Here is a 72,089-nt window from a genome sequence, read left to right as displayed (position 1 = left end):
TTCTTCCTAGCCCTGAACCCCCTCTACTCAGTACGGATAAACACAGCTCTATTTTTAACATATATAATCAACTAACATATTTGTTTTCTAGCAAATAGGGAATAATAAAGAGCAATAAATGTAAAAGTTTTCCATATTTTCAATGTTTACTGTCTTGTCAAGATTTCATTTGATCCTTCATACACATGAAGCCTTACAAGATCTTCCTATGCTTCATTTTTGCACTAAAGTTGGATTAAATAGATGACACGTTGTTATGACACGTTGTTTTTTCTCATTTTTATGGCATTAACTCTCAATTCTCACATGTTTCACAATGTTCAGGTCTAATTACTGAAGCTATGGACTTATACATAAAGCTGGAGGTATCTTTATGGCCATCTGCACTCGCTTGTGAGTAAATGCGTGTAGCGCTAACTGGATTTATTTAATGTTCATGAACTTGAAAGAGCAAGAAGGATGCATTATACACATAACACAAGTATTCCCTAACTAGACTACAAAGATAAGGGGTGATATTAAACGAACCAAGAAAGGACACAACTTAAATGAATAGACAAAATAAATGTACTGGCAGGAAGAGTGGGGTGGGTGGGGTTCATTATTGATGACTTTGGAACTGATGCTGTCTTTGAATTGCGTATTCTCTCTTATTCATGGCTTGGCAGCAGCTACCTTGTTTCCTCATGAAATAAAATTTTAGTACTTGTAAAGTCTGTTTTAAACATGAGTATTTGCAAATGTTGAATTTCAGTATCTATAGGTGTTATATTGAAAACATGTTTGGAGAGTATTTCAAGTAAAATAATGGTTTCTACTCACGTATCTTGGATTTTTTTCATGAGTTTACAGATACAACTTCAACTTCCAAAAGGTTTATAGGAGTTAGGACCCTAGTTTCATGTATAATCTGATCATTTTGTCGTAGCTAGAATAGTAAGTTTTGTGTTATAGTACAACAACTATGCTCCGTCTCAAACAAGTTGAGGTCGGCTATATGAATCCCCACTCTCCATTTAAGCTCATTTCGGACCCGTTTGGCCATAAGAATTATTCACTTTTTTCCGGAATTTTTTTTTTCACTTTTTTCAAAAATTAGTGTCTGGCCATGAAAATGAAAAACAAGAAAAACTTGTTTTTCACAACCAAAACAAGTACATTTCAACAAAAAAATACTATTTCAAAAACTATGGCTAAACACGACTCCAACTCCAACTTCAAAATTTCAAAAAAAGTGAAAAAGTTTTTGGTTTCTATGGCCAAACGCCTACTTCATATCATCGTCATACTAAATAAAATAAAAGTGAAAAATAGGTTAAATATATAAATAATACTCCGTAATAATTAACATTAGACGTTCTCTAACTGTCTAACAGGTCTAAAACCTATTCTTAACTAGTAGTTCCATTGTTCCCAATCTTTAGCTAAGTCTGCATTGCTATGCTACCATAAACTCAGACTCGCTTTACATGTTGAGGAAAGTTCGAAGAAAATCTATAATAATGGTACTCACTGGATAGAGCTTTGCGTTTTCAGCTATGGGACTGACCTTTGGGAGGATCGCCCTCCCAGTTCGAGGTTTTTTCCTGGATTTTAGTTGTGTAGGTTTGATATGCAAAGTACAGATGGTCATTAACAAATTTGACAGGTTCTGAAGTTTTTGGTACACCAAAACCTAGTTGACCATTTTATGTTTCTACCTGCTTTGCAAAATCATTAGGGTATCATTAGTTATACCAACTACTTTTATATCTGAGGCACATATAGCATACGAACTACAATGTGAGACCAAGATGTCTCACAGAACACTACCTTGTTAGCATGAATTCTGTTGCGTAGAAGAGAACGAAGCAGCATTCCAGTAATCAACATTGTTGCATTTGACAATTACACTGCAGGGTTCCAAAGTGAAGGGAAAACAAGTCGAATGAAATTAATACATCAACATAATAATCATAATAGTAAATGAATCGGTGAATATGTTACAAGGCTAGAACTGTTTGTGGAAGCAGTATATAGATCTCTCCCATGAAAAATTCATTGCAAGGATCAAACTTCAAGTAATAATGTCTAAATAGAACAGCTACATACAAAATGTACTCTTAAGATACGAAAGGAATCCGCAATCACAGTGTTTGCACATGTATTTTTCTAAATTAAATCAACAGGAAAGATCTCGATAAGGGATCATGTCCTGCATTTCAATGAGAATTTACAGTACCGCCAACGAAAATACAATTGAGGAATTCTTCCTCTTATTCAGTTGAGGCTCTGAGAGAATTTTCAAGGAAAAAAGTTTCAGACATGCACCTCATTTTTGAGTTTGCTCCACTTTAGCTCGGATTTTCTGTTCCAATACAGATATATCTGTCTCAAGGCTGAACATCCTATTTAAAGCATGCATATTCTCAAGGGTCTCACTCAATGTGCGGCTGTCACTCCCATCACATCTTAGGTGCTGCATGGGACCATGAAGGAGCTTGTTAACTATACCACGACTAAGATCATCAACAGCCTTCTTTGTCTTCTTTGAGATATCATCGCCCATTTTTGACATGCAGTTCTCCAGGCCAGCAAGCCTTATTCTTTCCGCATAAGCCCTCAGTTTCTTGATGGTTGGAACAGTCTCCAGCGAATCCCTCCAAGCTTCAAATTGTTTGGATTCTTCAGAAATAATAGCTTGAGCTTCCATTGCTTTTCGAAGACGGTCCTCCTTATTAGCTGCCACAACCTCTTTTAGATCATCTACATTGTACACTCTCGCATTCTCTAGCTCATCTACACAAGCACCAACATTCCTAGGAACTGAGATGTCAACGAAAAGCCTTGAACCCCCAACACCTGGACCAACAGGTGGAAGATCCACCACATGCTCTTTCATAAACAATGGGGTTTCTGAGGCGGTGCTTGTGAAAATAACATCAGCTTCAGCAGCACAGTTAAGCATTTCACTGAGGGGCTTGTAGATTATCTCGACATCTTTCATCTCTTCACGAATGGCAGAAACTCTATCCTCGCTTCTGTTTACAACAACCATCTTTGTGCATCCCTTGGCTACCAAGTGCTTAATCACAAGCTTCCCCATCTTGCCTGCTCCAATAACTAGCATCCTAGCAGTAGCTTGGGAGGGTTCCGGAAGCTTCATCAGAGCCAACTCCACAGCAGCTGAACTAACAGAAACTGCCCCTGCTGCAATGTTTGTTTCAGTTCTAACCCTCTTTCCGACTGTGATTGCATGCTTGAATAGTCCACTAATGTTTCTTCCAAAGCCTGTAACTCCTTGGCCGACCTTGACTACTTGCTTGACTTGAGCAAGGATTTGACCTTCTCCTAAGACCAAGGAATCTAGCCCAGCTGATACTTCAAAGAGGTGCTGCGTGGCATCATTATTATACAGTAGAAAGCGGTGCTTGCAAATCTCTGTAACAGGGACTCCACTTTTCTGCAAAAGAAAAGGACCACTGCTTATCAGTTTGATGGTTATACCCCTTGCGAAGAACGCAAATTTCATGATTGTGAGCAGAGAACCACAATGTTGATATACAGGGTGTGTTCGGTATGAAGGAAAATAAGTGGATCTCTCACTTATTTTCTTGTGTTCGGTACATAAGCAAAAAATATTATCCTAAAAGCATTTATATATAATATAGACAAATACTATGGGAAGTGAGGTGTCCGGCCCTTCCCCGGACCCCGCGCATAGCGGAAGCTTAGTGCACCGGGCTGCCTTTTTTTTTTTTTTTTTTTTTTTTTTTTTACTATGGGAAGTGAGGTGGGGGTAGGGGTGTGGAGAGGTGTGGGATGGGTGAAGATGAGGTGTGTTGGAGGGTGAGGAGGACACAGTCAATGTGGATTGCCACTTGTAGAACTTATTTTCCCTAATTCCATTAAGGAAGTCATTTTCCTCATTTTTAAGGAACTTGTTCTCCACAAAAAATGTTTTCCAAAAATTTTGACCAACCGAACATGGGAAAATGTTTTCCTCCATACCGAACACACCCAATAATGTAAAAACACATGCTGCGATATTTTTCAACGGGGAAATTCAGGAAGTATTCTATTATGTTTATTAGAACCACGAATAGGATGTACGGCTTATAATATTATCCCCTTCTCACCAAGAAATGACTATGGATAGTGGCACTTTACTTTTTCTAATCATCATCCAAAGAAAAAGATAGCAGATGATAAAGCTACACCATCATATAGCAAAGTTCAAGGGAAAAGAAATACCTTTGACATCCATTCGGTAACTTCTTTAACACCACGATGTTGAGAAAGAGCTACGACATAAATCTCCATCCTATTACAGGTACTAAGAATTGCAGCTTCTTCAATATGATTCAAATTGCAAAGCTCCCCAATGCGTCTCGGCCAATCTGCTTCAGGAATTGCCAATTTTTCACGTACTTCAACAGGTGTGGTGTGGATACTGAGCCCAATGACAACAATACTGCTCCTTTCCTTAGTATATCCTGAAGCATATTAAGATAAAAACATTGGATATAAGGAAAAAAATTGAGGTTCACTTCTTATTGAGTGTACATTGATTTATATTCAACAAGGGAATCCACGCATTACAATTGACATTTGCAATAGTGAGTACCTTTTTTTCTTCTTTTTTCCCCTTATGTTTGCAACTAAGACCAGCACAATGATATTATACATTAATATAAGAAGATATCACATTGTCTATATTGTCCAATCAACAAGAATTTAAAGGACTGATATGCCACCACATGCAAAGTAGAAACCAGGATAGGCCAAAATGCTATCAACTATTTGGTCAGGATGCAAAAACATAAGGTCCAACTCGCACACTAGCAGCCAATGAAAAAAGAAGCCAACTGATTTCTTCCATTTGCCTAACTCTTGATAGGCAGAGTTATCGATAACCATTATATAAAAGAAACATGAGGTTCAACATCTTGTTGCAGTATTTAATTGATGATAATGTTCCAATCTATCATGCGACAGGTGAGCAGCATAAGCAAGAACAACTCCTGGCCTAAACCTCTACGGAAAACTAGTAAGATAACAATATCCTCAATAAACATAAAAATTGACTAAAGACCACAATTCCACCAGACACTTATCAACTATAAGACAAAGTAAAGTCCACAATGCATAAAGAATAAGCCTTGATCAAACAGAAGAAATTACTCCAAGAACAAAAGAGCAGAATAACAGAAAATAAGATTGATTAATATGGAGCTCGTGAAGGAATGCATCAACTTTGTCAAAGGCGCAAAACATGCTGAGTGCTCCACGTTGCTTAACGTGCACTTCAGTGTTGTCATCAAGGCTCTAAAACATACTTTTCCTTGCCAATAAGTGTCTCCTGAAGAGGCGATACTAACCAATTGATATTTAAATGTATCGTGATTTTTTTTTTTTTTTCAATTCTTCGCCCATATATTTGTTATTCATGCTTATTTATTATTAAGTCTTGGACTAACCATATATATATTTGTTTAGAGATTTTTTGCGCTTTTCGCTTTTCATAACATTGGGATGTAACAGCTAACACCTTCAGCTCATTGATCAAATAGAATCATTGAGCTGCTACATAATCACATCACCATAGCTAATATGAAACACAAAAATCAACCAACAATTAACCAATAAAAAAAAAAACAAAAAACCCCAAGATTCTCAAAACAATCATATCAAAGAGAACAAAAAGACACAATCTTGAAAATACATACTGTCAGCAGCTGATGTCTTGAGTTGTTCAAGAGCAGAAAGACTGGAACTTGGAGTCACATTGTTCCCAGAACTTTGATCATCAGATGATGCTGCAACTTCACATCTGATCCCTGAAGAATTCAACAAACCCTTTTGAATTCCCAATCTCCTGACCCGACCCGGATTGCAAAACAACCCAACACACGCTGCAGAACTCGCTGTTACGGATGATGATAAAGATTCAAGCTTGGCACCTGAAAATGCGGTTGGAATTGCCATAATTTGAGCTCCCAAAAACCCTAACCCTAAATTTGGAATGTATATGAATTGGGGGTTTTAGGAGCTCTTGTGGTTAGAATTGGTGGAAAGGCGTGTGGTGTTTTCAAAGGAGGAAAGTTTCTACTTTTAGAGTTTTTTCTTCTGTTTGTAAATTTTGTAACTGTATTTCTTGGAAAAAGTAGTAATTTTTGTGTTTGGTTAGGCAAATATTGACCAACGATGATTTTAAGGCTTGTTTGGGATTTCTCTCTATTCTTATTGGCTGTGGTTTCCACGTTTTATCCACACTCACTAACTCCTATCCACCATTTTTTTTTTTTTTTATTGTGGGGTTTTATTTCTTTTCTTTGTTCTCTTTTATATTATATATTTTTTTTGTATTTTAAAATATATTTTTTTTGGTGGCATGAATTTGTATGGTGAGAAAGAAGGAGAGTACTTAAATAATGTAGAATGACTTTTGTAGACTTTTAGTCATAATTTACTAATATTTGCTTGAATTCCAAGTTCATTGCTTAGTTTAATCTTGCAAATTAGGACTTTTGAAGACTAATAATGTCAATGTTTATTGTATTTCAATACTTATTCGAAATTTTCTTTCCGTTTAGCAGTGAAATGAACTGAGCATAAGCGACGAAAAATTCAATTGTAGAATAGATGATTAAATTGTACGTAATCAATTTTATCCGCGCTCTAATTAGAATGGAAAGTTTGATTAGAGCCATATTATGCAATCATAAAATTTTCTCATGATAGAGCATGCAATTTTTACTTCAAGGAATCTAAAATTAAACCGTGTTAAATCTTAGAGTAATGTTTAAATAACAAATTGAAATTTACAAAATTTCATAGAATACATCAAGCAAATTGTACTCGACATTTCTAACTTTAGTAGATACAAAGAAGCAACCACCAAGTAAAGTTAAATGTGTATTAATCTTTGACCCAATCTTCAAGGATTTAGAGATACTATAAGATGAATATGACTATATGAGAATCATTATCTTGGTTTTGGCCAATGAAAGGCTAAAGTGGAGATGCTTCTCATTGTAAATCATCTATTACCTATTTTATCGGGAAATTTGGTTTGATAGGTTATTATAGATTATTGGTGACTAAGGTGATTCTTAGTAGCTAAGTTGATTAGCTATCATGTGAAGGTCTTCCCCCATCTTGTAATTCCCTCAACTGTTTCCCCTAATCCTTAGCCCCAATTTTTTTAAAAAAAAAGTAGAATAAGGCGTTATTTTTTCTATTCAAACTATAAATGGATATAAGAGATCATTTCGTCAGTTTTTTTCTTCTCCTAGTTTTGAATTATTTGACGATTAAACAATTTTTTTTAGAAGATGATGACAAAAGAAGAAATAGTCCCAATAATATCTTAGCTCATATAGAAAAGGATAGTAAAATAAAAACGATTGGTGGAAAATGATAGAAGGAGATCTTGAAAGAAAAGGATAAGATGAGAGAGGGGACTGGTGATTGAGATTTGTTCATAGGATCTTCAGGGGTCTTTTTCTACCACAATTTTCATTACAATATAGTCGTGGAGAGTCTCTGTACTCTCATCATTAGATATGCACCCATTTTGCATCTTGTGGCCTCCACAATTTTATACTCACCTCAATAAAAATCCAATTTACTAGTATTTGTTAGCATTCATTCGATAAAAGGTAAATTTGCAAAATGAAAGTTAGCAAACTTGATGTAGCGAAAGAGATCACTTATTTCTCTCATAAGCTTTATTTCGTTTAGTTGAATAAAAAAATGCTGACAAGAGTGTCACTTTTTTTACAACATTATAATTACATTTTAGTATCCCTTAATGTTATTTGTAAAGTTGTAAATAATCAATGTGCACTAGCTGGTGAAACTAATATAGTGCGCTGAGAGATCCGTCGTCTATAATTTCGGAAAAGAAAGTTTTTTATAGAAAAGGAAACTAAGGGAGAGAGCGAGTGCAAGATTAGAAGCGTTATAATAATAGTATAAATTGTTCTCTAATCGGTTACTCTCTTAATACATCTTGTAAATTATTCTAAAGACAATTATACTTTAAAATTTCAAGTCGTTAGAGATGAACATCTGTATTTTTCAACATCGTGATACACAATTACAGTGTGCTAATGTTATAAGACGTACAGTGTAAAGTACCAAAACGTTTTTTCAACTAAATAACTTGACATGATCATATAAATTTATTATTCCCACCATAGAATAGTGGGAGAAAAAAACTAATATAATCACACAAATCCAATGAGTCTTGTAAGCGAGGATGCCTTGATAATCCAACAAACTCTATAAACTTTTATTGCAATTTGCGTATCTTTTAAAGGAGATCCAACCACTAACAAGTTGTAATACTTCAAATTTTCCAGCAATCTCTTTCTTGTTTGGGTAAGGCTTTAACTTGAAAAGAGCTTCATTCCTTTTTTGGGCTGCGTCCAACTAAACCTATCTAGAGGGCTTACCGGCACGTTAAAGGCTAACAATTAAATTTTAGCAACTGTTTCAATTGTTATTAGAAAGTAACCACTTTTTAATGCAAAAAATAATATCTGGAAAAATATCCCAAGCTAAAATGGAACATTCTAGTTAAAGTTCAAAACTTTGAAAGTTCCTGGAGTTTGAAACGATTCATGGAATTTGAACATATAAAGGTTCAAATCTAATGATTTTTCATGGGGTTTGAAATAGGTATCATGAGTGAATAATGGTAAAGTTTTAAAATAGATATCACGAATGAAATAATGATAAGATATACTTCCTTCATTTCAGTTTAAGTGTCTTACTTTTTCTGCCTCTTTCTATATTTGATAGCTTTTTAATTCAAGATTCTATATGGCATATTTAAGATCACAAGATTGAAAGAACATTTTTGTATGTTACGGTTACACACATCTTTAGTTTAAGGCCACAAGATTCAAAAGCTTCTTTTACTTTTTTAAACTTTATGGCTAGTCAAACTAAGACATTAAATTGAAACAGAAGGAGCATAAGTTTTAAAATATGTAGCATGAGTAAAATATGTAAGTGAAATAATGTGAAAATGATTAATTTTGTCATGGTACTTCTTTGGACTTAAGGATAATGTTTTGGAGTTAAATTGAAACTTCATGATTGTGTCTTCACGTTCAAACAAACCTTGCTATAAAAATTGCAACATACAAATTTGTTTCAATAAATGGGTTGATGAGAACTCAAGCTTGGTACGGTGAAGATTCATACAGTCAATCTCAACAACCTCCTTGTTGTAACTTCCCTTACTCCAAGCTAAGCATAAGATTTGACTGGACCGACCCAGTTCCAAGACACTTCTGGCCCATTGCAGGGCCCAAATCGAAGAGAGTCAAGTATCCAACAGCTTCTTAACATGAGAATGAGATGGGCTACCGCAATATAGGTTTGCTTTACTACATGGCCCTGCTGCTCATCAGCCCTGTATCTGAGTTGATTACTCGGCTGTTCCATCTTGGACAATTTGCACAATTGTCCTTATCCGGGGACGGTCTTTGAATTTTGTCCCTCAAATTGCTGATCTTTAATTTTTTTTTTCGCTTCGCATAAAACTTCTGGATTTCGGATTCGAACCCCAACTCAGTCAAACATTAAAAATAAAAGAAATCGCTAGGCAGAGTTTGCCTGCAGAGACTCTAACTTATCAGACAGAGTTTGACTGCAAACTCTGCTTTATCAAATGAGAGTTTGTCAATCTCTACTTAAGGCAGAGTTTTGCCTAAGGTAGAGGTTACTTAGCTAGAATTTTGCAAAACTCTGTCTTAAGGCCTAACTTTTGCCCGAATAGGCCTAATTTGCTACGAAACTCTACCTTGCGAATACTTTTTTTTTTTTCGAAATCGTGGTTCGAACCCTGAACATCGGGGTATTAGGCGAAGGACAAAAATTAAAGACCACCAGTTTGAGGGCCAAAAATTAAAGACCAATGCCTTTGAAGGACAATCCGCGCAAAAAAAATGTTTCATCTTAGCCTATTATTATGAGGGTCATTCGCACAAATGCCCCTATTTCGGGGTGGTCTTTAATTTTTGCCCTTTTAGCGCGGCATAATTTATAGTTAGCAAGACATAGTTTACGTTTAATTTCGGCATACGTATCATAACATAAACATAAATTATGCTCGACAAGGCAAAACTTTCAACACTTAATATAATCTAAGATTTCGCTCGGCATAAACGTTTAACTTCGGCATATGTATCATAATATCCATACAAATTATGTCGGACGAGGCAAAACTTTTAACACTCAATATAATCTGAAAAATACTGCAAAACTTATGCCTCATAACTTAGTCCTACATAATTTATGCTAAGCGAGGCAAAAGTAAAATTTCTGAAGATAAAAATGTAATAAAAATTACGTCTAGCGAAGCAAGTGTGGATATTTTCATTAAATAAGTAGCATGGAACCGTAATTAAAAACCACAAATATAAAGGGCAAAAATTAAAGACCAGTGCGTTTGAAGGACAATCCACGCAAAAAAAATGTTATTATGATTAAAACCTGTTTTGTCTTGAATTTTCATTGAGTCGAACCCTCACACCAGATCTAGCTAAAATAAATTTTCTTTGTTGTTTCCTGTTTCTTACTTCTTTTTCCTTTTTCTTATGGTGAAGCGGGTTGTTATGGAGTCATTTAGGCACCTTGTCTTGTCACATTTGAATTTTCTTGTCATGCTAGATAAGTTTGTTCGATGAATCAAGGTAACGGTTTGCATAAGGTTGAAATCATAGCCAACTTCACTCTTCTATTATGTGTCGTGCATGTCCGACACTTACCCAATCTAATTTGATTTTTGTCTTACAAGGTGTCAATATGACGTTTCAAACAAGGACAGGAGATACTAGGAACCCCGTAAATTTAAGACCGTAACGGAAAAAAACACGACAAGTTTGAGGGATCCTTATGTATTATCACATACATGTCGTACTATATATCAATGAGCTCTATCGACTTTAGATTTGTTTCTACAATGCTCTTGCAAATTCAACTCAAATTAGTCAATAATACACAAGATCGAACAAGAAACGGCTACTCTATAAAATATTTCTGTCACTATAGCCAAGTACATTTTTTCAACTAATTGGGCTAGAGTTTGCAAATTGATAAAATTGACTAGTTATCCATCTCTAAGGATGAACACTTAATTTCCTATTTGAAAAGGAAAAGTCTCATCTTTTTTGTGCATTGAAGAGTGTGGCCTAGACCCGTAGTTATTAATGAAGTATTTACAAACCTTTGAATTTAGAGTTCGAACAGAAAAAGAAAAAGCTTTGTTTGAAACTTTTGGTTGTGAAACTATTAAATCTTAGACAAAACTCAATATTGATTTTTTTGTACAACTCACAAAATCTAAGAAACTCGTGATGTAATATAACCGTTCAAAATTGTTAAGGTTACATCACGAAATATTTTACTGCCCATATTATATTTATATGACGTTATCGTTATATGTGTATTATAAGAGAACCTAGTTGACCTTACCTATCGTTTTCTCAAATTATTTTGAAATTTGTTCAAGCCCTACATTGTGTTTTATTTTTAACACCCAATGTATGCGATATACTTCATTTTTTGTCTATTATAAAATGAATGATAAATTTTTATATTTAAGAATAATTTAACTTTAAAATTTTAAGATATTTATTTTAAATCATAAGTTTCAACTATATTTTTTTAAATTGATCAATCAAACATAACTAGTTAGGATCTCTAAGGATGAACAACGAACTTTCCTATTTGAAAAAGAAAAGTTTCAATCTTTATAATTCTGCATTCCCCCTTCCCATACCTCCTATGTAATAAAAATAATTAAAAAAAAAAATCAAACATAACAACAACAACAACCCAGTGAAATCCCACAACGTAGAGTTTAGGGAGGTTGTGAAACTATTAAATCTTATACAAAACTCAATATTGATTTTTTTGTACAACTCACAAAATCTAAGAAAAAGATGTAATATAACCGTTCAAAATTGTTAAGGTTAAATCACGAAATATTTTACTGCCCATATTATATTTATATGACGTTATCGTTATATGTGTATTATAAGAGAACCTAGTTGACCTTACCTATCGTTTTCTAAAATTATTTTGATAATCAAAAGCCCTACATTGTGTTTATTTTTAACACCCAATGTATGCGATATACTTCATTTTTTGTCTATTATAAAATGAATGATAAATTTTTATATTTAAGAATAATTTAACTTTCAATTTGTAAGATATATATTTTAAATCACCTCCATTTTTTACCCTTCTACCCTTCAATCAAACATCATAAAAAATAAATATAACGAAAGAAGTAGTAGATATTGACTAACAAATAACCATGTACTTCTTTTTTGTATCTTTTATGGTGAATGGGGAAGACTCGATCTCCTATCTTTTTGGGGTTGTTTGGTTATTGGGATTAAGATACTAATCCTAGTACAAAATTTTGAAATGACATTTATTTCGTTTTTAATTATTCATATTAAATAGTTGATATGAACTTTTTTACCAAAATCTTCGTATAATATATCTCAGAATATCTCTGTTCCCAACCAAACGACCCAATAGTGCAGCAGGTTAAGGACTGAATTAAATGACTGGAAAACCCTCTATTGTCTACAAAATCATTTTAAAGCTAAGACACATGGACGGCAATTGGCACCTGGTTAGTCCATTTATGCATTGTCATTCTCGAGTTCATCCTAGCCTTCGTTGCATCAGTTAAATTTTACTTATTAGCCATCTGATTTGGGATTTTCCTACGAAATGCTTCAAATTATTCCCTCGGTCACAAAATAGTTGTCATGTTTTACTTATTGAGGGTCCATTTAATCAATTTTTGAGTTAAATTAGAACACCAACAATAACATACATAGTGAAATCCCACAAAGTGGAGTCTGGAGAGGATCAGTGTACACAAACCTTACCCCTACTTTGGGAGGTAGAGAGGTTGTTTCCGGTAGACACTCGGCACAAAGACAAGCAATTCAAAGTAGTGTAAAAAGCAATGTCAAAATACGAGGAAGAAAAAGCATGATAAAACTGTCTGAACTACCACAAATTAATACGATAATTGAAGTACAACCTTTTTATTTTAGTTAAATTGAATTAAATTAATTCAATATTTAAAAATTAAAATTTATATATTCAAAGATCTCACAAGAAGTACTATAAGTTGTAATATTTCTCATATCAATATGGTGAAAAAATGCATAATCAAAGTTCATAGAGCTTAATTCTCAAGAAATAAAACATAATAAGTATTTTGAGATGGAGGGAATAAGATTTTAAATGCGGAGACCAAAAGAAAAGAGGAGAAAAGAACTACAAGTACTACTTTTTCTCAATTTGGAAAATGATTGCTAATATAGGGTTTTTTTGGTATGACGAAAATTGTTTTCCAAGAAAATATTTTGTCGGAAAATAATTGGTTTTCCTATTCATTTTTTTTGTGTTTAGTAGATTGTTTTAAAACGTCATTTTAAGAACATTTCAGATATACTCAAAGAAAAATCACTATGCGGCTTTTGATTTCTCAGAAAGGCAACTTTGGTGGCGGGGAGCACGGGTGGGAGGTGGGGATAGGATGGGAGGGGGTGTGGGGGTGGGTGGCTTTGGGTGGGGTTGTGGGGGGTGGGTAATTTGGCATGGGGTGGTGGCTTTGCTTTGTGGTTGTAGGGGAGGGAGTTGGGGGTGGTGGTGGGCGCAGGGGGATGGGTTGGGGAACAAGTTTGTGTGATTTTATTAATCCGGAAAAAAAAATTCATCAAATTATTATGAATTTTTTTATTTTTATTTTGAGAAAAACATTTTTCAAGATCCTAAGTGCAACCAAACAAGAGAAAATAGAAAAATATTTTCCGTCATACCAAACACACCCACAACTTGAAAAAGAGAAATCAGAAGATTCAAATTGTGAGCTTTCTCAATTCTCACTTAGATTACACATATTTTTGTTCTTTCTAGGCTCTAGCTAGTATTCAACGAGTGCATATATTGGCTTCAACTATATCTCGTGGAATATTATTTTTTTCAACTAGCCTTGCGTACCTTAGACTAATTCGGAGTAATATTCTCTCATGGTGTTACCAACTCGAGCATCACAGATTCACAGTTGACATCGAAAAAATGTTTATTTGAAAATTTAAATGATAACTCTGACCTGATTATTTTCTTTTTTGGGACCAAATATGATCATAGACTAACAAAAGCGTTACTAAAAAAACGTAAAAAGAGGGACCAGGCCACTAGGGAAGGCAATGATAAAGATTGATCTCCAAACCCTTTGGGAGAAACTATTCCTAGTAGTAGGGCCCCACATTAGCATTTAATTGGGTCTGTGATTGTGATGTCTACTTCAAAGCCAGTCACTCTCTCTTAATGGAGGAAAAAAACAATCTCCATTCTTGGCCATAACTCTGCTCCATATTTCTGCTATCTTTTTTCTCATGATCAACTGAAATCATAAAGAAGAGGAAGCACTCCACAATATCTTTATCTCCATATTTAAAACTCGCCACAATTTTTTTGCATGTCTTGTTCAATCATGTCCATGTATTGCCAGACTGATAAAAAACCTATTTTGGATCTAATTCAATCCGAAAAACTAGCTTATGAAGTGGGGATTGTCAAGATTTTATAAAGAGATCAAATCTCCCATTAAGAACATACCGATATGGGAAATTCTGACACCCTTGTACGCCTTGGCTTGCAAGTACGGACAACATAATTTGAGAGTCTAACATCGAGTAAATCAAGAATTGTAATGAATCTAACTCCGATACCATTTTAAAAATAGACCTAATACCATGAATGAAGAATTGTAATGAATTTTTTTGGTGGATAGAGAAAAAGATTATGTTGCTTGTCCTTTTTATTCGAGAAACATATACACCCTCCGTCCTAAAAAGATTGTCATGTTTCGAATTACGAGGGTAAAACTAACTAATGTTCATGGTGAGAATCTTTAATTTCTTAAAAATAAAAATTATATATTTAGGAATTAAATAAAAAGTACTATAAAGCACAATAGTTAACAATTCAAAAATACTTTTAAAAAAATATGATCAAAGAAAATATCATTTGACTATCCAAATTGTAACTATGACAATCTTTTTGAGACAGGGGAGCAGTAAAAACTTGTTTATGGTTATTGAACAAAAAACTCAACTGTTTGCAATAAATTTTCTCAAGTACGGGAAATAAACTGCAATCACAAAATAAACAAAATTTATCAAGATTGTGAGTACCAATTTGTTTATTCCCTTGATTCTTCTGTTTATTCCCTTGATTTTTCTCCCCTGATATTTCTCCGTGATTCGAGAGCCGTTAGTAGCGTATTTCTCGAACGTAAGAAGACCTCCTTGTCATGTATTTGATCTCCAAGAACAGCCGGACAATTTGATAAAGGCGGTATTTGATGCCTTGATCTCATTGTGAATATCCCATGGTTTATGGGATTTTTGAGTTGCCTTTTCAAGGGAATATATGGCTCTTTATATAGGCGCGAGCTAGGGTGTCACACCCTAATTTCTGCTAGGGTGTGATGGGCACCCGACCCTTATTTGGGGCCGAGCGAACCCGCTAACTCACATACTAACCATAATCACGCTGGCTCTCAAATCATGACACAAATATATAACAAAAGTTTCTTGAAGAATAATATACTTTTTACCTTTCTCGAATCAAAAATGATCTGTATCATATGGAAACATATGGAACTTATAATACAATGCATAACAACACATCGGCTTACATAGCCGCTTACATAACCGACATCCTATACCCACGACACTGTCTGCAAAGTCTCTAACACAGAACATGATACTATAACATAATACTTTGACTCCTAAGAAGACCGGAGAAAGCAACCGGAGCTCGCCAATCCCGCCGGAACATCTTCTACTAATGTCTTCAACTCATCCGGCGTACACGCGGCACATTTAAACGCGACCCTCGAAGAAAGGGGTCGGTAGGAATATGTGCCGAGTATGTAAAGCATGAAATGTAGTAGCGGGATCACACCGAAGTAAAGAGTACGTAAAATCATAAGACTTGCCTTTTGAAAACATTTGTCATGCGTACGTACATATATCGGTAAGTAAAATCTTATCATAATCATATCGTCATATCATCGTACACATATACGTACCCGGCCCTCTACAGCGAGGGACTCGGTGAGTAAAATCATATCATAATCATCACGCAGACATACATATATACATACCGCACCCCCCCTCGCGAGGGACTCGGTGAATACCGTGTCCCGCCCGCCAGCTAGTGGACTCGGTACGCCATCCTCGCCGTCATCTCCTATCTCATCACATCATCATATCATCATACATATATATATATACGTACCCGCCCTCGCAGCGAGGGACTGCGGAACAATGCAGAAGCCGCACGAATGCGTACCGACCCGGACTCGGTGAAAGACACGTTGAGCTTGCGTACGAGCAGTAGTGAGAAACCATATACACATAAATCATCATAGACTCAATGAAGTAGGTAGTCGACGTTCGAAAGTCAAAGCGGACATCATGTTAAGTTCTTTCCAAAAATAAGTCGTTAGGACTATTCAAGCGTAAACCTCAGGGCCCACGGATATGCATTAAACCAATCCGGCCCGTGCATGAAAGTTAAAGTCATTACATGTCGTAGGATCATTTGTGAGCGTATTAAAGTAATCCGGTTTTAGTTACGAAAGTTACGGACGTTTTTAGACATAAGATCTTTAGAAACAAAATCCTTTATACCATGTTTGAATCCCAAGCATACATAAGACTTAAGGACCATACGAAGTATGTTACATCATGAAGCAAATAACAATCATATACATACTCGGACGTAAGAGCGGAGTTACCCCAAGCACAAATCATGTCATACCTTAATTGCGTTTAAGACATGCCAAAGAAGGAAAAAGTAAGCCTTACATACCTTAGCCGCTTCCTAGCTAATCCGAACTTACGTCTCGACTTCTCACGATCTACAATCATGCCATTAGATACCAATCATTAGCCATAACACTTAAGAATTCAATTTCCAAATTAATACTTTATCTACAAAAAATTCGGCAGCACCTCCCCGATATATTGGACACCCCCGAGAATTCAACTCGGCCAAATCAACAACAACCAAGCCAACAACCATACTAACCATGTCCATGTTGATTCAACATGCATTCTAACGTTAATAATTCCTTTCTACACAATTCGACAATATTTCAATTATATTCAAATAAACTTCATACGATCAATTTAATATCAACGCTCACATACTCGATTACCAATTCGTAACTCTTCAATAAGATTTAAGAACATTCCAAGTAATCCATACAATATTCAAACGACCCAACTAATGGCCACTCCACCCGAAACCATTCCAACTCAACAAGAACATTGCCAACACCTTTCTTCCTTCTACATTCATAAATTATGCCAACATTACATGCGTTTATAACTTCATTCTCATAAATTCAAGAAAACATACTAGAACCACTTTTGTCACGACCCAACCCCGTAGGCCGCGACTAGTGTCCGAATTGAACACTCATACGCCCCTGACACTCAGAATTAGCATACTAACTTGCATAAATACAAATAATCACATATGATCTCAGATTAGCGCAGAATAGCAAGATTATCACAAAATAGTCAACATATATCAGAAAAGCCGGCTAGGCAGTCGTAAGGTACATATCACATCAGGATAGCCGACAAGGCTACCACGGCGGATAAGATCGCCCAAATATATATCACACACATACATAATTGTACAGATATAGCTATACCCACAGACATGTCCACAGACCTCTAAACAGAGTAACAAAATCATATGACGGGACAGGGCCCCGTCGTACCCCTGAATAAATATATACATATGCATCAGAAAAATATATATACCAAAATATCGGCTCCGAACGAAGGAGCACTCCCAGTAAAGCCGAATAGGTGTCCTAGGCGGCGGATCACCAAGCCGAGCGTCGTACGGCCACGCGGGCACGAACGCGACCCAAGAAGAAAAGGAGGTCGGCATTTTAATATGTACCGAGTATGTAAAAAGCGTAAATACGTAACCGTCATAACAAAATACAGAAAACAGATATGATATGCAAGATGTCAAAATATTTAATTAAAATATAAGTCATGCATGGGCTCTTAGAAAGATGGTCGCCACGCCGTCGACGGCGCCATACCACGCATCACACCGTAAAAGTTTCATCTCTCCGTCACCCGACATATCCCCGTAACACATCATAGCCAACCATAACACCATACACAAGATAACACCAAATATAAACGGAACCCGGCTCTAGCGAGAGCTCGGGAACCGTAACACAAAGATCACACCGAATATATCATAACGCGCACGAAATATAACCGGCCGGATCCGGTGAAAGAGGCAATAACCATAAGCACGAGCGGAGTCGTGAGTAACCATATGCATAAAATCATAATCATAACTCATTATGTAAGTAAGGAATCCATATGCGGAAGTCAAAGTGAAAATAGTATTAAGTTTTTCCAAAATCATTTGGTAAGCATAGAAGGGTCGCGGGCCCCACGGACGGGTACCGACCCCATCCGAGCCCGACTACGAGAGTTAGGGGAACGTTATGTCCTATGAACTTACCTATTATGTTTTGGGGCGTTCCGAGCTCGTATGCAAAAGTTACGGACGTTTGAAGTTCGGGACCCTTTTGTAGTCAAAATTCTTTATAAGTCTTTTGAAATCCAATCCTTTGAAAACCTAAGAATCTTAGCTTGAATACATTAAGGAGTATGCCTTTAGGATCGAATAAAGTACGTATCTGAGCTCGGATTTTTGGAGTGGAATAACCCCGAGGCTCGGGTCATAGACTAATGGTACTAAGACATGCCAAAGAAAAGAAAGCGACGCTTTACATACCTCTTCCGCTCGCAAGATAAGTCAAGCCTCAACTCTCGGATACGCCAAGATCTACATCACGCCAAATACATTAACATTAGCCATACGCACTTAGGCATTCAAATTCAAACGAACATTAATTTCTACGTGAAATTTCGCAAAGATTTCCCCGTAAATGCACCGACACCCCGAGATTTCAACTCGGCTAATTTCAACAACAACCAAACCAACAACCAAACTACAACATCAATAATCAATTCAAAGTACATTCTAACATTAATGGCTCTTTGTCTACATAATTCAACAACATTCATAATATTCCAATAACTCACCTCAACTACTTACCTTCAACTAATTTCCACGTTTATACCCTCGATTACTAATCCAACACCATCCAAGCAATATTCAAGAACGTTTTAAACAATTCACACAATTTTCCAACCAACCCAAATAATGTCCCAACTTACCCGAAATTGACTCCAAACCCGAGAACAACACCAAACATATTCTTTCCTTCCAAATTCATAGTTTACATCATTAATCCACACACTAACAACGCAATATTCATAAATGCAAAAATTACATAAAATGTGCATAAATTTCCAAATCATCCCATAACTAACATAACATTGTTTTGAGTCATCAAACTTGCATTTTTCATCATAGAATTCATGACGACGGTAATGAAAATACTAACGACGATTTGTTCATTCACAATTACACTATGGGGGCTATTCGGCCAACACCCTTTCAACACATAGGGATGATTTCATTCTTTTCTTCACACCACAACAATCAAAACATGCTAACTAACATTAATACATTGTTTATACTTCAACACACATACACACGGCCAAAACCTCATATGCACGGCCCAACTTCAACTTTCTTCCTAACATGAATTTCTTCCATTTTAGCATACTACGACACATATAACCCATGTATAACACATAAAACAAGATTAAAACTCACCTTTCTTCTTCAACTTCTTAACTTGACCAAAGTTGGTAGATAGAGAAAACGAGCGAACTATTGTCCGAAACAACAACTCTACGTTACTTAGCACCCTTGAATTAGCAAGTTTGCTTGAAGAATTTATTTTTTTGGTGGCTTAAAGTTGGTCTTGAATTTCATGGACATGGCCGAATGGCCTTCTTCTTTCTCTTCTCCTTGTTTTCTTGTTTTCTCTAGAATTCTCTAAGTGTGGAAGTGGTGTGAAAGATGACTAAGTCATCTTTTAAGTCCCTTATAAAATAAATCCATGTGGCCATGGTCCACCATTAAGTGGCCGGCCACCTTGCCTTTTTTTTTTTTTATATTTTTTTTTTGAATTTTCAAACTTTCCATAAATAGCACACTTACTAAAAATGGAAAATTCCTCCAAGTGTTTCCTTAACATTTTCATGACATTAAAACCATACATAACTTAAGCCTTTAAAACAAACGAAGGTCTCTTTAATAGCCTTGTCCCTAACTTCTCACAATTCACCCAAGTTGGCCCGTTACTCAAAATACGGGATATAACATCACATTACCTTCCAATTCAGTCCACACAATTAAAATCTTAACTTGAATCATTAAAACTTCATTTCACATCATAGAATTCACATCGACGACAACCAAACTACCACATAAAATTAGTTCATTCCCTAACATCCAAAACAACCCATTTTCGGCCAACACCACAACACACACATTCCATGATTTTCATCCGTTTCTACACATTACAACAACACTCAAAAAACATGCTAAATACAATTAAATCATTATTCCTACACTATATGGCACTTACACGGCCACACACACAACACCATATTTCCATGAATTCCATGCATTTCTACACTTCACAACACACATAAACCATGCACAACCACCTACAAGACATGTAGAGAGAATTAAATCTTACCTTCCACTTATTTCTCCTTCGACTAGAGTTGAAAAATTGCAACAACGAACGATTCAATTGCTCCAACAACTACTCCATGTCGCAGGGCCTTCCAATGAGTAGAAAGGCTCGAGCAAACAATTTTTCATGACCACTTCCATGGGTCGGTTCGGCCACCCCTCTTGGCCGATTCCTCCTTCTTTTTCTTTTTTTTTTCTTCATTTTTCTTAAGTTTCTAGGTAACAAATGATGAATTGGTCTTCCAATTCATGACTTAATCATATATATATATATGTAAACGAGTGCACGTGGCCGGTCATGTGCACTCTCTTTCTTCTTTTTTTTTCTTTTTCTTTTTCTCCAATTTTTAGAAAATTCCCAAGAGATGAAAATAATGAAGATGACTTAATAAGTCATCCAATACTACACATATTCTTCACACATGTGGCCTATGGCCCACAAGTCATGTGCATGGCGCACAAGTGTTACTATTTTTTTTTTGAAATTAAATTCCAACACTTCACTTTTACCAAATCTTCATAAACTGTCTAACTACCCATCCAACCAAATTCATAAGCACTCATGCATTAAAACAAAGTCGGAAAATAGTCTTATTCTTAACACTTGGCTCGAAATATCCAACTGTACAAAATGCGAGTTATAACATAGGGTTTGGGGTAGAGTGGCCTCCAAAAAACCCAATAGACCTTAGAGTTTGAAGATGGGTTGGATTCTTCTTATAGAGTCCTACAAAATTTCTATTTCTACAAATGCCCCCTACTTCAAGGTTTGTCGGAGTGTAGACTGACCGAAACTGAAAGACGAGACTTGAAGTACCCATAAAAATGGAGCTTCCATCTTTGTATTTTTGTGGCTCCATATCTGGCATATCTGATTTGTGAGAGAAGAGATGAAGGCCAAATTTGATCTCACTGGGCGTGCCAATTTGTTTGCAATAAATTTTCTCAAGTACGGAAAATAAACTGCAATCACAAACTAATAATAAGAGTGATTTCATTTATCAAGATTGTGAGTACAAATTGTTTATTCTCTTAATTTTTCTCTCCTAAGATTTCTCTGTGATTCGAGAGCTGTTAGTAATGTATTTCGAGACCTCCTTGTGATGTATTTGATCTCCAAGAAAGGCCGGACAGTTTGATAAAGCCGTATTTGATGCCTTGATCTCATTGTGAATATCTCAGGGTTTATGAGATATTTTAGATGCCTTTTCAAGGGAATATGTGTTCTTTTATATAGGCGTGAGTTAGGAATTAGGGTAGAGTAGTCTCCAAGAAACCGACAGACCTTGGCATTTCAAGGTGGGTTGAATTTGTCTTATAGAGTCCTACAAAATTTCGACATCTACACTAACTAAAGGGTGGAAGAAGTGGAGCTTTGCCTACTTTGGGTCAACAGAAAATTATATTTCACCATGCGATGGGTCTATGTTGGTATTATTAGAATTTAGAAAGTAGATACATCAATAACTATTTTTGGTCAATCTTCTTTAGTTTGTAACTCTGCTTTGTTCCTATTATTTTCTCTCAGCTCGTTGGTTTAAGCAAAAATGTTTAACGATATGTTTGTGCAAGGAAATTAGTAGATATCTGCTGCTATCATCAACTTTTAGCAGTTCAGAAAACGACATTATTTTCAGAAAAATGTACATCTCTGACCAAAGAAAAAAAGCAACTTTATGACAAAACATGATGAACCAACTTGTAGTATGACGCGGAAAATTATTTTCTAGAATTTCTAAATATAACGGCTCCCATCGCTCTCTAGCTTTCTTATTATTTGCAATTTTTGTTTTTATTTTTTGAGTTCTTTATGATATCTGCAAAGTACAGAGTAGAATTTGTATATATCCGTCAACGTCCATAGCAGCTAGGAGGAGGAAACTTCATAAAACTCCCCCTTTGCGTTAACCAATGGACGTCAAACGTGTTTAATTTAATTATTTAGGGATAATTATATAAGGCAGGGCCATTTAAGTAGTCTAAGATCTTAACAATTATACTCCGTAGTGCGTGGATACATTATAGTCCTAGATGTGTCGACATTTTAATTTATCCAAAAACTTTGCAAATTTTCTTACAAAAACGACATTTCCAACATTCTAACATGAGAAAACAGCTGTAAAAGAGAAGGAGTATGTATATGTCTTTTCTGTATAATCTGGAATTCGGACGGGACCATAAAGGGAGAGTCGCTCCCTAAGTCCCTATCAGAGGCGGAACCTCCTTTTCCAAAGAGTCTCAATTAACATTCATTATGGTCGAATCGGACGCTTAACACCGCTCCCAACTACGGGCACTACAACAAAATGCATATATAGCTACAAAATACATTGAAGCAATATGAAAATTTCCGTGGCTAAACACTTTAGGTACAATATTTCTTTTCCGTAAAGATCCGTAGAAATATGTAGCGTAATTTAAAAGCTAATTACGTGACTTTACATGATCCGTGTAGTGACTAATACTTATTGCTACGAATTCTTTTGTGTTGTAGCTGTGACGGTAAAATGTTCTTGCCACGAAAAATATATTTATAGCAAATAATTTTATTCGTTTGACACGACAAATAAAACTTGTAGCAATCTTTATATTTTAGCTACAGTGTGTTCTTTGGTAGCAAAAATTTTAATTTATTTTCCACGAAAATATAAATTTGGTGGCTATTTTTATAGTTCAGTCTCGTGGCAACAAAAATACATTTAGCTACGAGTTCAAAAATCTATAGCTATGAAATATATAAATAATCGATTCTTTTAGCCATCAAATATATAAAATTATAGCTAAAAGTTTTTTTCATTTGCTACGAGAAGTGAAATGCGTAACCTTGTTTTTGGCAATTATATATACAGTTAGCTACGAAATCTAAAATTGCATCTCTACAAAATGAAGAATATGCCACAAAGCATTGTTATTCAGAATAATTCTTCTATATGAATCAAAAGTTTTGGATTATAAAATAGGTCTCAAGTTACACATTTTTACATATCTAAATTTTCAAACATTCACAATACATAATTCATCTATGACACCAATTACAATAGCATTATCTTGCTTGAGACTCGAACCACCACGATCTTCTGATTTCTCTCCTCCCACACAACCTCCAATTGCATCTTAATTTGATCAATATCTGCCCAGTTTGTCATTGCTGCTCTAGTAATGCCATAAATTTGCCTGTTAATTTTGATAAAGTAAAAACATCAGAAATATAACGAATGACTATATAAATATATCTAACAATTTATCATATATTATGAGAAATTATATATCGATTAAATTCTCATAAAAAATCTTTACATAGCTTCATAAAAAAAACTCTAAGTAATCTTAAAAGGGATATCAAAACTCCAGTTATTTCATATATATTTCATTCTTTTACACCAAGAGTTTCTTCTAACAAAACCTCAATTAATAACAAGAAACATAAAAATATTAACATGAGCAACAACATCCCTAAGAATAGCAAGAGAGTTCATTTTCGACTCAATAAACCGCAAATATTAAGTAGGAAAATCAATTACCACCAACCTTGAAAATGAGCAAGATTAATTCCATCAAAAGCATCTCCTGAATCGCATATTAGAAGCTTCAATCAAAAATGAATAAAATATTATTAATATACCAAACTAACAAATGAACATAAAGATTCAAACTTTTTCTCTTCTCTATTAACTAAGAAGAAGAATAAAAATGCTTTTACTGAGTCCAACATAAGTTACAAATGAAAGTTGAAGTGTACATTAAAAACAATAAAGAGGAATGAAAAAAAGTAACCAAAAAATATGGTGACAAAGAGTGAGATCCGCAAGAAAAAGAATGAGATTTAAATAGGAGAAAAAAGTGCTCAAAATCTATAACATATCAGCTATGGAGATCTTGTTGATGTAGATATAATACAAGAGGAACCATCACTTAAAATATATACAACATTTTTGCCCCTCCATTGCGTAATTAAAAAAAAAATCAATTAGCCTTCTCCATTGCATAACACCAAAGAACCCTTATAATCTTTTGATCTGGAGAAATAAAGATTTGTGTTGAGAATTGACAAAGAAAACGTGGAGGGATGTGGCGGCTGGAGAGAAAGAACTATGACTAGGTTTTGGACTTTTTGACTTTACTCAATTTCCGTTCTTTTCTAGTTTTGTTCTACTATATAACTTTCTACTTTTTTTTTACTTCTTTATATGCAAATATTGTAATATAAATAAATGTAAGTAATACAATTAAGTACTATTACCGATAAAAAGAATCATAAGTATATAAGTATGTTAAATAGAATGCCACAAATTAAATATTTATATGAATAAAATAATACACTGAAATATATTTTTCAAGTATCATGTCGCCTAATATATAAAAAGTATTGAAAAATACTTAAGATATTCAACAATGAAAATTAAATCTACTAAATATATTGATAATATATTTTATTTAAGCTATAGTTAAAACTCGCATGTAACACTTTTTATTGAATTATCAAATTGTTAATTATTAATATTGCAAGAAGATCATAAAGTTAATAATGTATATGCTATTTAAACTTGATATTAGCAATCAATAAACAAATACAAGAACATAATTATTTAAATCTATTACAGTTAAATATCAAATTTAATTAGTATTAGATATTTAGTTAAATTGCATTTGAAGATTACAAGTAATTCTTCGCTTAATACACGTTATTATTAGCTAAGTTAGTGTTATATGCACTCCTATATCAATCATACATTTTATTGAAATTTTAAAATATAATTCTTGATAATTTAGGTATTATAAAATGTTCAAATATAGTCACGAAAGAGACAAGATTCCGGTACTATATTCGAATCATAATAAACTTTTAATTTTTTTTTATTTAGTATGTATTTCTCACATGTAACACTTTTTTTTATATTGAATTATGATAGTATTAGTTCTGGCATATCTCATATTCTATTATTTTAATTACATCAAACTATTAATATTTAATGCTCAATTAGATTTATGATAATCATTAAGTTATTAATATTGCAATAAGATCATAAAATCAATAATGTATATGCTTATTTAAATTTAATATAATTAATAATCAATGTAGCGCACGCACACACATATTTGTTATATTGATACTTACAAGTAATACTTTATTAAATATAAAAAAAAATTATATGTATATCAACCATATTCTTAATTTTGTTGAATAGTATCAGAATTACTGAAATGTTACAAATATAATACAATAGTCACAAGAGAGATAAGACCTGGTCTTGTATACAAACCATGTTAAGTTCTCAATTGTTAGTTTATGGACAATGAATTTTATGACAATTAATAAACTATTAAATTAGTAATAGACCACTTTTTTTAATTCTCTAGATTAAATTAGTAAAGGACTTTCCATTATTAATATAGTTGTTTAAATTCTATGTAATTAGTTACTTACATTATTATTGGATATAAATCAATTGTTATTTTTATTATAGTTGAAACTTATAGATAATACTTATTTAATAAGTATTATACTGTAATCACTTTTGTTAATGGACTTAGATATCAACCATATTAAATTTTTAATTGTTAGTGTAACTAGATATAAGAAAAACATTATTCTTAAGTGTTACATAAATAGAAAAATATAGCCTATAAAAAATTATTACAATAATATTCTTGACAACGAGATTTCATTTTAAATATTAGCGATAGATTTGATAACTAAAATGTATTTTTCTTTAAAACTATTTTCGTCAAAAATAATATTATTAGTTTGTATGTGCTCCTATGTCAATTATATTAATTTGAAGTGCTTAATTAGATTCCTGATAACTATCAAGTTATTAAAATAGCATTAAACCATTGAAGTGACAACTTTTATTTATTTAAATTGGATATAAAGTGATCAATAAATAAATACAAGAACATAGTTATTTAAATTTAATATACTTAATATTCAAAATGTAATAAATATTATTAAATTTTATTTAAAATTACAAGTAATTCTTCGTTTAATACGAATTATGATATACTAGTTAGCATTGTTATGCACTTCTATATCAATTATACATATTATTGAAAATTTAAAATATAATTCTTAATAATTTAACTATTATAAAATGTTAGATGAAGTCAGAAATGAGACAAGACCCTGTGCAATATACGAATCATATTAAACTTTTAGTTTTTGGATTCAATATATAATTTTATTTATGATAATCAATAAATTCTAAAGAGAATATATGATTGTACACTATAACACTTTTTATTTTCTAAATTAAACAAACACAATATACAATGCAATTGATACGATATTATAGCTGTTTAAATTCTATTCATTTAGTTATTCACATATTAATTAGGTAAGACTTATTTTTTTAACTATTATTATCAAAACTGATGTTACTTTAGCTGATAATATTATTGAAGACATTAAATCAAAATCTGAAACTGACTATTATAGCTATTATGCCACGCATTACCATGGCTTTGTAGTACTCGAAGCAAAATTATTTATTTAGCTAAAATATTTTATTTTAAATAAATTTTTGTGGCTAAAAGGTTATTATTGCTACCATAAATCTCAAGTCGTGGCAAAACTAATAATTAGCTACGGAGTTTTATTATAACAAAAAGTTTGTGGCTATATCATTTAACTATTGCCATAATCTTTTATAATTTGACGCAAAAATGTTTATTTAGCTACAATTTTTTGTTTCAAATAATTTATTGTTGCTAAAGGTTACTATACTACAGTAAGTTCCAACTCGTGGCAAAAAATAATAATTAGCTACGGAATTTTATTATAGCTAACATTTTGTATATATCATTTAACTATTGCCACAATTTTTTTATAACTTGAAGCAAATATATTTATTTAGCTACAACATTTTGCTTCAAATAATTTATTGTGGCTAAAAGATTACTATCACTAGAGTAAGTTTCAACCCGTAAAAAAAAAAAAAAAATTTAATATTAGCTACGATATTTTATTATAGCAAAAAATCTGTGGCTATATCATGTAACTATTGCCACAATGTTTTATAACTTGAAGCAAAAATCCTTATTTAGCTACAATATTTTGTTTCAAATAATTTATTGTATTAAAAGGTTACTATTGCTAAATAATTTTATTGCGTAGCAAAAACTTATGATCGCCTATAAAGGTTTGTCGTAGCAATAAAGTTGTAGCTATTTAGGTAATTATTGCCACGATTGTTAGCAATTATAGCAAAAATGAGGAATTAGCTTTGTCAATTTGATTCTTGTGGCTAAGAAATTTTGCGAAATTGTAGATAGCTACGGAATTCATATTTTTGTGGCTATTACTAGGTAATAGCTACGATTTTTAAATTCATAGCTTAGATTTCGTAGCTATAGATACCCTGTGTTGTAGTGGGGGTTCGATTACATTACTTGATTTAATTGAGTGAACGAGAAGGATAAAAGCGAGTTAGTGTTTAGTTCAGTCCTAGCTGATCTTGAGTGACACTAAAACTTTCGGCTATTGGAGTTTTGCCATCTAGGGGTGCAACATTCAGGCTGCTTCGACGTCCTATAAGAGAATGTCACGCAACCAAAATAGCCTTTACTATACAAGGAGGACTCGCGGTGGTTGGGAGGAGCCTTCCCCTAGGGAATGAGGTAGACCTTGAAAAGTTTTAGTATAAGCAGGAGGGACTCACATATATTCTAGACGTAGAGCATGCAGGGGGTTCAAGTGTAGATAGGTAAATGGTATTTTTTTTATGTGTATATATGTACTAGTATATGTATATCCATTAACTTTCTTGTATATTACTACTATAATATAAGAGAGAATTCTCATTTTTTGTAGTTCTCACGTGATTTTTTTGTCCTTTTTATCCCCAATTGAAGCTTTAATTACGTACCTTAAAAGTTATCACTTATTTTGGTAAATATGAATAACTATATGGGCTTTTTAATACTACAAAGAGTGATGATATGTAAGAGGTGATAGTGACACTACAAAAATTTATTTTTCAAGCAAATTTAAATATTTTTATCCATTTACCCCTAATTGAGGCTTTAATTACCTTGCAAGTTCTCACCTATTTTGGCAAATTTAAATAACTATGTGGGCTTTTTTATGCTACAAGGAGTGATGATGCGGAAGAGGTGATAGCGATACTATAAAAAAAATCTATTTATTCAACCGAATTTAAAATTGATCAAAAAAATTGTGTCTTTCTTTTATGTGGAAATAATTATTAAACTTGTTTCAAGTCATTATATTCCTATAACGTTTATTATAGACAAGTAAAAAAATTATTATGACATTCTCTTTCTACTTTAGTACATGCTAAATTCTTAAATTAAAGATTATTTGTATATACAGCTAAAAATATTTGAAAAAAGTAATACATACATGCTTAAGAAATTATAATATAATATTTTTTAATAAAAAATACATCATTTCTTAACATGCTTTTTTGTAAGGAAAAGGAAATATTAAAGTAAGAAAAACAAATAATTTTATTAACTTTTCAGTTCCTTTTGTATTATTTAATTTGAAGGAATATCTGCAAAAGTATTTCGTCATATCAAGATTTTTATTTATTTAATATTAAATGCTATTTTTATCTATAAGTTAACTTCATTGACATCATCATGTAACAATTTGCGGCATCAAATATTTTTTATATTACCCGAATCCGTAAATAATTTATTTTCCCCCAAAAATGGATTAGCCAATATAAGTTTAATTGAGGAAAAAATAAATAAGTTACTCCAACATAAGGTAAAACTCAATTTGAATCATTAAAGACTTTAACCCCAAATATTTCAGTATAATAAATTGGAGAACTTTGGTGCATGCATTTGTTTGAAAACAAAAAGGAAGTCAAATATATTCTAAGAAAATGATGTTTTCGAACTTAGAAAAACTTTTATGTGATTCAATTTTTTTTAAAACATTGAGAAATTGTCAAACTACCTTTATAGCTAATATAGTGTTACAAAAATAAAACAAAAGGCAAGAGTAGCAAAAAAAAAAAAAAAAAAAAAACGAAAAAGATTGTAAATATACATTTTAAATATAGTGACACTAGTTTACTTTTATATGTCTTGATTTTCTTTAGTGAAAATCTCACTTTGCCATTGCTCCATATCAGGAATTTCTTCATTTTTTGAGTTTGAATTCAAAAACTGTTAAGATTTAAACTCAAAACCTCTAATGAAGAGGAGAGTGTACCATCTGTTTCATCGTAGTCCTTGGTTTAGTCCAGTTCCCATTGAAAATTTGGCGTAAAAGTCAGTCTAGTAATTAATGTGGTGTTGCCAAGTCCTTTTGTTCTCATGGCCGTCTGTGTAATGAGTTTTGAGTCACAGCTGTATTTAGCTGTGATGGAATAAGATTATTTACACCTTTTTTTTTTTTTTTTTTTTTTTTTAGCCTAAACGTTTTACCAAGTAGAGTGTGCAAATATCTCAAATGAATAGATGTATCCCAATATAATTGAATAACTTGCAACTTGTGCCTAAGGAAGGGGGAAAAAAGGGCTTACAACTTGTGCCTTAGTGATCAATTAATTCACTGGATTATTTGAGAACAAGTTCAAACAATTTGTAACAAAAATTCAGATTTGGTGGGGTCCAAAAATAGAAACAAATAATTTAAAAATATATCAGCTGAAATTGGAAGGTGTGCCCCTTTGGAGAAAAGTAAACAAAGCAATGGAGAGGCACAATCTTCAATTCTTAGATCAATCTTCTTCTTTGGAGAAAAGATCATCAAATAGCACGTGTCTATTGCTCCATTCCTTAAGCAATGTCACGGTCTGTCCCTTTGTGCTTCACGATTTAATCCTATGTTTCTCTTTGCGCTATCCTTTATAACATGATGTTTTTGTGATAATCTTTATTCGAACTTTATGGATCCCATTAATTCAATTTTCGTTATATATGACACATTGAAGCATTATTTATCATTACTTTTTTTGAATTCGAAAATTTATAACATATTCTTTTTCATTATAGAGTTTTCAAATAAATTATTATCACGCTCGTCCACACACACACATATTCAGTGGCAAGATTAACCTAATATCGAATTAATGTTATTTTGGTTTCCTTCTTATTTCTCTACCATATCCGCATTCAGTGTACAATGTTTTTCTTTTTCTGTGATTCTCTTATGAAAATCCTACACTAAGTAAATACAGTACTCCTGTTTTAGTAACATATTCATGCGCTTGATCAAAGTTGAGTATGTGAGTGTATACGTAAGGGACGTAGAGTTTCACTGTCTCAGCCAGTGGTGAATTTAGGGCCTTTTTTTGGAGCACGTGAATACATGATCTCGCCGAAAAATTAGGTATTTTATGTATATATTTTCTAAAATTAGTATAATACTACCTACGGGAACATATACTACAAAAGATAAATTAGATTTGGTTGAAAATTGAGTGATACTTAACAAAAATGTCCGTAAATTAGATTCGCCCTGCCTCAAAAGATTAGGTGCTTTTGCTGTTACCATCATCAATTTAGGTTTAATTTTATATAAACTATAAAGTAATAAATTGAAAAGATATATCTATAGTAATAAAGTCATATCCATTATTAGAGAAAAGGAATATACACATGCACAGTGATACTTCATTCCCATTGATCTAACCTCTTAATGAGTCAATGAAGAAACAGATGCATATAGTAACTCTGTATAAAAGTTACATCGGCTTAAAGAAGCATTATAAGTGGAAAATTAACAATTCAAATTGCGACGACATTTTGGTCCCACCAACACCAAAGTTCAACACCCTGTTTAAAGCATAGAAAGAGAGAATACCACCAGGCCAACTGTTATTTTAAAATAAGTAATTTACGTACAATATTTTAAAAATTTATTACTAATAAATACATAATAATTTATTCAATATTAATTATTGCATATGTCAAATGGTTAAGTCCAGTTGGGGCTTTATTTTGTGCCTCACGTAACTGATAATAATTGTATGAGAAGTTTTTTAATCTTACAAGTAAGTAAATTCAAATCTTATACATTTTTCAGTTCATAGAAAATATCTCACACAATAATCATCAGTTGTGTGACGCAAAGTGATTATTTTGTGGTGATGGACGTAGATTAAAAAAAATCACAAAATATCATCAGTTGTGTAACATTAGTGAATTTTTATATTGGAGTATTTGAATAAATAGTGGGAACATACTTGAGAAGTTTCTTGACCACTTTCTTCTAGGATTCGTGCGTTTAACAACCGTAACCAAGTAACATTTACCCCAGATATAGCTTTACCATATAGTCAAGTGTAGCTGCAACAAAAGAGAGCATTTCTTTTTTAAAAGAGTCTAATAAATGACTTGAAAAATTTACAAGTTCCCAGATTTGATTCCTTAAACTAAGGATTTTGACAGCTCTGTCTCTTATTACTCTAGCGCTTTTTGGTTAACTTATAGAAGAAGTGGGGTAAGGAAAACTGAAAAAAATAAAAATAAAAGGTGTTTCCTAAGATGATAATCGGAGTTTTACTGTTGAATACTACTTCCTCCATTTTAATCCTTACTTTTCTTTTGCCCGTTCAAAAGAAAATATCATTCGTTATGTTTAGTAAGTTTTTAATTCTTACATTTTACATGTCATTTTAAGAACATATCAGTCAAGGAGTTCATTAAAAACGTCTTTAATCTAAGATTATAAAATTTAAAACTTATTTTTGTTTTCTAAAATTTTGTATCTAATCAAATATGAATTGAATACATATAAAATAAAATGGAAGGAGTTGTTTTTTACTCTTTTTTTTTTTTTTTTTTTTTTTTTGCAGAGATCAACAAGAAGGTTCAAAATTTGAAACTTATGAATTTTTATAGCAATCTTAAGATTTCACTATAATAATTGAGTCACAATCAAATATTTATAAATATTTAACGAAGTTCATAATTCATATTCAAGATCCAGATAAAAATTATTAAAGTCAATTGGACCAATATACTAACATGTTAGATCCGTCGTTGCTTTACTTAGGGGTGTCAAATAAGTGAGGATGACTCCAAGGTTCAAGTAAAGATACATTTAGGCAATTTAAAACTGGTCAAATTCAATAAATAGTTTGGATCATAATTCATCTATTATTTGGACGACTCTTGTTCAGTTGTACGTTATTCCTCCTATTCAACTTTTCCTTTTCTCTATTTATGACTGTATTTAAATGATAAACAGTGATTTTACAACTCATAGCTTAAAACATGGGCCTAATACGTACAATTTAATATTCCTGTAAGGCCAAGTTGATAAAACCATCATATAAATTACAGTAAAATTTGCTGATCATGAGATGAGGATGCTAGTTGCAGCCACTGCTAATGCAGTGAATAACAGATAGAATAAATAAAGAAGAGAACAAACGCCGATTGTCAAATTTTGGCTTTGTGATTACGCCTCTGACGTGTATCCTACCCCCTACCCACCAACCCCCACGCCCAACCGGTCAATACGACCCATTTCTTCGTTTTGCACCGCACACTTTCTTACGTAATATTTGTCTACCCCAATATGCCACTTTTATTAATTTCCTAACTGACCTTTTCTATTCTTATCCCAATTTTATTTTATTTTTTTGGTTTTCTCTTATTTTAATTTGATATTATGGGTGTTATTAAATTGATGTGTTAGACTGAATTTGAATAGGTTAAAACGGAATAATTTGTAAATGCGCAATTGATAACCCGTTAAAAAATTACTTGGGCGGACATGTGCTAAACAATGAGTTATAGATAACCTATACAACTCTTTCGATAACTTTTAATTTCTTTATTTATTTTCTTAAAAATATTTAAATGTCTAATAAGCTTTTTTTTTTTCTATGATTATATATGACACATCAAAAAAAGTATTTTGTTAAAAATATTTTAATAAGGTTTCTCATGTGTCATTGAACGGGAAATCAATTCCACTTTTATATAGACTGAATTAGGCGGATCAAAATAAATTTTATTATAAAAAAGCAGGTTAATGCCTAATTTATCACCCCTCTTTGATATAAGAGAATGGGAAAAGTAATTATCAAACCAGCTACTTTTGCTAGCAAAGTTCAACTTTATAGGATTTGGAGTTGTAGTATAGTGGTCGTAACTCTATTTTACTCAAAACGTGTATAAGCCACTAAATACTTTGTCCAGCTTCTATCTCCCCTCCATTTCTTACGGACCGAATTCAGAGAAATTATAGAAAAAAGCACCTATATTATAGTTGTCCACGTAAGATACAACTAGATATGATATACGCTAAAAATTTGTATTGTTGAGATCTATCAGTTTTTAGTCATTTGACTGGATCTTTACCTAATATTTAATTAAAAAAAAAACAGGAATTCTATTAAGTGCAATTAACTCTGTTTCCACTGTTGGTTCCTCCTTTGAAATTTCCGATTAGCAAGTAATTCATCATGCATGTACTTGAGTATTCATATAGGGAAATTAACCAATGGCATTACTTGTCCATATTGTCGTTTCCCATCTATTTAAAATTATTTCCTTTTAAGTTACCAAAAACCTTATCTTGACAACTTCTTGGGTTTATCCATTAACCATGGTTAGCTGTACCATAGTTGGAAGCGTGTGACAAGCCAAACGAGGACACTATAAATTCTGCAGCTCAGTTGCCCAAAAGAACACATCCTTTCATTTCGTGGTTTTTTCACATTAGTTCACTTCAATTACGTTGTATGGTTGAACCCTTTGCATAGGGTTTCTTTCTTCAAATTCAGCTTCTTTTCAATTCTTCAATTTCATCATCATCTTCCTCTCTGATTCTGGTAATTATTTCTCTTTTTCATAAATGCTCTGTTTTTGTTATAGGCTAAATTTCGTCCTGAGTTCCCTTTCCACTTTAATATTAAAATGTATGCATATAATACGATCATACTGGTTCTAAACTCACCTACAATGGATCCAAGATTCGCCTCTAATTTTGAATATATTCGTCGTTCATAAATGTGATTTTTTTTCTTCCTAATAGAATGTTGTTATTCTCAAATGATATTAAAAGACAATCAAAATTCCTTACAACGAGCAAAAAATTTGGGAACAATAAGCCCAAATTTTGGAACTACTCATCCAGAGCGAGAAGCTAGATTTTGCTTAAGACAGTTCTTATTTCTTGGTTTTCGGTGTTATGCCTAATTGCACGGTTAAAAAGTCACTATTTTTCGATTGAAATTTTCAATAAAAAATGTTCATTGACGATCACAGATATTTTAATGAATCAATGGGAAAAGAAGAAAAAATAGTAGTTTCACGCGGAAAAATTAAAAAGTTTGTCAGTATTTCAATGGACCTATTACCCACCATGTAAGTGAAAATAAGGTGAAAAAATTATATTTTATAACACAAATTTTCTACTTACTAGAGAGTCACGCCAAAAATAGAAATTTAATGATTAATTATTTATTTTGCAGGGATCTTAAGATGGCGTTGAACGGAGCGGGAAATGGAGAATTCAGTTTTGATAGCAAGAGGAAAAGTGGATTACCTAAGATCCAGACACAGAAGACAGATGATGAAAACGTTGTTTGCCATGACGACAGTGCTACGCCTGTGAAAGCTCAGACGTTGGATGAGTTGCATTCTCTTCAGAAGAAGAAATCGGCACCCACTACTCCCATCAAGTCCCCTCATGTTTTCGGTGGCGTTGCCGTTTCTGAAGAAGAACGCCAGAAACAACAGCTCCAATCCATTAGGTAAATCATATAGTAATAACTATTAATTGAGTATAATTATTAATTGAGTGACGATCATGACAAACAAACTCCTCGATGTTTAGTCTAACGGTGTCGTTCATTTGCTGAAATGTTTCTGAAAAATGACAAAAAGATCGGATCATTTTTGTCGTGTTTATCCATCACGAAATAAGTGCCATGATATTAATACGTAGGGCATTGGCCCACGAGTCCAAGAACCACGTAATATTTACTCAACTTTAGGTGAGGTTAATCTCCCTAAGAAACTCCTAGATCTCTTCCTCCACTTTTACTCAAGAAGACAATTTAATTGAATTGTAAATTAGTAAATTACTAATGTCTTAATTTGTCATCTCACTTGGAGGTAGAGTTTGCTCGATCAGAGATCTTTTTTACTGTCACGGACTCGATCTTTTCTAGAAGGTGACAAAAAGTACGAAGAAAAAGAAACATAGCATAGTACTGCTCCACTAAGTTTGTACTATGCCATGTTTTTAAGTTTTTACCGTGACTCCTTTTATTTCTCCCCACGCTAGGGGTCGATTGTCAGGTGTATTAGGTAGAATAGTGCTGCTATAAAATTTCGGTACAATGTTTGGTTGCCTTTCACATATATACGACTAATAAGGAGTCGTTTGGTAGAAGGTATAAGCTGGGATATCTCAGCATTAATTTTTATATCATATTTGGTAGAAGGTATAAATTTATTCTTGGATAAATTTATACCTTGTATTAAATAAAGTATAAAATGCATCCCATGATATAAGTTGGGATATACCTTCTTATACCACTTATTTTGGTATAAAATAGTCTCAAGATATGGAATAAATTAATTCCGGGATTATAATCCCGGGATAATTTTGGCCATGCACCAAACGACCACTAAGAGTATCATATATACACCTTATTCAGTAGTAGGACTATTTTATGCATAGTAAACATTAATAATATTAGTACTATTCTTATAGTTATACATCATACTATTCTTGACATGCAATACATATTATTTTTAGGACAGAAATCAAACATTCAATAAAAAATTACGTCAGCATAATTAATTCCAAAGATTACTAATTCCATTACTATTTGTCTTCAAGACGTTAATCTTTTTCCCCTTTTGTTGTGTAAAAAATAGTGCATCATTGGCGTCTTTGACACGAGAGACAGGACCAAAAGTGGTGAGAGGAGACCCTTCAAGGACGGAAACGCCCAAGGTGCAAAAGCCGGCTCACCACGTACACCACACCCCTGCCCTTAACATTAGTGACAGTGGCCTCAAGTTCACTCACATTCTCTACAATCTCTCTCCTGCTGGTAAATAATTTTACAATCCTTGTATATTTTTACTTTCTTGTATCGAAAAATCCCACTTAGGTAATTAAAAGCATTAAAGTGCTTCTACCTACCTTTTATTACTCTTTCATCAGTATGACTCATCTCTCTTGACTTGTTCACATTTTGTTACTCTAATCATAATGCCTAGCCATTCTCCATTTTACATTTATGGTCAATGATTTAATTAAAACTCTTGTGCTATTTTCAAATTGTATGATTGATCATTACGTGTTACATTTTGTTTATTATATAGATTTTGATGTTCTATACCGTACAAATCTTTTCTTAGTCTCTTGGAAAAATTCTTTTGTTATAAGGCGCAAGGCGTTTGACCCTTTTTTTTTTTTTTTTCTAAGTCATAAAAAAGGGCTATTATTGTTTGATTAGATGTTTAATGTTTTGACAATATATTTTTACTTTTCATAGAGCTGTATGAGCAAGCAATCAAGTATGAAAAGGGATCATTCATCACGTCAAGTGGTGCTTTGGCCACACTTTCCGGAGCCAAAACAGGGCGTTCCCCTAGAGACAAACGTGTTGTTAGAGACGAAACTACTGAGGATGACCTTTGGTGGGGAAAGTAAGTTTCCCCTATTTCCCTTTCTTAGGATGGCAATTAATATTTTCAACTCGAACTATATATACACACACATATGCGCATATACGCACAATAATTGCACGTACTCCAAATTAGCTGACTAAAAATCGTAGATCTACATATGTGTCTAGCATATGTTGTCGTTTTTGCTAATTCTGTTTAATTCGTCAATTTTTTTAATTCCATAAAAAAAAATTATTTTTAGTTTCTAGTGTCACTTTCTAACGTCATGATTGTTATGATATATATTTTTTTGGAAAAAACAGGGGCTCACCCAATATCGAAATGGACGAGCAGACTTTCTTAATCAACAGAGAAAGAGCTGTTGATTACCTATGCTCTTTGGAGAAGGTAATTTACCTCATTTTAAACAATATTATCATTTCACTAAAGTCTACTTTCGTGATCATTTTTAACATGCATAAAAGATCTCTTATCCATATCCCACCAAATTATTTAATGTCAACGGTTGTTGAAACTATGCATATGCTCCCCCTTTGCTTAGTGCTGCCGCGTCATCATCTACACCACCACGTTTATTTTCCTGACTGATAGAACATTTAAGTACCTCATTAAAATAATGTCAATACGTCAATAAATTAATTTAATTCCAGAATTCGAGGGCATAGAGAATAGTCCATAGTCAACTAGTCATTCTGCGATAATCTAAAGGCGTGTGTTATTTCCCATGTAAATAAAATAGTAATATATGTATAGGGTGACTACTTTTAATCCCTTTATTTATTTAATTCTGGTTTTGTCGTGGTATATGAAATGGCTACAGTAGCTACTACCTGTGTTACATTGTCTCATGTTACGTAAGATTATAATAACGACAAGGTAGTATATTTCCTGATTGTTTCTTGCAGTATTGATGTAATTATTTCTTAGTCCCATTCATTCCTGTCATGATTCATGGGCCTACGTATGGCCACAAGACACTCCTGTTTAGGTGCAACATAATCTCATCATCTTCCCTAGGATCGTAACATATCTCTCTACCCTCTAATGAAAATGTACACATGTTCTACAACAAATGAACTGATATTGATTTTTGGTCCCAATATGGAGGAAAATATCTTTGGATTCATATCTACTACATACAATTATATCCAAATATTTTTCGTAAGGTATCCAAAGATTGAGTCCGCCGGTAAAGTTGTTTTGGTATTGACCTATTAGTCACCGTCTTAGGAACCTTATCATTGCCCCTGCTTTTGGGTCAGTCATACAGATCATGGATGGTGAGACCTGTAATCACGGGCGGATCTAGCCTATTAAGTGGGGATCAATTGAACCCCCAACTTTCGACACGGAGTATAAATTTATGTGTAAAAAATTATTAAAATTGTATATATAGTAGATATGAACCCATAACTTTAAAAATATAATGAGTTCAATACTAAAATTCTTAAGATTGAACCCACAGAATATAAATCCTGTATCCGCCTCTGCCTGTAATTAATTGTAATTGGAACATTACCTGTAACTAAAAGATTTGACAAGTAGAAGAAGCTCCTTGCACATATAATTAAGAAGCCTGATAATCAACTTTATGGTGATGAAAATACTATCTCTTCTGACTTTTGATACTACTTGGATATTTCAGGTGTACGTGAATGATCAGTTCCTCAACTGGGATCCAAACAACCGTATCAAAGTTAGAATTGTATCAGCCAGAGCCTATCACTCCTTGTTCATGCACAACATGTAAGACACTGATCATGATTCTTTTAAAACTCTCTGCTTTTACATTCTCATGTTTTACAGGTCACCAGATAAGTATCCTCTACTTTTACGTATGCACATTTTCTGTCTTTAGCTTTTGCAACCATTAAAGAGCCTTAGTGAATTAAAGGGATACAAAAAGATCATGTAAAACATGTTAGTCAGTGCAATTCAATAACCGGGTCGGTGACAGGTGTATCCGACCCACTCCAGAAGAGCTGGAGGATTTTGGTACTCCGGACTTCACAATATACAACGCTGGTCAATTCCCATGTAACCGTTACACCCACTATATGACTTCCTCTACTAGCATAGACATCAATCTTGGTAGGAGGGAAATGGTCATCCTTGGCACACAGTATGCTGGGGAAATGAAGAAAGGTCTTTTCGGCGTAATGCACTATCTAATGCCTAAGCGCCAAATCCTCTCTCTACACTCTGGCTGCAATATGGGAAAAGAAGGAGATGTAGCCCTCTTCTTTGGATTATCAGGTATAGTGTAAAGGGATTGGTCCTCCCTTTATCGGAGCAGCAACAATATGTGTCCTCTTATCTTTATATCTCGCAGCAAAATTTGACATCGTTTCTATATACTTCGATGCTCATGTTTCTCTTTCTGCACTTGGTTCATATTAGGAACTGGGAAGACGACACTGTCTACTGATCACAACCGATACCTTATTGGAGATGACGAACACTGCTGGAGTAATCATGGTGTCTCAAACATTGAGGGAGGTTGCTATGCCAAATGCATAGACCTTTCAAGGGAGAAGGAGCCTGATATCTGGAATGCCATCAAGTTTGGCACTGGTAATTTCTGATTCCCACTTGATCATGTCTTCACGTTATTTTCTGTGAAGTTACTAGTGTGAACCCAAATTTATATGAATGTTTTATCCAGTGCTGGAAAATGTGGTTTTCGAAGAACATACCCGAGAAGTGGATTATGCAGACAAATCAGTGACAGGTAAATTTTATTGAATCGAACAGAGATATTTCTTCTCTGGCATTCATCCATATGTATGAATCAGTTGATGTTGCTTCATGACTTTAATGGGATGGTTTGATTGCAGAGAACACCCGGGCAGCATATCCGATCGAATACATCCCAAATGCTAAAATACCATGTGTTGGTCCTCATCCAAAGAATGTCATTCTCCTTGCATGTGATGCATTTGGCGTGCTTCCACCAGTCAGCAAATTGAACTTGGCACAGACAATGTACCACTTTATCAGTGGCTACACAGCTTTGGTATATATATACACACTCATGAAATCTGTTTCCTCACAGATTACATATGAACTTTCGAGATAAGATGTAAAGATTATTGCTTTGACTATTCACAGGTGGCAGGAACTGAGGATGGTATTAAGGAGCCTACAGCAACATTTTCAGCATGTTTTGGTGCAGCATTTATCATGCTTCATCCCACAAAATATGCAGCCATGCTGGCTGAGAAGATGCAGAAACAGGGAGCTACAGGATGGCTTGTGAACACTGGCTGGTCAGGTGGAAGGTAAGAGCACTCGTCCACAACATGAATCCAAATGATGTCACTCAAACTATGAATGTAATGAATCTCTCTGTTACGACCAGTTATGGATCAGGCAGCCGAATTAAGTTAGCTTACACAAGGAAGATCATTGATGCCATCCACTCCGGGGCGCTTTTGAAAGCGGAATACAAGAAGACCGACGTATTCGGGCTGGAGATTCCAACTGAACTTGAGGGAGTACCTTCCGAGATTCTGGATCCTGTGAACACTGTAAGTTAGCATACACCGCAGCATTGTCTAATTGTTACATTATGTTAATACCATTATGTTAATGTAATCTCATCTGTTGTAACAGTGGCCCGACAAGAAGGCCCACAAAGATACCCTGTTGAAGTTGGGAGGCCTCTTTAAGAAGAACTTTGAGGTGTTCACTAACTACAAGATTGGAACTGATAGCAACCTGACTGAGGAGATCCTGGCAGCTGGTCCAAACTTCTAATTGAAGAAGAATTTGCCTGAAGTGATGGTTAGGGAAAATATGATCATATATAGAGAAATAAGATAGCCAGAAAACATATGTAATATTATTCGTGTGCTACATTTTATGTGTAATTTGCCAGGAAGGAGTTTCACATCCATGAGTCATTGTTTCTTTTTTTTCCGTTTCTGGGGTTGTGTTTGTTTTCTGGTGAGGTTGAGGCGGAGGTTGTATTTGTAACTTAATTCACTTGTGCTGTAATATCTTCAGTCAATAATGAAAGCTTCATTCCCAACTATTTCTTCTCTGTTGAATCTCAGAACAATCTTTAAAACAGCACTTCGATAGAGTAACTTAAAAGGTCAAGCAGGACAAGGAACGAAAGAGAAAACTATCATTTTCCCTTGTTCCATCCATCTAAGTAGAAGAAAATCGACAAGGCAAACAAGACCAAACTCTTTTAGCTATAGATCAAGTGCTTGAGAAGTCACAAAGTAACAGGAGACATCTTATGAAGTTTGTCCTAGATATTAGAGCAGCTACACGCAATTAAAATGGATTATCAGTTAGATATAGGTCAACATCTTCCCCCGAGTCTTGGTCATCTCTTTTACGGTTAACCAGAAGCTCCTTAGCAAAAAATCAGCAGGGTTGTTCTGAGAGAGCTTCTCTATATCTGTTTGTCGGAGATATAAAATCTTATCCAAAGCCTAAGAGTTGATTATCCACCAGCATACTGAATCATATTCTTGTTTTCACCTTCTGGGACTTTTTCTTCCACATGAATCGAATTTAACAATTCATTGGTTCTATCTGCTTCAGTTTTCATTGCTACTTGGTCAACGTTGTATACTATTTGGATAGCAATCCCCTCTTCTTCTTTTACATCTTTTTGGAGAATAACAATATGCATAAGCGGGCTTGAACTTATTCAAGAGAAAGGTTGGGAGAAGCATTATGATGTGACTAAGCGAATGCTGAGGGTGCTGCCAACAAGTTCTCCACCAACTTGATTTTTTTTATAGAGCCAAGTCATTTAACGAGTGTGCTTCAAGTCAAGGATATCTGCACAGCAGAATGATAATTTCTTCATTGCGGTTTTCATCTTAACTAGTTATGTTTGACCCGAGAATACAGATTCAGCTTGACCAGAATGAATGCTGCATCTTAATTTCTTTTTCCTTTCCCTTATGTGGTACATGAAAAAGAAAACATATGGCCTCTGCTCACTCGAGTCTTAACGAACCAAAATTAGCACCCAGGTTCTCCCAACATCCCCAAGCATAGGAATAGAAGAGAGACGTCCAACTGTGACACAATTAGTTCAATTTCGTTAGAAAGCAGTTCAGACTGACTCAAGCCACTAGCTCATCTTTTCTTCTCTTTTTTTCCCTTTATCCACTGGCTGATCATTTGCTTTTATCATAGCAGTTACACAGATGCATAAGTTATCAACATGTAGGATTGCAACTCATCAAACTACTGACAAACTGTCTGTCATGTGATGCTACTGGTGCTAAGTTGCAAAATTCATAGATGGGAGAATGAAACAATATCCAAACACTAGCCAGTTTGCTCTATAAGACAGAGGATAAGGCGACAGAACAGAAAGTCAGAAACATTAAGCACACCAGTAAAAGAGAACTTTTATGCACCCTGAGGCATATTAACATTTCTCAAGGTAGACACTGAGTCTTAGGTGCCGTTTGGCCATAAATACCAAAAACAAATTCACTTTTTTTGGAATTTTTGAAGTTGGAGTTGTGTTTAGCCATAGTTTTGAAAATTGTAGTTTTTGGTAACATGTAGTAAAAAAGTGAAAAAAGTGAAATTTTTGAAAAACAAGTTTTTTGAGTTTTTAGTATTCCGGAATACAACTTCAAGTTGTATTCGGAATATTTATGGTCAAACGCCCAAAAGTGAAAAAAATTCCGGAAAAAAGTGAATAATTTTTATGGCCAAACGGCACCTTAGTTAGACTAGCTTTGACTGCTTTTGGTGTTTGGGGCAATCTAGTTACGAGATATTCTGCAATTGTTTGATTACATCTTCTACAAAACACCAACTCTTACAGAATTGCTCATTCTTAAGTCATCGACTGACACACAAGGCAAGCGACGTAGTAACTAGTATCAAGAATTATAGGTTTCCAGCAGCCTTCAAGGAGCTACAGTGCCCCACATTTGAAAGCAATGTTGACACCACTTGATCTTGCAAGATTATTTGTGCTACACAAAACCATGTCGTGGTCCAAAGATAACATAAAACAGGAAGGTAAAGGAAAGCAAAAAAGTAATCAGGCAAGTCATGTAGTGCCATCAGTTCGCCCAATTTTGGGAGGTTGGGATAGGAAAGCAGATGCAAATTCCAAACATTTCTAGAACGATTATATCCATAACAAGGTGCTAAATGAAAAACCAGGATGCACACCACAAATCCAAATAAATTTAAGGGCATAAAGAACACGTTGAAAAGCTAAGCAAATAGGACAGTTGTAACTCAAAGTCTAGGTTTCACAAGGCTTGAATGACATGAAACATTGCCTCCTTGAAATGATTCATGAATAAACTGGAAGCACAAGCTAGTCCAACAAGTTTAAAGGGAATAAAGCACACATTCAAAGACTTCAGCAAATATGATAGATGTAGCAGAGTTTAGGTTTCATGAGGTGAATTGCATGAAACATTGTTGCCTCAATGTGATTCATGACGAAACAAGACGAGCACCACAAGACCAATTAAATTTGAGGGATAAAGCACACGCTCAAAGAACTCAGCAAATATGACAACTACCATGGTTTCAGTTTTCTTTGAGCTGTAATGATCACTTTTGGTAATAAAATATTTCAGTTACCAAAAAAATATATGACAATTGACTCTCCAGCGTCACAAGGCTTGAATAGAAAATTGCCATCTCACTATGAATAAAAATCAGGAAGGGCACCAGTAGTCCTAATAAATTTGAGGGGACAAAGCAGTAAAGCACAAGTCAACTAACTCAGCAATTACGACAGTTGTACCTCAAAGTTCAGGTTTCACAAGGCTCTAATAACATGAAATTTTGCAGCCTCAATGTGATTCGAAAAATAACAGGAAGGGCATCACTAATCCAAATAAATCTAAGTCATAAAACATACGTTCAAAAACACAGCAAATAACAGTAGAATTTCAAAGTTGCTGTTTCACAAGGCTTTAACACCCTTTGTCAAAAGAAAAAAGGTTCTAGAAAACAAGAAATTTGGTCTCCTCAATATCATTCATGTAAAGGAGAATGGAACCACTGGTCCATACAAATTTGAGGGCATAAAAAGCACATGAAACTTTGACTCCCCAATATTATTCATTTATGATGAATTCGAGGGGAGAAGTACACTTTCAAAGACTTGCATAAAGTTTACAGTTGTATCTTGAGACTAGCTTTCGTCATTACTTAAATTTCATCTCCTTGTCAAGATTCACTGGATGTGGCCACATCATCTTTGTGTTTAATCATGCCAGAATCAACAAGTACAGGAATCTCCGCTGCCAGCCATGGTGCAAGACCCAAACAGAGTGCATGTGCTATGCCAAATCTGGGGCTAAATGAATACCGAAAGTTAGATTTAAGTAGAAAAACATTTTCAGTTCCAATGTACTGAAAATAAACTAGGGCAACTATGAAGCAAAGAGTACTCCTTTATCTACCAAGGCAAACATAAGCATATCTTAGAAAAATTATATTCATTTAATTCAGAATATACTACGTTCTCAGCCAACCGAACATTTGCTCTGAAGCAAAGAGTACTCCTTTAACTACCAAGGCAAACATAAGCACATCTTAGAAGAATTATATTCATTTAATTCAGAATCTACTACGTTCTCAGTCACCCAAACATTTGCTCCTCACTCAACCAGAACTTGATCATACTAGCAGTCTGGTCATTCAAGAGCTAAACCCGAGTCAAAGAACCAGTTGATCAATTACTACTCCTCAATCCAGAATCAAAACCAGTTGGGAATATGCTTATTAATCTTTAATGTATGTTACTCTCTATTTGGGCATCCCAACATCATATTATGACTATATTAAAACAGATTACTAACCTACTCTAACCATCCTCCTTTATCTTGGCAAATTCCCAATTTTAAATGCCACTAACGTAGTCCCTATAATTAAACAAATGTTTGAAGAGTGGAGTCATGTGAAAGAACATGATATGTCGAAAACAATGTGGTAGATCAACACATACTATCACGAATTGACTAAAATTTCATAGTAATCAAGCTTAAATTCAAATCAGAGAGGAGAATAATTACCAGTTCTTAGCCCATAGCGGCTTGAAATGCACTGTCAAGCATATTTTCCCTCCTCTGTACATCTACATAACAAAAAACAATAATAATCAATCAATCAACAAACTACGCCCTAATTTCAAACTAATTCGATCAGATATATGAATCATATCTATCTATTCCACACTATCCAGAGCAATTTCATTTAAATATCACCAAATAATTTGCTTTTATGATAAAATTAGGGTTTTGGTAAATTACAAGTATAACAACAACTACAACACCATAAACCATCACAACAGCAAAAAATCATTTATGATCGGACCCACAAAAAAAAAAAAAAAAAAAAAAAGAAGAAGAAGAAGAAGGAACTTTTTCAATCCGATATATCAAAGAACAACTAACCCCAATTCCAAACTAATTTGAGTCAGATTAATGAATCTTATCAATCAATTCCATTCTATTCACACCTATGTCATTTCAAAACCCGGTAAATAACTTCCTTTTAAGATAATTAGGGTTTTTCTAAACTACAGGTATAACACCAACTACAACACCATAAACCAATCATAACAGCAAGCATTCATCTTTACAGTATATATATGATCAGATAGATGAAGGGAAAGGGAAAAAGAATTCACCTTTTCAGAACAATTATTAGGGTTTTGCTAAATTAAAAATGTAACAACTCCAACAACATAAACCAATCATAACAGCAAGAATTCACCAATCTAAAGAATATATGAACAGACAGATGAAAAGAACAAAAAAAAAAACTAACCTTTTCTGTCTCGCCATCGAGTTCAGAACAATTATTAAGGTTTTGCTATTTTACAACTATAACAACAACAATTACTACATCTTAAACCAATCATAACACCGAGAATTCAACATCCTAGATTGGTATATATGATTAGAGAGATGAAGGGAGCACAAAAAGAACGAACCTTTTCAGTCTTTCCATCGAGTTCAGATATATGATCTTATCTATCTATTCCACTCTATTCAAACCCATTTCATTTAAATGTCAGTAAATAATTTGCATTTAAGACGAATTAAGGTTTTACGAAACTTCAAGTATAACAACTACTACTACTACGCCTTAAACCAATCACATAAGCAAGAACACACCATATAAAGAACATATGATCAGACAGATGAAGGGAATTCCATAATAAAAAAAAATTATAGTAATTATCCACTAATCGCGCCCAATTCTAAACTAATTCAAGTCAATTCCTTTCTATTCAGACCCATTTCATTTTAATACCCGTAAATAATACTCCCTCCGGATCAAAAAAAAAAAGTGTCCACTTAGCCTTTTTTTCTTGGGCAAAGAAAGTGTCCACTTAGTAAATCAAGAAACAATTAACCTTATCTTTCCAAATTTACCCCTATTAAGTGTTATATGATCAAATCTCAATGCCTATTTAATTAGGGGTAATTTAGTCAACTTACATTTTTTTTTTCCTTGGAGTAAGTAGTTTCTTAAGGTGTGCAAATGGCTAAGAGGACTCTTTTTTTATCCGGAGGGAGTAGTAAACATATAACCAGATAGATAAAGGGGACAAAAAAAGAACAACGTTTTCGGTTTCTCCATCGAGTTTAGAACAATAATTAGGGTTTTGCTAAATTACAAGTATAACAACAACAATTACTACACCATAAACCAGTGATAACAGCAAGAATTCAGCAATCTAAAGATCAAATAGACAAAAGCAACGAAAAAAGAATTCACCTTTTCAGTCTTGCCGTCTAATTCAGGCAACTCAAGTTCAGGTGCAGTAGCAGGATAAGTAACAGGTATATCAAACTGTAGATCAAACTCATACTTTAACAAATTATGCACATACCAACACTTCCCTTTCCAGCTTGTACCTTCTGGATTTGCTGCTGATATACGAAACCAATCATTATCTTTCGATTTATTCATTGATGTGTACCCTATTAGGGCTTTATACTCTTCCTTCAATCTCTCTGTCCATAACGCCCCGTCACGTGGACCCGCTTTGATTGTCAATAACGGGATCTGTGTTAGCGTTGATTTCGTGTTTGGATCCCAACCCTCCATTTTCGCCTGAGACAATTTTGATGACAAAATTTGATACGAGTTTTATTGAGTATACAGAATGTGCGTTATTTGTACGAAATGTGAAGAACCTCTTTTCCTGTTAGAACCGGATGCGCTAGGGTCACCCCTCTACTTTAGGAGCCGTTTGGACATAGTTTGAAATATATTTGGACATGCAATTTAAATTTTTTAAGTTATATTTTTTTTTTATAGGTGTAAAAACTCCATAAGTTGTAAAAACTATTAAATTATTCTCAATTCTTATATAATCTTACCAAATGAGTAAGTCATAGTTCATAACAAAAGTAATACGCTACTAGAAGGTTTTTCTAAAGAATATAACATCAATTGATTAAATTTTAGTTCAATAAAAATAAAAAATTAACATAAATAGTAATGTAACTACTCTTTAATATAATCCTACCACATGATAGACATAAATAAAGGTTGGTAAATGGTTGGTGGGAGTAATTATTAAAATATCTACCAACTTATGGGTCTTTTTTTATAAAATATAAATTTATGGGTTAAGTTTTATATTTAAAATTTTTGAAACCATGGTTTGAAACAGTTAGATGAAATGCATGTCCAAACGCTGACTTCATCTCATGATTTCAAACCATGGTTTCAAATAACATGTCCAAACGCCTACTTAATTTAAGGGCAAATGTGCAAATATACCCTCAACTTTGTGATTTAGAGCAGATATATCGTTATAAAATGATACAAATATACCCTGCCCTTATACAAATAGTGCAAATATAGCCTTTTCACTAACGGAATTTATTTTAAAAATCATTTAGTTTAATTTTAATTAAAAAAAATGTCATGTGGCTAAAAAACCAGCACCTGAACATAATTAAAATTAACTAACTTCAAATTAAATAGATAAATATAATAATATCCCTCAATGCTTATAAACAGGAACTACATCCGTAATTTTCCTGTTAAATACTCTTAAAGTTAACTAACTTCAAATTAAATAGATATATAATGTCCATCAATGGAAAGGAGGTGCAATATACACCTAAACGCCTTATTATTAACTAAGGGGTCGTTTGGTTTGACACAAGTTATGATGGGATTAATTATGTTGGGATAAGTTATACTGGATTATTTATGTTGGGATTAGTTATCTTGATATTGTTTCTTATTGATTGTTTGGTTTGTTGTATTAAAAGTAACATGCATTGCATAACTTTTAAGAAAAAGTTATTTGTTTACAAAAATACCCTCCACCTTATGTTGTAGAAGAAGAGTTTTGAGAACCTCAGGACTATTTTAGTCAATATCACTGTTTTATCCTGAGAAGATTACTATTCCACCCTCTGATGAGTATAAATTATCCCAGTACTATTTTTAATCCTGAGATAACTTATCCCACAATTTATAACCAAACAAGGATAAGGTGGTACTAAATCTTTATTCCATCACTATTTTTGCTTATCCATTATACTAAACCATCCCTAAGTAGCAATATTACTCACTCTAAGCGAACCTACAGTCTAGTAGCTGTTGTTGATGCATAACAGACTTCGTAGTGGATGAGTATGGTGTCGGAGTTTGTCCCCTGTCTTCCTTCTCCTTGATTAATTTATTCGTTTGGGGTTAATTATACTAAATAACCTAGGGGTCGTTTGGTACGCGGGAAATTGCGAAAATCTCTATTTGCTGTTCAAATTTCAGTAGTAATTCGTTATTAGGTAAAGCAATTTTCAGATCTAAGTTTGGCTTTCAAACTCAAAATCTCAAAACATAGTTTAATTTAAAGCTTCAACTCTTCAATTAAAAAAAAAAATTAACTGTCAAATTCCGTATCTAAGAATCTTGAGCTCCAACAATGCTGTAGAAGTTGAAATCGGGAAGAAGGAGAAGAAGAAAACAGTTACAACCGTAGAGAAGGAAAGGATTGACGATTAAGAGAAAAGATAGGTTTAAATTTAATGGGCTAACATATGCAAAGTATTTTGGGTCATTCGCACAAATGCCCTATTTCTGAGTGGTCTTTAATTTTTGCCCTTTGACACTTAAGTGGCAGAAAATACCCCTGAGATTCTGGATTCGAACCCAGCAGAGTATAAAAAGAATTCGCAAGGCAGTATTTCATAGCAAATTCTGCCTACTCGGGCAAAACTTATGCCTTCTATTAGATACGTCTATACCATTTCAGATTTTAATATGCTTGAAATCGAGATGGCTCACTATTAGGGGATCTGGCTCAGTCCGGCCCTGTTGACAGGCTTACTCCAAGAATAAAGGACTTGACTCATCTACAGTACAGTATTAAAACTTGACTTTAGGCTACTAATTTTATTAAACTATCTTACATATGGAGGAGTCTCACCTATGAGCCCGTTTGGATGGGCTTATAAGTTGGTCAAACCAACTTATAAGCCCTTTAGCTTAAGTTGGTAACCAACTTATAAGCCCTTTTTAGCTTATTGTAGTGTTTGGCTATCAACTTAAAATGCTAAATTTAAGCCAAAAAGTGCTTAAAGTCACCAAAAAAATGAAAAGTTGGGAATCCTAACTTTTTTTTTTTTTGGTCAGCTTAAAGCCATTTTCGTTGACCATGAAAATTACTTTTATATCCCTTATATTTTATTTTAATTCCCAAAGTACCCTCTCGCCAAAGCCCTAAAATTCACATCCTTTCCTCATTTCTTCTACAACGCAAAATTTCCTCCACCATCTCTCGTTCATCATCTTCTACAACAACCCCTCCAAAACGGGCTCTTTCTTCACTCCCCCACTCACTCTCTTTCTCTCTCTAAAACTTCCCAAATCGCTGAGTTTTTAAAAAATGTAAGGTTGTAAATCTAAAATCAATGTTGAAAATCGCTTGAGTTCTTCAAGTTTCTACTGATCTAAGGTATTCTTCTTCCTTATTCTTTGATTTTGCTCTACAAATTGTAATTTAGCTTTACACTCAACTGGATATACTAACCACACAGTTGGTGGTCCAAATTGGTTGGTTCTACAACATTGCCACTAAAAAAGCTTCATCCTACTCGCGGTCGCTAAACGAGACTTTCAATCTTGGTATTTGTTTGAGTAAGTTTTTTTAGCACCCTTTTTGGTCTTTGTTAGTTCTTGATTGATGGGTCTAGTCAAATCGTATGGAACTTCTATTATTTGATACTCTAATTAACTTTTCCTAATGTTCTTGAGTTTTTGAGAGTTTAGTCGTTTTTTTTTTTTTTTTTTTTTTTTTGGATAAAGATTGCTCCTTTTTGGATTATTATGAATGGTGAATACGATACTCGATTTTTTTTTTTTTTTTTTTTGGTTTTGAAATCAAGATTACTCCGTTTTGGATTATTATGACGGGAGGAGTTGAATCTGCTTGTGCATTTTGGGGAGATAGACTTGTTAATAAAACTTATAATCTTGGCTATTAGTAAAACCTGGAGCTACTAGACATCATCTAAATAGTGATCGATTTGTGTTATGCCTTTATTTCGAGTATATATATTGTTGAAATTTTTAAGAATGTCACAAAGGAGTAGTGAGTCCAGTGGTACCTTGAAGTTCCTGGATCCAGAAACTCAAAGTGTAGATGAACTAATTTAGACATTTGACGCAAACAAAAGAAACTTGCACATTTTGTTGTAAGGCATGCACTATACACACATGACTCACATACCACATCCGTCATCGATTCTCTATCAGCCATGCCAACATTTAGATTTCCTTTACCATAGCCAACAATGAAGGTGTCCATGGTTATGTGGAAAGAAGAAGCAGAGTATACTTTTGCTTACTGATAAGACTAACTCTTCTTTAATTTCCATGTGTGCACGCATAAACAAAAACAATCTATAGTTATTATTTCATTCCTTCAACCCATCTCGGGAATGGCTCCTTGTGAGTGCTTAATATAATTGTTGGTCGTAGGATTATGAGTTGGAGATCTTCCTTGAGGTGTCCCAAAAGCATCTCTCCCATTGCTTTTGTGAATGAGTATGTGTTTGGCCATCCATGTAGCCTTTCCCTGAAGAATCATAATTATATTGGTACAAATTTGATATATATTTGTATCAATGAGCGAGGCTAATTTTTTGAAACATTTACTGTCGGTACATCTAGAACTCTCATAGCTAAAGTAACTTTTTTTTTCGGTGGCGTTCCTATCTTGAAGGTCCTTTTGTGCTCTCCTCTACCAACTTTTGCTCCACTTCATTTTAAGCGAGAGCTTCCATTAAGCGTCTCACCATAGTTCAATGGCTTCTCTAGTATTAATCCTTTCTTTTCGCAAACCCGAAAAGAACACGTCCTTATTATGCTAAAGTTAATAGGCCCAAAGAAGTCACATGATAGTGAAATTTGGTTAAAGAACACTGTGCTTTACATGGAGAAGCATCTTTAGTTTTAAACAACTGCTTGGAAAATTTGATAATATTCATGGCATGCATTGATCCTTATTGGAGTCAACAAGAAAAGATGAAAATTCTATAGAATAAAGCAAGAAGAAAGTACATTACATTACTCAATGAACCTTTGATCCCTCATTATTTTTCTTTAAAGCGATTATTTTTGTTTTGTTTATCTATATAAATTCAAAGGGGGCTGCATAACTTAGAGAAAAAGAAGATATTCGAATAAGCAATTGCATTTTGTTACATGTAAATTTTCATCATTGATATAAAATTTCCGACTGAAGAAGGTGGAGTATGGATATGATTTCTTGCTTTAACGTCATTCTTGCCGCGGCACTTTAACGCCTATTTCTTCTCTGCTTTTCGCTGCGGCTGCTTCCACTTCTTCTTTATTATCTCTCTATTTTGGTATGTGTACAAAAAGCTGTGACTAGGGAATTGTGGCTGTGTGTTTAGTTATTGGGCTGCCACATTATGATGTTGCAGAGTTCATGACCGTTTATTTCTCCTTTCTTCAGATTGTTTACATTCAATCATACCGGAAACTAGTAAAGCAAGAAGTAATGCTAAGTGGGATGATGATGCCAACATTAAATTTATAGATTTGTGTGAAAATGAGATTAGACAAGGACGTAGACCACACACTCATTTAAATAGAGATGGATGGAATAATGTTGTTGAAGAATTCAATAGAGCCACGGGAAGAAACTATGATAAAAAACAAATGAAAAATCATTGGGATAACATGAAAAAAGATTGGATTCTTTTTAAGAAGTTGATGAGAGGGAGACGAGGGTTTAGGATGGGATGCCACGAAAAATACAATTATGGCGAGATGATGATTGGTGGGAGCGAAAAATTAAGGTACATCTCTCACATTTTTCTATATGTCTTTCTTTTTTCTTTCATTGCTAAATTTCTTGGTTAGTTTAAAGTAGTTTTGATTTTTTTGTTACAGGAGGATGATCGATACAATAAGTTCAGGAAAATAGATCTTTCACTTATATGGTATCGCTATGATGCGTTGTTTTCTGATATTGTTGCTACTGGAGAAAGAGCACGTGCAGCGAATCAAGAACAAATGTCTGGCATTGGAGTAGATCTTGATGAAGAAGGAACAAATAATATTGGTGGCTATGACAAAGAACACTTTATCAATCCTAGTGATGAAGGGAATGATGAAAGTGATGATATACAGAATGTGGATTCTATTATGTTTCCTAAGCCGTCACTTAAAAGACGAGGTTCAATTGATGATACTGGAACTAGCAATCAAGTCAAAAAAAATAAGGCAAAATCTGGTGCGGCATCAATGAGAGAGGATATACACTCTCTAGTGGAGTTTATGTCTAGTAAAAGCACTGCTACATCCCCTTCGGTAGATGATCCCGTCATCGATAAGTGTATGAACATGTTGGCAAATTATTCGATATTCTTGTCAGAGTGGAAATTGCAACTATGTTTGCAACATGTTTCTTAAGAAGGATGTACGTCAATTTGTTTCTTAAGATGGAAAGCGATGAAGCTCGAAAATCTTGGTTGGAGTATAACTATCAGTTACACCTTGAGAAAATGGGCTGATTGCGTTGCTATGGTTAAATGTTTTTATTGTTTAATTCCTAAATCTTATGGTTGTGCGTGTAAACTTTACTTATTGCTTCTTGTTTAGACATTGCGGTTGTATCCCTAAATCTTATGGTTGTACGTGTAAACTTTATGTATTGTTAATGTTGTGTTGACGTTGTGGTTGTATCCTTAGACCTTATGGTTATTGTTGTTGTGTTGGCTTTAATGAATGTGGGAACTTTATGTATTGTTGTGGTTGTTTTTCTTTGATGGAATAGTAATTTGAGATTTACAATGTGATTTTCCGAAGATAGATATGAGTGCATTGAAACGATGGAGTTTCTAAAAAATCTTGAAATTGGGTTGTTGGAAAAAAATTTCATTCTTTACTAACTTGAGTCATTTCCATTTCAGTTAAATGGAGAGTTGGGATATTAGCAATGTGGTATCTCCTCATTTAAGTGATTTGTTAGATGACGAAGATCAAGAACTAGAAGAGATTCGGGAGAGAGCAAGATGCGAAGGAGCGGATGGCTTTATGTCATATAACGTGAGTAAATACATTTTGATGTATTGTGAAAAATACCTATGCAAAGAACCTTGTCGTACATCAATGCGCTCCGGAAATGAGTTTATTCAAGAGATATTACGAGGAAATGAGACTCGTTGTTATGAAAATTTCCGACTGAAGAAGGCGGTGTTCATTGATCTATCCAATGACCTAACTGATAAATATGGGCTTAAACCCACTCGTGGAGTGTCTATACATGAAATGTTAGGCATATTCTTGATGACTTGTGCACGTGGAGTTGGAAATCGAATGATACAAGATATCTTTCAATATTCTGGAGAGACAATTCATAGACACTTTCATAGTGTTTTAAAGGCCGTTTGTAAGCTTGCAAGAGATATCATTCAACCACATCCAAATTATAATGATGGTTGCGATGCTCACAAGCCATGTAAACAAAGATATCTCCCTTTCTTTAAAGTAAGTAACCCGTTTATGATAATTTGTTATTCTGCATTGTATCTTTACTACCCTTATATAACAAAAGCTTTATGATAGTTTCTTGCCCCTTAGAATTGACGAGAAAAAAATGGATCCCAAGTTTCTTATTTTACATTCACTTTTGTAGAATTGTATTGGAGCAATTGATGGCACACATGTTAAAGCTAGATTACCGCAAGGTCAAGAGATACCATATATTGGACGTAAAGGTTATCCGACTCAAAATATTCTCGCCGTTGTTGATTTTAATATGTGTTTTACATTTGCATGGGTTAGGTGGGAAGGAGCAGCTCACGATAGTCGTATATTTCGAGGCCCTTCGTAGAGAAGAGCTCAACTTTCCACATCCACGTGGAAACAAATATTATCTAGTTGATGCAGGATATTCACACATGAAAGGATACATGGCTCCGTACAAAGGAAATAATGTAAGATGTCACCTAGCTGAATTTCGCCGCGGTGCAACTCGACAATTGCGAGAGCCAAGAGGACGCATTGAGAAATTTAACTATTTACATTCTTCTTATAGAAATGTAGTAGAGCGCACATTTGGCGTTTGGAAAGCAAGATGGTCTATTTTGAGAGACATGCCATACTATCACATTGACACACAAAGGGACATCGTACTTGCTACTATGGCCATTCACAATTATATTAGAAAGAAATGCAATGTGGATGATGCATTCCAACAGTGAGAATGAGAGTTATATTCCATCGGTTGATTCTAATGATATTGGCACAACTTCAAGAGCTAACAATGTAGATGTCGAAGATGTAGGAGAACAAAATGATGTCTATTGGATGGGGTTTCGTGATATGATTGCTAGTGACATTTCTAATGCTTGATGCTTGTATTATATGAATATTTTCCACTTCTTGTATTTATAGTGGAGTGCTTTCGGTTGTATTAGCACTTTTATTAAGTACATCTTATACCCGTTGCAAGCTTATAGTTATAGTGTTAGTGTTAATTCCTATATAATTACTTTGTCTTTACAACTTAAAAATAAAGATTTAAACGTGAGGCAAAAAAATAGGGGAGTAAGAGAAAGAATAAGTAATGAAAACGCATAGGAGATACGCATAGGAGATAAAAGGATAAAACATTATAAGAACACACATAGGAGATAAAGGATAAAACATTATAAAGGGAGAAAAAGTTGGAATGAAGTCCAACATCGGACAATGCATTTCTCCAAATATTTCTTAACATATTTTACTTTTCTTTTTTATTATTCCTAGACTTGGATTGAATGGTTATTGAAGTCAAATGTATAACTCAAAGAGAAAAAGAAAAGAAAATATTCAAATAAATATAAGATTAATCCAGTTACATGAGAAATTATTTTCTTCTTTCTAAAAAAAAAAAAAAAAAAAACTCAAAAGTGTCAATTTGTAAAATCATTGTCTTTCAAATGTAATGCGACGCGGGCAATTTCACTAGTAATGAAATAAATCAAGAAGATATTACTCCCTTCATTCCAAAATAAGTGTCTCTTTTAGCTCTGCACCCCCTTAAGTAACATGTATTTATAAAAAATTAACTTAAATAAACATTTTATAGTGGAAGTGACTATAAAATATAAATTACTTTGATTTGAATCAACTTTAGAGTTTAAAAATCTTTTAAAGCAACTTATTATGGTGTTAACAACTTTAAGGGTATTTCGGTCATTTTGATGAGAAAATAAGTGCTTAATAAAGACTTATTTACCAAACACATCAACAACTTATTTTCTAAAGATAAAGCACTTTTATCCAAACACTCATTGTTATAAAAATAACTTTCAGCACTTAAAAGTTCTAAAAGCACTTTATACATAAAAGTCACTTTTTTTAAGCCCATCCAAACGGTCTCTATGATTATTTATGATGTTATGTTGGCGATTGATCTTCTATTACAAAAGTATCGTCTCTATTCATCAAAAACCTGTGTTCTTAAGCTACTTTTTAACTTCTGCATTGTGTTAGTGTTGCTTTTGTTTACTCACGTTTTGGCTAAAATGTTGTTTAGAAGATGATGAAAATATAAATATAATGCCAATGGTAAAAAATATTTGTGGATCAATGGATTGGTTAATCGAAGCATGCAATTGGGCATCGTCCTTTGTTTCAATACAAAGGAGTAGCTTTAATATGCGACGGAGTCAGGTTCAAGCTCAATTGTGCATATGAAACATATTTTGCTTTCTAAGCTCAACTAAATAATCTGAAGTTAAATAGAAGATAGTACATGGTTCTTTCATCTTTGTTTCAAAAAAAAAAATATTAAGAATTGAATGTCATAAAATGGCGTAATGTTTGAGAAAATAGTGAAACTCCTTGTAGAGGCCGCATTGTCTTACAGAGCGCCCCATTATCTGTGGTCAGAAAGAGGCGGACCACGAAAATTATTATACGTAGCCTTCATGCATTTCTGCAAGAAATTTCCATGGCTCGACTCCGTGTAAACTCTCATACGACAACAATTTTGGGAATTACTGTGCCCCCTCCCTTCAAAAAATATAAACTCCTTATAAAAAAATTATTTCCCTTTTAAAATCACACGTGAGAATCGAAAATACCAATATGCTTATTTCTTTAAAAGATTATTATTTGAACATTTAAAGTTGGAACTTGAAGATGTGTTTTGATATTTTATGATTTATCATTTCCTGATTATTTGATCCTTGTTCTTTTATCATTTCCCAGAGTATCCGTTGTAAAATATTTATTGATGTGTGAAAGATTTATGATTCATCTGTTTTACCAAGCGACATTTCCTAACTGAGTTTAGAAACCTTGTGGAGTATGATTGTATAATCGGAAATATTATTGCAATTATTTATGATAATTACTACTTTATTTAATCGCTCCACTATAATATAATTTATATATATATATTTAATAAGCATGAGCCAAAGGTAATTCAATAAATGTGTCTTTGGTCTTCCAGGGGTATTTCCGATATTCTACAAATGGTAAAATAGTAACTTTGATACTAGATTTTTCTCACTCTACGTGTAAGTACACTCCAAAATTCTGGAATGATCCATATTTTTTTTAAAAAAAAGCTCTCGAAGCGTCCATCTTCCGTCTTCACCCTCAATTTCTGCTGATATCTGGAAACATCTGCTCTTCAGTTCTCTATCTGTTACAATTTTAGGTATGCTTCTCGCTCTTGCCCTAATTTTCTTCAAATTCATTGTTGTTGTCAGTATTTTCCTGAACTCTCTCTTCAATGTTCTTTGGCTTCTTTTCCATTGTACTTCTGAGCTATTGTGTGCTGCTTCGTCCGATTTTCTGGTGGGTTCTTTTGCTTGCTTCCTTTCTTCTTCTTCTTCTTCTTCTTTTTGTTTGTTTGCTTAGCTTTTTGGTGGTGGGTTTGCTTAGCAAGATTGAAACGCTTGGGTAATTCAAAAAATCAGAGGAATAGGGAAATTTATGATAGTAAAAATTATAAAATTTTGAAATGAGAAAACCAGTTGAAGAATACAGTATTTAGTTTTTTGTTGAGTTGTGGACTAAATTTACCACACTTGGAATTTGGTGATTTAGTAGCCTTCTTGCTAATTTTGGTAAAAAGTCGAGTCTTAGTTTTGATGTTCTGAAACCAAAAGCATAATTCCAGGGCAAGCTGCTATTTTCATTCGCACATACCTTTTTTTATGTGCAAAAAACAGTGCTTAGTAGTTGAAGTTTACAGCCCATGTGCCACTCCTAACAACGAACAATCGACTGTTTCTATGTGTCCAAAATAGGTTAACAGCACGTACTAACCTTTCCGAGTAAGAGCCCGTTTGGATTGGCTTATATAAATTGTTTTTTTGAGTGTTTGTGGTTGAAGTTTTGTCTTAAAATAAGCCCAAAAAATTAATTGCCCGTTTTTCCTAACAACGAACAACCAACTGAGTCAAAAAAAATAAGTTGTTCCAAAATAGTTATAAGTCACGTAAAAAAGCCATCCAAACAGGCTCTAAGGCATTTTTCTCTTGTGAAAATTGTATGTCCCTAAACGCTAATAAGTTATAGAGAAGCCATGAGTGACTTAGGTACAGCGTGTTACACCTACTGGTCACTAACTTTGATTTGCGGCTTGTCACTTCCTAAAACTATTCTACAAATACATAATCAAATTAATAAAAGAAGAATTCGCTGGTGATGCTTTTATGACACAAAAGAGATTCGTTTGATACTAAAATGCGAAAGGTGAACAGAATGAGATATTGAAAGTACTCCTGAATTTGAGTAATTGTCAATCTACGCAGGACTATAATGAAAATATAGAGCTTTTATTGACTGGGTTTTCTAATTTGTTTGCTCCATATCGTCGGAGAAATTTGATTTATCTTTATAATAATCTCTAAAAATAAAACATCTTATTTAACTTTTTACTTTGTGCAATCAATGGGAATATAAGAAAGTAAGATATCACATCAGTTTAAGCTATCGATGTAGGGACTTACTGTATGATAATGATTTAGGCATGCTTCTCGCTCAATTTCTGCTGAAAATTTTCTTTCAAGATCTCCTAATAGTTTCCAATTTCTTGGTTGTTGTTGTCCTATGGTGGTTGATGACCTTATTCTACTATAGAGAGAAGGAAAAGTTCAATTTTTTAGGTTGAAAAAAATCCTATATTTTCTGTCTTGTGCTTTTAGAACCAAATAAAAACTGAACCGTGTGTTTCATACTTGATCAAGAAATTTTAGTCAAGAAGGATTTGGTAGATGAGATTCGTCCAGAAAATTGCTCTTTGGGCATAACAAAGAAAGCAATTCATATCATATTTGAATTCCACAACCTCAAAAATATATTTCTCATATTATGGCTATTGCTCCTTCCCGAATCTCTCCGGTTATTTTAGTTTGTCTCAGTTTTTAATGGAATTTGAAGATTCTTTTGTATTCTTTGTTTGTTGCTATATATGCTGGTTTTCATAATCTTTTAGATAGTTCCTTGGTAATTGGTTCTTCGAATTTGTTCACGCATGCCAATTTTAATCTTTCCCCTTTGTTTCTGCAGTTTTTTAATTGCAGTTGTCTATTGATATTATTTTGTTGTTTTGTTTCATCTTGATTACAGTTTTTGCTCACTGTTGTGGTCTGTATGTTCGTGTGTTTGTGCATAGGTGAGCATAATTGACTAAAATTGTTTGAGCCGTCGGAGTATCCTAAAACTCAATTCAATTTGAACTAAGAGTTTAGTAAGGAGGTTCCCATGTACAAACCCTCAACGGATGTATTATGCATTTTTCTCTTTACACTTCAGTCGCAAATTTGGCTTAGCACTTTTTACTTGTCATAGGATAATTTTTATCTTTGCAAATAGTTGTGTTAGTTTCTTTAAGAGAGTTTTCATGAAATTCAAGGTTGCACGATAGAGATCAATGGTAACTTGAAGCAGGTTTATCTATTGCATAGATTTTGTGTTACTCATCTTCATTTCTTCTACTGTAGATCCTGCATTTTGATATGAGAAAATCGGGAAGGAAACTTATCAATGTAAATTTTTTGAAAAAGCTGCTTAAGCATCTCCTATTGGATAGGCAGTATAAGGCATTGATGCATCAATTTTAACCCAATTAGATGTATCTCCTTTAAGGGACTTGGTTAATCTAGAGTTCTTCACTTTTAATTGATCCACTAATCATGCTATATGTTACATTACTACATATTGTTGCTTTACATTCTCTCTGGTTGGGTTTAGTGGAAAAAACTTCCCTTTTGGAGTTTAGGCTATGTGGTGTTTTCTTTATATAAAGAAGTTGGTAATTTAAAAGCTGTCTTTGTGACAAACCATGTACTGCAAATGTTTCAGATGAATTTTGATTGAGGTTTTATTTCTGTGAAATGACTATGGAAGTTATATTATCACCAAAAATGAGAGAAGGAATGACATGCTGTGAATTATATGGTTAAGGATCACCAATAATGCCACGTGGTAAAGATTTTGATTATGTGTAAGTGCTGGTAGTTGCATTGTTCTTTAACTCTACCAAAAGTTGTCTCATGAATTTGAGTAGATTGAAAGTGCCACATACCCCTTATATCTATATAAGTACTTCTTTGTAGATGCCACAGTGCCACTCCCATAACCACACCATTCACTCTTTCATCTCCTCTATCTCATTTTTGCTTCTACAGTTTCACAGTAGCTAATTTTACATAAACTAGCATAAGATTAAAGAGATGTTTTTATTGAGGACATTCTTGATACAAATACATTCACGTATCTCTTTTCTTTCCTTCTTTATAGTCTATATTTTTGTTTATATACTAGATTGAAAAGGTTAGAGCTTTTTCTGGTTCAGTTTGTGTTTGACAAGTTTTGATGCAAAGTTGTGCTTTTTCCCCTTTTCCAATAGTTCAGAGCTTTATGTTGAAGAGTTTTGGTTATTTTGTTAATGGGGTTTTGATTTCTTTCTTGGGAATGGGGATGGTAAATTGTTGAATTTCAATATATAACAGTACTGTTTATTTATTTAATTTGACTGCAATATAATCGTCGGCCACTTTGACTTTCGCAAGATTTTCGAAGTCAAATTTCCTCAAGCGAAGAAAGCAAGAAAATACTCTGACTGATAGGGCTAAGTTCTCGATTTCTTCTGTCCTATAAGCTTAGTTATAATGCTCAATGTTTGCGCTACTTATGTAATTTTGTTCCACAAACTACGTCTCTGTTTTGCCTTTCCTGCAAACTATTCCTGTAACTTTGTTCCACAAATGAATTTAATATACTATGAAGCATGTCATGTTAATATTTAGTTTAATCATCTCTCCTTTATTTGCGATTCAGTAGTAACTAACGCTCGTGCACAAACCATCTGGCCTATTAATAATTTTGGAAATAAGTGTACTTTCTAGGATCCATCTTTGAGCTCTTTTTTATTTTTTATGTTACTCCACTCATTACTTTGGTTGGCTGTTACTCTTCGATTTTATTGACAATAAAAGATCTTTTACTTTTTATGTTTGAAATGTTGTTTCAAACATAGTAGAGTTGTTTTATTGTTGAGGTAATGAAATTTCATTTGCTAACGATGTACATCTGATTAATTAAGTAATTATGAGATCACATTCTAAAAATTTAAATATTGAGGTAAACTACCCTAATTATTTAATAAAGCGTGCTAGGCAATTAAATTAAAAATCTAGCTAAACGTTGTAACTATAAAAATATAAAATATGACAAATAATAAGCGAGCAAATAAATAAATAATCTCCACCCGACCTCCCGATAGTAAAATTTTCCCCTATGTTTTATATTTATACAATTTTAAGAACGTAAAAGTAAATACAAGTAGAGAATCCGGGAAGATCTTTGAGCCTCTTTCGAGCGTCTTCTTCGGGAGGTAACTCCGGATACCTGCATAGGACTTAGTAAAAATGTTAGTAGTGGATAAATATTTATCGAAACAAATTAAAGAAACGATAATAAAAATATATTGCAATTTAAATTGTATCTCGGAAGCATGGTAGTTTACCTTACAGGTGTTCTGCTTGTCTAATATATGGTACCATAGGTTTATGATGCAACCAAGTGCAAATATTTAACACCATGAATATTTATTGTATTAAGTGTACTTTTAAATCTGGTTCAACTAAAAGAAGAGCGGTCGTAATTGGAATACAATATGAACAAAGGTGGCTGAAGGGGCGGCTAGTAAAGTTTTTTTATCTTAATAAATTTAGACCTCAATTTTTTTAGTTTATAGTGAATTTTATGATTTTATTTTCACTTAGACAATATTAAAGTTTATAGAAAAAGTAAATAGTATTTTTTTATAATAATAAAGAAAGAAAAACTGTCTACTTTATATCGTAAAACATTTTTTAATTTAAAACTACTCACATCTTCATATTAGTAAATATAATTTATGCAACAATATACTATCGATTGTATTATAAATACATGGCTAATGATACAAAAAAAGGAGAAAGAGAGAGAAAAGTTTTCTTTCATTTTTTAGGGCGAAGAGGGGCGGCTGGCTGCAAATGGAGAAAAAAATGAGGGAGAGAGGTGGGATTAAAAGGGGAAAGAAAGAGTTGAAATGAAAGAGAGACGACTGAAAAAAAAAAAAAAAAAAGTTTGAAAAAGGAAGAGAGAGAGTTGAAAAAGAAAGGGGAAAAGTTGAAAAAGAAAGGGGAGAAGTTGCAAAGAAAGAGTGTTGGGAGGGCGATGTTAAAAAAAAAAAAAGAGGGAGAAAAAGTCAAAAGGAGATGGAAATGCAACTTTTGGTCTTGAAGTTAATATCAAACGGAGTTTATCACTCCATTTGATTTGTTCGTCGAATCACAAGAGTTGGTCGCTGATAATCAACCACTAAGCTTTCTTAAAACAAAAAGAATGGAGTTTAATCAACTTGATGTGAGTGAGGAAACCTATTTACGTCGAAACAATCATGCGTCGTGAATATGTTCGAAAATTAATCGGCAAATTGGGTATACACAACATTCCTAAATTGGATTTCGATTCCTATTATACTCCTGCTCGCATTGCCGAGATCAAACGCCTTAGCCGAGGTCTTAAAGACGGCCACTAGTAAGGCTAGGCTTAATTTTGCTGGTCTTGAAGCCACCACCTACTAGAAGCATCAAAAGGAATTTGTGTGCGCTTCCATTGACAATCTAATCAGACATCGAAGTGAAACCCATTTGATAAGATTCGACATGTCCTTTCTTAATGATCTCAGGATCGGTGAAACGATTGACACCCTTCTTACCGTTCACCCAACAAAACTTATGTTGGCATTCCGCGCCAACCCAACTTGGAAATCGATCGATGCAAAGAAGAGCTACTTGAGTGACCTTGTTGGTGGTCGCATTTCTCAATCAAGGGGAGAAATCATATGGCGTGAATACATCTTTTTTCATCGAGCATGTCACTTCAAAAATGGTTGTTCGAAGAAAGAGTTCTTCGCCGGGGTTTAAAAAAACACATGAAATTCAGTTTAATGAAGTCGTTAAGGTGTTGTTCGATGCCTACAAAGGAAATATCATTGCCCCGACGAAGATGACTCCAAAAGAAGACATAGTACAGTTACGATATTTCGCCTTGCCCGACCCAATTCGGACCCCCCTTTGGACCACATACGAAAGATTATCCCATGTATAACTAGTTTATGATTGATGCACAACTTGCTTTTAGCCACTACCTGAAAGAGTTTGAAGCTTTGGATGCTTGACCATACGGCGGAGCCGGTGTAGTCCTCGCAGTCTAGAGAGATGCTTTACTTTTAGTCTTTTATTGTTGTTTTGTTTTTTGTACCAACCAATCGTAATTTTCATATTCGAAGACCACACCACCTTTGAGTTGCTTCCAGCGTTTCAAAAAAAAAAAAAAAGAGGAAACATGTAGGGCCCACGAGAAAAGATAGGAAAAAAAATCTGATTTTTTCTCTGCGTCGGTGTGTGCAAATAAGTATTTTTTTTTAGTTAAAAGTGATTTTTTTCAAAAATCTAAAATAAAGGAATGTTATTTAATCACCGGGTAATCTGCACAAGGTGAAAAGATCTCTGAAGCAACTGTGCTTGCGATAAAGTAAACTACATTATTCCGGCTTTCCTGTCTTGACGGAATGTATTGAAATATACTCCCTGCATCCCATTTTATATGACACTATTTTCTTTTTAGTTTGTCCATAAAGAATGACACATTTCTATATTTGGAAACAATTTAACTTTATTAGATGATTTACAACCACACAAATATCTAAGGCTTATTTTAAACCACAAAAATCAAAACACTTCCTTTCCTTATTAAACTCTGTGCCCTGTCAAACACCTTTATATCAAATGGGACGGCTGGAGTAACTAATATGCATATTAAAAAAGTGTAAGTATTAATATGCAATTAAAAAATGTAAATAAGATGTGATTGATACTTGAAAAATTTAATGCACTGTAAAGAGTTATGAAGTGATTATTTACTGAAATAAAATTGCAGTGTTGTATTGTGTGAAAAAGTAATGAGTATTGAAATTAATTTGATTGGCAACAAATTGATAAAAATTGTAATATTTGCAGAAATAAGAATAATTACCAGTAAATTGTGTAAAAAAATGTATGTTATGTTATTTAATGATCAGGAAGCCCTGAGACGTTAATTTCAAGCACGACGATTCAAAATTGGGTGTCAACAATTACATTTTAAACAAGGGAAAGGATTCAAAACACACTCCAACTTTGGCCGAAATTGCTATAACACACTCCAACTTTGCGGGGGTCCTATGACCCCGGACCCCCCCAGGACTATCTTTTTGTGTATTATTGACTGTATTATCGGGCGAGCTAGACAAGCAAGTGAGCACACGTTTGTTGAGCGCGTAACGGTGGACTTAAAACTAAACGGACCAGTCTTTATTTGCCACGTTGAAGCCCAAATAATCCCTAGCGCGTAAGGGTGGACTTAAAACTAAACGGACCAGTCCTTAGGGATTATTTGGACTTCAACGTGGCAAACAGAGACTGGTCCGTTTAGTTTTAAGTCCATCCTTACGCGCTCAAAAAACGTGTGCTCACTTGCTTGTCTCGATCGCCCAATAATACCGTCAATAATACACAAAAACATAGTCCAGGGGGGTCATAGGACCCCCACAAAATTGGAGTGTGTTATAGTAATTTCGGCCAAAGTTAGAGTGTGTTTTGGACCCTTTTCCCTTTAAACAATGACTCTAAAAAAGTGGAAGGGCGGCAAATCATCATATTTCATGGGCCGCATGGCTAGTTATATGAACTCAGGCCAATATCCGCTCCGATCCCCAATTTCCCTCAAGAAATTCAAAATGCCCAATTGATATCCCTCCCTAAACATACGAAAAATTGAAAATGGTTCAATCCATAAAAAACATTTACAAATCCCCATTTATGATACCTACTTGTAAACATGTCCACGCGAAAAAAGCAAATTCAATTACAAATTATTCTTTTATAATGTGTATAGATTCTTCCTCAAAATCATCAAATTATATTAAATAGCGCAAAATAAATAAAAATGAATTAATTCAAAAAAGTTTCTCCTATAAACATATTATTATATGATAAGAAAGGGGATGATCTCGTGAGGAAATCATAAAAGCTTAGATCGAAATTTCAAGCTTCAATCTCTTTAAATAACAACAGCTACAAAAGAAGAAAAGGAAAGAGATAAGTTTTGCAGGAGCTACATTTTTAGCAAGGGCAATTTGCACGATTACACTTATTCGGGGGTCTTTAATTTTTGCCTCTCAAATTGGTGGTCTTTAATTTTTGCCCTTCGCTAGAACCCCTTGGTTTTGGGTTCGAACCCTCACTCGGTCAAAAATTAAAAAAAAAATCGCAAGGTAAAGTTTGGATTCGCAAGACAAAGACTTTCTTGCAAAACTCTGCCTCCAGGCAGAAATTGAAACTTTACCTTAAGGTAAAGTTTGCCTCAAAACTCTATCTGATCAGGTAGAGTTTTGAGGCAAACTCAAGGTAGAGTTTTGCCTTCAGGCATGCCAAAACTCTACTTTGAAACTTTGCCTTAAGGCCTAATTTTGGCCCGAATAGGCTTAACTCAGCTACAAAATTCTGCCTTGCGAAACCATTATTATTATTTTTTTATTTTTTTTTACTGAGTCGGGGGTTTGAACCCCAAACGTCATGATATTAGGTGAACGGCAAAAATTAAAGACCACCAATTTGAGGGGCAAAAATTAAATACCAGTGCATTTGAAGGGCACTCCACACAAAAAATTGTTTTAGCAACGTATAAGTCCATACAAATTAAAGGTAGCATTGTTACTTATCGCATAGTTTATCACATAACCGTTCCTTTTTCTTTCTCCTCTTCTCTATTTTTATCAACCTTTACTTCCTCGTTTTCTTCCGTTCACCGACCTAAATATAAATTATCATATCAAAATCATCAAAGAAAGAAATCAAACAAAAAATAATTAAAAGTCAAGGAAAAATGACAATAAGAATGAAAAATCATAAATAAAAAAACAAAAGAAAGTTAGCAACTGTGTGAGAAAGAGAGGCACAAGATAAAGGACGATAATCAAATGTGCCACGTAAGAATTGCAAAAATGGGAATCCCTCCTGATGTCTACTGTTTGGTTTGATTTATATATGCCACATTTTTTATATATTAAATTTATAAGAAATGGAATGGGAAAGAAAAGTTAGAGTAATAAATAGAATGAAGGAAGAGACTTTTGAAGGTTTTAGTAACGTATAATTATTTTTTAAGAGATAAAAATGAATGAAATAACTGATTTGATTCCCTTAATTCTGTAATTATTGAGAACATTATATTTTAGTTAAAAAAAAAAAAAAAAAATCCCAAGGTGAGCATGCAAAACAACCCATTTACGTTGGGTCATTGTTCCTCTATTTCTCTCGTAGTGTTAATAATTTAAACGTTCTTGAAACTACAAAATAGACATCGAAAAGATTGGAATTAAAATGAGTAGTTTTTAGAGGATGAAAGGTCCCGAAACTATTGAAATTTCTGCATAATTAAGAGAGGTAGAGAATAAATTTTCAGTTTTTTATTTTATTTTAACATAGCACATTTAAGAGAGTTAAAATAGAGTCCTTTAAATATTTTAACCTAATATATAAATGGAAAAAAGTAAAAAAAATGATAAATATAATTCTTGACCAAAGAGATGTGCCGCATCACTTTCTTCTTTTTTACTTTTATATTATATATAGATACTTCATAACACATAATTAAATTCAATCAAGATATATATATATATATATATATATATATATATATATATATATATTATATGAGCGATTTACTAAAGCTACCTTAAATTTTCCTTGACCATTTTCATGAGCATATTCCTCCTCTCTCTGTTGCTATTTGTGGTACGTATCATATGTTCCGTCTTGCATCCCGGATGATATAACAAATTAGAAAAAATGATGAACGTGAGTTTAAATTATATACTCCCTCTGTTTCAATTTATGTGAATCCATTTGACTGGGTACGACATTTAAGAAAGAGTGGAGACTTTTGAAACTTATGGTTCAAAATGAGTCTTGAATATTTGTGTGGTTATAAATCATTTCATAAAGTGAATTTGTTCTCAAATTAGGAAAGAGGTCATTCATTTTGGCACGGACTAAAAAGAAAATAGGTTCACATAAATTGAAACAGAGGGAGTACATCGTTAGTGTAAGAAAATTTTACACTATCATGTCATTTTCGTTGTAGAATGTAACATGTCTTATTTTCGCATTACAAATCTCATATTTTAAATAGGATTACCTCTATATATATATATATATATATATATAGTTTAAAATCTTAAGACTTAGTGCCAGAGGAAAGATTGATTCGGGAAAGTGTTGGAATTATCTATTTATTTTTCCTAGTTATCCTTCTTACTCATCACGGAGGCGAATCAAGTTGTAAAAGAAAATTGGCCAAAGTCATAGATGGATCCCTGAACTTATCCCGATTTTTCATTTAAACCTCCCATAACCGAGGATCGTACCATATGAACCCTTCAAGACAAGCGTTAATGTGCCATTTAAACACAATTATTGAGGTGGCAAAGCGTGTGCAATGCTGCTTTGCTCTAAAAGGGCGTGACATGCTAATTTTTTCCTTTTAAATTTTTTAATCATTAAAAAAATAATTATAAGAAAAAACTTATTTTAAAACAATTTAACTAATAAAAAAAACATTTTAAAAACAAATCCTAAAACCCAGCCCACCGTCCCCTCGATCCGAAGCCGGAATCCACCGCAGCCGCCGTCAATTTTTTCCGGTGAAGCCGGATTCCACCGCCGCCGCCGGCGTCGCTCTTCTCTTTTGCTTTGTTCAAATACAGCAAATTCGAGCCCTTAATGGACCAAAAAAATCAATAGTCCATGATTTCTCCATTAATGGACCAAAAAAATCAATAGTCCTTTGAAACAAACACACAAAAAAAACCCTTCATCCAAACACACCCCTTTACTTTTCTTGCTTTTCCTCTTTCTTCCTGCTGCTGCTATTGACGTTTATTGATTTTTAAAGTAAATTGTTTAGAAGGAAAAAAATTAGTTGGGAGTGGGAGGACAGATGGCTAGTGGAGGAAGAAGAAAAAGAGAGGAAGGAGAGGGGCGGTGGGGGCTGAAGAAGAGGAGAGGGGTGGCGGAGGAGAGGGGTCGGCGCTGAAGAAGATGACTACTTTTGTTTTTACTTTTTTTTTTATTTAAAAAAATCCTTTTATTTTTATTTTTTAAAGCTAAAATCCACGTGACTCCATCTTATTTGTTATTTTTGCGTGTGAATTACACGCACCATTTGTGTGTTGTTGCATATTTATTTTGTGTTTAAATGGCACATTAACAGTTGTCATGAAGGGTTCATATGGTACATTTCTCGGTTGGGAGAGTCTAAATGAAAAATCGGGACGAGTTCGGGGTAAATCCATGAAACTTTTTTGCCAAGAAAATTACAGAATAATTTATACCATGTAACCAAGTATTCCAGGAAAAAGGTGGTGTAATGACTCATAATGCAGCTCCAAAGAATCAACCAAGAGGAAAGAAAATCCAACTGTAAGAAAACAAATGAAGAAAACAAAACATCGTTCTAACCGCACACAACTACCTCTTTTACAATCTCCACCAAAAATATGAGGCATGAGCCCACATTTTACAGTCTCAACCCTTCTACTTCTTGGTCCTCTCTTTTTGATGGATGAGTCCTTTATATTTACAATTTCAAGTTTTCTTGCGGAGCTTTCACTGAAGAGAATAGTGTCCATACATAAGAATTGTGCCCATATTCAAGCTGACACAGATTTGTACAGGAATGTTGTACTATGATGTCCTTGTGCTGCTGAACATTTTTATCAAATAACTTGCAACTTTGTACAAGAAAAGACATGGTACCCTTTTGTTGTGAAGAAATCTCTTTTTCCACTGGACCGACGGATACCACGTGATGTGTACCATTTCATATGCCAATATTACTCCACTTTTTGGTTTAGTTTGTCGAGATTTCCCATTGAGAGCCAAAAAAAAATTCTTGCTTGGAGAGATGTGAGACGACATTGATTTTTATAGACACAAAAAAGAACTGATTAGAACTAAAAACGGACAAAAACAACAAATCATGACTGACAATTCCATTGATTACAAAGATGAAAAAATATAAAGGAGGAGAAGATTACGATACCTGAATTTTTTTTAAGAGTCAATCCGCTCAGATTTCTCTCTATTTCTTCAGGAGACCAACTTTAGAATTTTGAGATGTAACAAATTGACAGTCATAGAATGAATCTCTTTGATTTATTGAGGAAAAAGAAAAGCTAAAAGTCTTTTATTCTCCTGAATTAACCATTATCATCCTGACCCTTTGTCTTCATCCGTTTATTGACTAATTAAGGATGGACTTAAATTTTGATTAATAAGAGAGAGTAAAGAGAATCTAATTAATTGAACATTTTTGGAGCAAAATGAGAAGGGAAAAAATTTTAAAAATGAGAAAAAAGTTAAATAATATTTTAGTTAGGTGCCACATCTATGCCTAACTTTATATAGATATAGATATAGATATATAGATCCTTCAGGGCAACACACTATTTCATCAGGCATATAGTCCTAAAGTTGGGGAAATAACATTGTGGGACAATTTAGGCCTATTATTTACCCGAAAATGACCCATATTTGTTTTCTTACCTGCTATGGCCACCATTTGATCCACCGGTGGCGTCCGTTGATTGGCGCCTTAACACGCCGCAAGTCGAGTCCGTGAGTACCACGACCCACCACCGCCGCCTTCATGGTACTCGTTGTCGCCGGCGTCATCTTTCAGCCTCTGTAGCAGTTTGTTTTTCCATCGACTGGAAGCATCTCCTCACTGGAACGCCGTCGCCGGCGACTGGAAGTTGGATCAACGGCAACAATGGAGAAGCAGTGCCATCGCCGTCACTGGTGACTCTGCACTTTTGCTTCTTGTCGTCGCCAGATCTAGCCGGTAAGTGTTTAAACATCTCATATACACCATTATACACTTGTATACACTTCTATACGGTGTAGAAGTGTGTATAAACACCCTTTATACATTACGTACAAGCCCCCTCATGTATAAACACCTCTTGTATAAGTTTGTATAATATTGTATACCAGTCTTATACATTATTATACATTTTGATACAAGATGTATACATTGTCTACAATATGTGTATAAAGTTGTATAAAGTTGAATATTCAAGTTAGGCCAAGAAATGTTGGGTTGTAGGTTTGTAATTTAAAATATGGGCTATGACCATGTAATTTTGACCCATAAATTGTTTATAAGTGAAATTTCCCCTATTTTTTCAGTAGGCGTGTCTCTATCACTTTTTAAGTTGGGATTATTATTTCAACAAAATATTCTTCAAAAGTGATTATATTACAAATATATATAAGCGAGGATGCAAAAGTTTTACCGTCCTCACAATTTTTTTTATATAATCAAGAAGGTATTATAACTTTTTTATTATTATGAGGGAACTTATGTATTATTTTATGCGGGGTTTAGTTATTTATGTATTAGTTATTCAACCTATATATCCTGCATAAAGTAATACATAGATTCTCCCATAACTTATACATGTATTAGTTATATGGATTTCTATATTGCAAATTAAACACCTACAAATATATATAAGCGAGGATGCAAAAGTTTTGTCGTCCTCACAAAACTTTTGATCCTTTGATAAAGCTACGTGTGGAGGATGTTGTCTTTTCCTCTGCCTAATATTTTTTGCATCCAATATTTTTTTCTTATGTCCTCTCTATACTGGCCTCTGTAATTAATGTATGTTGGCATTGTAGTAATTTTTTGTTGAAATATTTTCTTGTCCTTTATATTCTCCAGTTTATATTATATTGTTTTTTTAGTTTTTATATTTAATTTGAGTAATTTTTTTTTATATAATCAAGAAGGTATTATAAATTTTTTATTATATTATGTATTATTTTATGCGGGGTTTAGTTATTCTTATAGTTATTATTGTATATCTTGCGTAAAAAGTAATACATAGATTCTCTCTAGTTATATATGTATTAGTTATACGGATTTCTATATTGCAAATTAAACACCGTATTAAGTTTATACGCGAATAACTTACCTCCTAACCCGCTACCAAGCGTGGTATTACTTATGCAATATTTAATAACTGCATAATTCATGCGGTCTTAAACTAAAGATATGTAGAATGTACCAAAAATGTCCTTTAATTTTGTGGTTTTAAATATATCACGCGGAAAGTTAGAACTAAGGAGTTGCCAAAAAAGGAATGAGACATTCTTTTTTAACCGGACAAAAAAGAAAAATAAGACAAAACAAATTGATACAGAGGGAGCATTGAATATCTATACGAAAAGTATTATAAATTGCAATTTTAACTTAGAATTAATATTTTTAAGTATAAAATATATATATGAAGAACTAAATTGATTATTGAGATTCATTTACCCCCCTCCCCCCCTCCTTTTAGTTTAGTTTGAAAGTAAGTTTAAATGACCACATTTAACTAGCATAAACTCTTGCTGCATGAAATATTATAAGTGAAATTAAAACTTTTTAAATATAAAAAAAAATCTATTTCTATATGTAAATACATAAACTATTAATAAAAATGATATATTTTTGTTTCATCGAATTTTAATTATTTTACATAATTTAAATCATGTTATTTTACAGAATGTTGAGTCTATTGTGTCCCTTTGGTATTTAATATTTTTTCTTCC

The 72,089-nt window shown here is 33.6% G+C and overlaps 3 protein-coding genes, 2 long non-coding RNA genes and 1 pseudogene across 5 annotated transcripts; 4 read left to right on the top strand and 2 right to left on the bottom strand.

Moving 5' to 3' along the window:
- Positions 1–1,928: 1,928 nt before the first annotated feature.
- On the bottom strand, positions 1,929–6,175 carry LOC132033564 (glutamyl-tRNA reductase 1, chloroplastic-like). Its single transcript, XM_059423571.1, has 3 exons — positions 5,709–6,175; positions 4,234–4,475; positions 1,929–3,442 (listed from the first exon to the last, which is right to left on the bottom strand). Exons 1-3 carry the CDS (start codon positions 5,965–5,967, stop codon positions 2,312–2,314), a joined length of 1,632 nt encoding a protein of 543 aa, XP_059279554.1. The 5' UTR covers positions 5,968–6,175; the 3' UTR covers positions 1,929–2,311.
- Positions 6,176–34,372: 28,197 nt separating this feature from the next.
- On the top strand, positions 34,373–41,395 carry LOC132033563 (phosphoenolpyruvate carboxykinase (ATP) 1-like). The gene is made up of 13 exons (XM_059423570.1): positions 34,373–34,538; positions 35,181–35,462; positions 36,598–36,776; positions 37,224–37,377; positions 37,662–37,746; positions 39,005–39,105; positions 39,317–39,615; positions 39,760–39,933; positions 40,025–40,090; positions 40,197–40,375; positions 40,471–40,640; positions 40,721–40,889; positions 40,975–41,395. Exons 2-13 carry the CDS (start codon positions 35,191–35,193, stop codon positions 41,116–41,118), a joined length of 1,992 nt encoding a protein of 663 aa, XP_059279553.1. The 5' UTR covers positions 34,373–34,538; positions 35,181–35,190; the 3' UTR covers positions 41,119–41,395.
- Positions 41,396–44,234: 2,839 nt separating this feature from the next.
- LOC132033561 (ubiquitin-fold modifier-conjugating enzyme 1) lies at positions 44,235–47,520 on the bottom strand. Its single transcript, XM_059423568.1, has 3 exons — positions 47,107–47,520; positions 45,393–45,454; positions 44,235–44,674 (listed from the first exon to the last, which is right to left on the bottom strand). Exons 1-3 carry the CDS (start codon positions 47,437–47,439, stop codon positions 44,545–44,547), a joined length of 525 nt encoding a protein of 174 aa, XP_059279551.1. The 5' UTR covers positions 47,440–47,520; the 3' UTR covers positions 44,235–44,544.
- LOC132033562 (uncharacterized) lies at positions 46,800–47,086 on the top strand. The gene is made up of 2 exons (XR_009408815.1): positions 46,800–46,844; positions 46,879–47,086. It is a non-coding gene; the product is annotated as an uncharacterized LOC132033562 (long non-coding RNA).
- A 2,691-nt stretch (positions 47,521–50,211) lies between the features above and the next one.
- LOC132035358 (uncharacterized) lies at positions 50,212–55,306 on the top strand. The gene is made up of 2 exons (XR_009409224.1): positions 50,212–50,311; positions 54,926–55,306. It is a non-coding gene; the product is annotated as an uncharacterized LOC132035358 (long non-coding RNA).
- Positions 52,297–53,631, top strand: LOC132035356 (L10-interacting MYB domain-containing protein-like; annotated as a pseudogene).
- Positions 55,307–72,089: the final 16,783 nt, after the last annotated feature.

The sequence above is a fragment of the Lycium ferocissimum genome, chromosome 10, assembly GCF_029784015.1.
Source record: "Lycium ferocissimum isolate CSIRO_LF1 chromosome 10, AGI_CSIRO_Lferr_CH_V1, whole genome shotgun sequence".
NCBI classification, from domain to species: Eukaryota; Viridiplantae; Streptophyta; class Magnoliopsida; order Solanales; family Solanaceae; genus Lycium; species Lycium ferocissimum.
The sequence above is the reverse complement of the archived record's forward strand: the minus strand, read 5'-3'. Positions and strand labels throughout refer to the sequence as shown.

Excerpts from the sequence above, each read along its gene's own strand:
- LOC132033564 (XM_059423571.1), bottom strand. The coding sequence starts at position 5,967 with ATGGCAATTCCAACCGCATTTTCAGGTGCCAAGCTTGAATCTTTATCA. Across the intron at positions 4,476-5,708 it reads CAAGACATCAGCTGCTGACA|GATATACTAAGGAAAGGAGC; the intron begins GTATGTATTTTC and ends AATATGCTTCAG. Across the intron at positions 3,443-4,233 it reads TTACCGAATGGATGTCAAAG|AAAAGTGGAGTCCCTGTTAC; the intron begins GTATTTCTTTTC and ends TTTCTTTTGCAG.
- LOC132033561 (XM_059423568.1), bottom strand. The coding sequence starts at position 47,439 with ATGGAGGGTTGGGATCCAAACACGAAATCAACGCTAACACAGATCCCG. Across the intron at positions 45,455-47,106 it reads TAGACGGCAAGACTGAAAAG|ATGTACAGAGGAGGGAAAAT; the intron begins GTGAATTCTTTT and ends TTTGTTATGTAG. Across the intron at positions 44,675-45,392 it reads CCGCTATGGGCTAAGAACTG|CCCCAGATTTGGCATAGCAC; the intron begins GTAATTATTCTC and ends GTATTCATTTAG.
- LOC132033563 (XM_059423570.1), top strand. The coding sequence starts at position 35,191 with ATGGCGTTGAACGGAGCGGGAAATGGAGAATTCAGTTTTGATAGCAAG. Across the intron at positions 37,378-37,661 it reads GATGACCTTTGGTGGGGAAA|GGGCTCACCCAATATCGAAA; the intron begins GTAAGTTTCCCC and ends TGGAAAAAACAG. Across the intron at positions 37,747-39,004 it reads ACCTATGCTCTTTGGAGAAG|GTGTACGTGAATGATCAGTT; the intron begins GTAATTTACCTC and ends TGGATATTTCAG.